Raw genomic sequence first — 72,089 nt, forward strand, 5'->3', positions numbered from 1 at the left:
GGATGCCTTAGAAAGATCTGCCGAATCTTCTGGCCAAACAAAATAACAAACGGAGCTGCATACCAAAACAGGATGTAGAGATGTGGTCCTTGAAATAAAACACCGGCGACTCAGATGGTTAGGCCACGTTCTAAGAATGGAAAATGACAGGATACCAAAGGCAGCGTTAAGATGGACACCACCTGGAAAACGTAAGCCTGGGCGGCCAAAGAACACCTGGCGGAGAACAGTTGAAGGGGAGCTGAAAGAGATGAAGCTTACATGGGGCGAGGCACAGAAAGTAGCACAACAGCGAGATGAATGGCGCCGAGTCGTCGAAGCCTTATTTCCCATCCGGGAAGAAGAGGATTAAGCAAGAAGTATAAGTACTGAAAATTGGAAATACTCCAGTACTGCACCTAAGAAAGTACAGAAACTATGTATCAATCTACTGCCCAGTGTTGACGTGTGGGCGGAGCCAGCATCCATGTGACATCAGTCCCTGGATGAAGTGACGCTGGCCCTGACCCCTGCAGACATGTGATTCATTCAGTAAGTTTCAGACACTGTGACCCGCTGCAATACACACGCACGCACGCACGCACGCACGCACGCACGCACGCACGCACGCACGCACGCACGCACACACACACACACACACACACACACACACACACACACACACACACACACACACACACACACACACACACACACACACACAGTGTCAGTGCAGCATGCTCAAACACCTCTAACATGTAGAGGGGGCGGGGTGTACTTCACTCAGACGTCAGTCACAGTTTAAGGACAGAGTCATCATGACTTCAGATGACCTGTTCATTGTCTCCCAAAATAATCATCATTGAACTGGGGACCCCCCACCCTGACAAGCATTTGGAATTGTAGGAGTTGAGGCATTACATTCATTTTGACTCGGTTCCACAGATAAATATTGTGAAAATGACCCCCTTTTTTTTTAATGAATGAATTTATGTAATTACATGTTTTAATTGATTTAATTTAATTTAATTACAATGTTTGCCTCTATCTTACGTAATATTTGACAATTCGATGTTGAAAAGGTCTTAAAAGTCATTAAATTGTCACTTTATAAATGTGCAGATACCTGTGTAATTGATAGAAAATAGGTAATTTTTTGGGGTGAACTACTCCTAAGTTAATTCAGATGTACTTTATATGTAGTGTGTGTGTGTGTGTGTGTGTGTGTGTGTGTGTGTGTGTGTGTGTGTGTGTGTGTGTGTGTGTGTGTGTGTGTGTGTGTGTGTGTGTGTGTGTGTGTGTGTGTGTGTGTGTGTGTGTGTGTGTGTGTGTGTGTGTGTGTGTGTTTGTGTGTGTGTGTGTGTGTGTGTGTGTGTGTGGTGTAAAGTAACCAGGTACATTTACTCAAGTACTGTACTTATAAGTAAGTACAATGTTTAGGTATTTTTTATACTTTTACTTCTACTCCACCACATTTCAGTGGCAAATATTTCACTTTTACTCCACTACAATTATTTGAAAACTTTAGTTGCTAGTTACTTTGCAGATTTAAATTATATTATAAAACATACATTAACCACTTCAGCCCTATTTTATAGGCTAGTTGAAAATAGCCGACCTACAAGCTCACAACACGTCGCAGCGTTGACAGTTTTTCATGTCAAGGACCCCCAAATTGATATATAAATATTTGGCCACGGACCCCCCCCATCTGAAAATGTTTTGTGCCATGCAGAGACCCACAAAAGAGAAGATTTGAGTTTAAAAAATCTTCGCTTAAAGAACATACATATTCAAAGATGTGTACACATTTTCAAAATGTTTTCAAAAATAGCAGATATACAAGCTCACTGCGCGCACTTCTATTTTTGAATAGCCAAAGTATAAAATATGGTTCAAGTTTTTTTAAATGATTGTAACTCTCTATTAATTAATTTGGCTGGGGACCTCTTTGTTCATTGTATTGCATACCTGAAGTAATGACTCACAGCTCGTTGTGTAAAGCTCTGTGTGATCCGCTGTGATCGCAGCGCTCATTTATGCAACATTAAGGTGGAAAGTACAAAACCACTTCAGGCCTATATTTATATACTTTCACAATTTGAAAATAGCAAATCTACAAGCTCACAACATGTTGTGAGCTTGTAGATCTGCTATTTTCAAATGATTTTGTATACATTTTATAAATTTGAGAACTTGTGAAATGGGATATTCTGGCTATATATTCTGATACTGGTTTGGTAATTTTGTGTTTTTTTTTTGTAAGTCTGGATTGTAAATACGGTACTTGCATTTACAAATACATCTGAGATGCTTTTCTCACCATATAAGAAATGAATACAAGACTTAAGGGAAAGGAGGCAAGAGGTAGCTTTTATTCAAAGCAGGCATTGTGAACAGATTAAATTACAGTTACCGATTTTGAAAAGCTACTGTAAGATTTTTTTTTAGGATAATAATATCGTTATGTACATTTTCAAAACATTTACCCCCAAAAATTGCATACTAAATATTATTTCTATTTTCTTATACATAATATTTTTATTTATTGTGAACCAACCAAAGACATTGAAAGACTATTGAAATTAAACCAATCATTGTAATACTTAATACAAATGGAAACATTGACCCGGAGTCAATAAAAGCATAGCTCAATATCTTGTCTTGAACTTCACTTCCTCAAATATAAGCTGTCTGTATACATTTCACTGATAGCGGTGTAATAGAAAAGATTCAAGTGAGCCTCAGTTTATAATCCAAACCAGTGTCAATACCATTTCCCCATTAAAAAGAGAAATACAGTAACCTTACTAGCCTACAATGTTTTAGCAGTTCACAAACACTGAAGGACTTTGGAACTGTCTCTATGCTCCTTCTGACATTTCAATGTGAAAGCTTTTTTTATTTAAATAAGAATGTTCCAATAGCAATGCCCAGAAGTCCCAGAGCCAGACCAACTCCAAAGAAGACAGGTGGACCATAACTTCTCTCAGTTATGTCAGCTTCTGTGAACAAAGGAAGACAATTATGTGTTGCACCCTCTATGTGTTTTCCCCCTGTTTATTGTTTTACTCATAGTATTTTAAATGTGTTTACTGATGTACAGCACTTTGGTTCAACACTGATGTTTTAAATGTGCTCTATGAATGAAGTGGATTGGATTGGACAATTATATCCAGGGTTACCTGTTAACTTTGATCATCAAGGTCTCATGCTCATCAATGATTTGCTTATATAATACAGTTGTTCATTATAACATACAAATAAGTGGAATAATGATTTGGTAATACGAATAATTTGCTCAGTAGGATCCGTAGCCCCCGCAGGGCCTCGTGCTCCACAGTAGAGGCATAGATGTCTCCTTTCTGAGGGGTGAAGCGCAGGGTGGAGATGTGAAGGAAGGTCCCATCAGGATTACCCAGGTATCGTGTCATATAATCTTCTCCAGGGACTTCCACATCATTCTTAGTCCACTTTACTTTGATGGAAGGAGGGAAAAAGTGGTTGACAAAGCAGATGAGGGTGTTGTCCACCTCCTCCATCTTTAAGTTTGGAGTAGATTGCGTCACAGTTTCAGAGGCATCTATAATACCAAATAATTTATTGTAGTAGTCATGAAATGAAGCATTGGCTCATGTAACAGTGGATGTTCAGTGGACCCCGTCATTGACCTGTTGATAAAAATACAATAAAAAAGACACTTACCTCTGACATTGGTTTAGTCTGATTTGCATCTTTACATCCACGACAATACTCTGCATTTGCACTCTCCTCTGACACCCAGTGCAGACTGGTAAAGCCAGGTGACATGGGAGGCAGATGTGATCCGGCTTTCCCACATGACCTGTCTTTTCTTGTAGTCTACATAAGCACCTCACCTCATCATCACCCAGAGTCAGATACATTCTATCATCTGCGTGAAAGCATCCATAGCCAAGGCATATGACATGTGTTCCCAAAACAGGGTGACATCTCTTTTATTTTCTTATAATGTTTTGACAGATATACGAGAATGGTACACACAAAGTGCTATAGTTTGCCCTGTTTGTGCAACTATTGGTAAGATAAGAACTAAGCGGAATACTTACTTCCCCAGATAAAAGTAGTATGATCACCAAATGCATTATATTATCAGCAATCTGCCTTTATTCACTACAGTATCGACCTCTCTCGTACACTGGAGTGATGCTTTGGGAAAAGGAGGAAGCTAGAGGCCTTCGTGATGCCGACACATCTGCATGGTTTGTTCATAGTTGATGACAGTGTTAGATATTAAATTCCCTCATTCTCAGTCTCACCATGCCATCAAACATTCTTCCTTGTTGTCATGGGAAAGTGCAAATTAACTTTAAAATGAGGGCTGCACTCAACAACAGAGTGACATCAATACGTATGTGTTCTTCCATTACAGTGTCCTTAAGTTGACATTTTGGTGTGTGGGCCTACAGAATGTGCACCTGTACACCAACAGAACCTGGGGCAACTGGACCAGCTAACACAACCTATTTGTACACTAATAACTAAATAAAGTGTGTATGCGTTCATGTCACTAAATACACACACACTATATATACAATTGTATTCCTCACTTGACTGCACTACACCCATTTCACCAACAGATGTCAATCACGTTGCTTTTAACTCTGCAGTGATCATTTCCATGATGGAAATGGCATCAGAAAAAGCTATTAAAACTTTTTTGTAGAGAATTCCAGAGGAAGCATTATTACTAGCCCTAAGAAATGACAGCAGAGAGAGCTTAATTCTCATTATGTAAAGGTACTGTATGCGTCCAGTATTCATGCTAAGTGCATGAATATTTATATGGAGGCATGTTGCAATGATCATATTTCCGAACATAATTAAAATCTACATTACGCATAGTGAAAAAGCTCTTTAAAGAAATAGATGGGTGGCTCTTAAAAGAGCCGTTTTGGGGTTGTGAAGTGATGGATTAGTTTAAGCACGTTCTCCACGGATACGACGGGCCAGCTGAATGTCTTTGGGCATGATGGTCACCCTCTTGGCGTGGATGGCGCACAGGTTGGTGTCTTCAAACAGACCGACCAGATAAGCCTCGGCTGACTCCTGGAGAGCCATGACGGCGGAGCTCTGGAAGCGCAGGTCGGTCTTGAAGTCCTGGGCGATCTCCCTCACCAGGCGCTGGAAGGGCAGCTTGCGGATCAGCAGCTCGGTAGATTTCTGGTAACGACGGATCTCTCTCAGAGCCACTGTACCGGGACGGTAACGGTGAGGCTTCTTCACTCCACCTGTTGCCGGCGCGCTCTTACGAGCAGCCTTGGTGGCGAGCTGCTTCCTGGGGGCTTTGCCACCGGTGGATTTACGAGCGGTCTGCTTGGTTCGTGCCATTTCTCTCTTTGTCTGTAACGTCAGGAGTTGTAGTGAAATGAGCGCAAACTCCTGCTATTTATGTCAGCGGCTCTGAGACGCCGTCTTTCTCTGATTGGTCTCTGGTCGGGAACCTCCTTGTTTGGGGAGGAACCAGAGTTTCGACTGGGAGGAACCGACACGCCACTAGTACTGATTGGTGGGGAGCTCATACACAGTCAGCCTGCACTCTCATTCGCCTTACTAAGTTGAAGATATAAAACATCTCGTGCTCCTCTCCTCCAGCATATTTGTTCTTGTTATTATTCTAAAATAAAAAATTGCATTATGAGTGGACGAGGCAAAACCGGAGGAAAGGTCAGGGCGACACGTTTTTGTGACTTTTAATGTACACTGCTGACTTATTCTCCTGTCCACATGTCTTTGCTGCAACAGCAGATTGTACTGCATCAACACAATCTACGTTAACGTCTTTCAATAATATTTTAGTGCACATCATGCATCATACCGTGCTTATGAGGCCAGATCACTCACTACATGCGTGAATATCAAACGGATCTGTGCCCGCAGGTGTCTTTTCCCCCCCTTTACTTTTAAACGGCAGGAGGCTATTGTGTCAATATCCTATCATTGTTTATGTAAGTGCTGCTATTAAAATGCAAACTATAAAAATACTGAAATTGCTGAAATAACAGAAAATGAATGGTCATTAAGTTCATAAAGTATAATTCATAATTTCATGATATAAATAAATGTTTTGGGTCATAATTGATTTCATGTAAGGTTAAAAATGTAAAAACATAATGTGATTCAAAGTTCTGGGGCGGAACAAAGGTTCCCTGTCTGTCAGTAGTACCATTACTGATTGATGCATTGATTGCATGTCGTTACTGACAGGTGGTGCAAACAAACCTGGTCAACTGAAGCTCTGTAAAGTAGCAGTGTATGTTATATCGCGCTGCTAAAGTTATTTAAGACGTCTGAAACCAAGGACAGACGGTCAAAAGAACATTCTAAGGACTTTAACAAACCAAAGCACGAAGAACCTCTTTTCCACAACAAGCTGCCAACGAGGTATTCTATTTTTTAAATTTGCTTTGATGTTGCCGTTGTGTTTAACCTGCGCATTTCTACATGTCTTGTATTATGTTATGTACAGTGCAATGTATTGATTGTTTTGTTATTTTGTGTGTGAACATAGTTCTCACGGCATGACTGAGGGATGAGGAGAATGCCTGAAGCAATAAATGCCCGTTTATAAAGAACCCGACCTATGTCTTCAATGTTGTGAGAGGAGCTACAGTTTAGCTAAATTTTCTCTACCATAACATTGATCATGTGACACTTTTCGGTATCCTTATTCTTCAGTCTAAATTAATGGGAAGGAAAATACTTTTTTTACAAAGGCCACTTCAGTTTTAACAATCGTGTGGGGTGGGGGCAGTGCAGTAAATAGTCTGGATAGATATAAAAGTAAAACTGGCAAACGGCTATTGAGCCAGTCTTTCTATTGGCCCTTGTTGTCAGTCAACCATTGACGCATTAACACCCCGAGCAGGTCAACATTAAATTGCTATTAAATATGGATCTCCTCTTTCTTGATAATATGAGTGGTCCTTAAAAGGACCTTTGTGTTTAGAGCAGCCGATACAGTTTACTTGGAGCTGGTGTACTTGGTGACAGCCTTGGTGCCCTCGGACACGGCGTGCTTGGCCAGCTCACCGGGAAGCAACAGGCGGACGGCCGTCTGAATCTCCCTGGATGAGATGGTGCGACGCTTGTTGTAGTTAGCCAGTTTGGAGGCTTCACCGGCGATGCGCTCAAAGATGTCGTTGACAAAGGAGTTCATGATGCCCATGGCCTTAGAAGAGATACCGGTATCAGGGTGGACCTGCTTCATGACCTTGTAGATGTAGATGGCATAACTCTCCTTCCTGGACTTTCTGCGTTTTTTGCCGCCCTTGGCAGAGGTTTTGGTGACGGCTTTCTTGGAGCCCTTCTTGGGCGCTGGCTTGGCGGGTTCAGGCATGGTTCTTTCTCAAAAAGGATGAAGAAAAGAAGTAACGTTGATGCGTTGTCGCACCAGTATTTAAACCAGGCCAATGCAAATGAGGTGTGCGACTCCCAGCACATGATTGGTGCCACTGCTTATGTGACCCACAGAGGGAGGTGTCTTACACTGCTTATGTGACCCACAGAGGGAGGTGTCTAACGCTGTCTTTGTTTCTGCATAATGTTTTCCCGCCTGCATCATCTATTGTTCCCGCTAAGGTATAATAAACATTTAGGCTAAATCTATATAATCCGATTTCAATCTAGTTGTAAAACACTTTATATCGATGCATAATGTATACAGTATAATCTAGTCAATCCACTAACTGCAGACTATTGCTACTAATCACAGATGATACTTCTATGACCCATGTCCCTGACCAGTTGTACCACACAAAGCAATCAAAAAATGTTCATTATAGCTGGGATGAGTGGGGTATCTGACTGGAGCCGTGTGCAATTTTGTTGTATGATTTCAGCAGGTCGCTGTCAAAAGTCCCATATGGTCTAGCGGTTAGGATTCCTGGTTTTCACCCAGGCGGCCCGGGTTCGACTCCCGGTATGGGAACTCAATTTATTCCGAACGGAATCAGGGAATATGTCATGATGCTGTCAAGTAGTGGATGTGAATCCAACTGTTATAGTCCATGTTTATAAGCATAGTAGTAGCACGGTCAAATGAAGTCACTCTCTAGACTACTAGACAATATAGAAAATGCTGGACCAATGGACATTGGTTTCCCCATCTTAATCTTGACTATATGGTCTATAGGGTCTTATAACAATTACATTTGTGTTATTTTACTTATCCACCTGGGATGTATTGTGCAGCCTGCAGGAATATTTTCACAAGTTCAAGTGAGTTGTACACCCTCAATTTGCACTGTCTTGATAGTTGAAATAATCTGTTATAAAACACAAGTGGCACGTTGCATCATGGCCACATTAGCCTACCTTTCCCTGATCCACTACGAGGCTCCACAAGGGTGTACATGTTGATAGATTGTATTAAGACCTCATCACTGGCCATGAATCATTGTCATCTAAACTTTATGAGGTAAACGACCAAGTGTTTGCTAACACAGTTATTACCTAAAGTGGCTCACATATCAATTATGGAATTGACTCTGTAAAGAAAGTTTGGGCGGCTCTTAAAAGAGCCTTTGTGTTGTTGAGTCGGAATAAGTGATTTAACCTCCGAAGCCGTACAGAGTGCGTCCCTGTCTCTTCAGAGCATAGACAACATCCATGGCGGTCACGGTCTTTCTCTTGGCGTGCTCGGTGTAGGCGACTGCGTCACGGATCACGTTCTCCAGGAAAACCTTGAGAACACCACGGGTCTCCTCGTAGATCAGACCGGAGATACGCTTCACACCACCGCGGCGAGCCAGACGGCGGATAGCGGGCTTGGTGATGCCCTGGATGTTATCACGAAGCACTTTACGATGACGCTTGGCGCCTCCTTTTCCCAGGCCTTTTCCTCCTTTCCCTCGTCCTGACATTTTCAGCTTAGTTGAAGATACAAAAGTGAATGACTTCAGACTGCCAAGCCTTGCGTGTTTATCTGTGTTCTGAGGACGTATATGGAGACAGGCAACCTGCTCTGCACTGGGCGTTGCCTAAAAAGCTGCTCCTTTATTCTGTGTTCTGCATGACAATGATCTCTCCAACGGTTATTTTGAACATGGTTATAAAGCTGAGCCTTACTGGAAGCAATTAACTAGTGTATGTATATATATGTAATGTGTATTTGTTCTATTTTTATTTGATTACTTATAGGCATTTTAACACAAGAGCCATACTGATGTTATGTTTATACAATTGAAAACCCCAATAAATATATTGTTTAAATATATATATATATATATATATATATATATATATATTCCCACTTATATGGCAGTATGTATACCATGTCTTTTTAAGAATACCTTATTATAAATAAAAAACACTCCGAACATTCACATTATCACAGTCATGAGTAGGTTCACAGTCACAAAAAAAACACATCTCTCCAGACTTCAACATAAATAGTGAAAAAGATACATAATATACAGTAATACTATACAGTGATAGCATGTATATATATATTGCTCATGAGAAGCTGATATGATGTAGTAAAGACAGACTTGTCAGACAACAACACAAAAACAGTATATGAATAGTACAATATAGGAGGATTTCTATGCATGTGTGCACACTTGATGTGTAACAGATTAAACAAGTCCCATAGTCCAGTAGAATGCTACTATCGGTATCTATCTATTTACACTGTTATTTTAAAACAATGGTGAACATGGAATCCATGTGAACTGTGTGCAAAGGTTACATCTGATCATTATGTTTATATAACATATGTTTCTGTTTAAACTTTGTGGTGCTGCCATTCGCGTCTCCCTTATAAAATAGAACATTTATTTCAATGGGACAAACATTGATAATCTATTCTAGATGTTCATTTTCACTGAGCTCTAGAATATTTAGAATGCATAGTCTGGGGCTGAAATGACTAAACTAGGCTACCTTAAATCAATATGACATTTAGAAAGACTACACTACTGGCACTAATCTGTAATTTTGGATTTGATCTGGGGGGGGGGGGGTGAAAAGGAGTCATTTCAGAGGAAAGCCTCACGCCTTTCCTCAAAAATAGTGAGCTGGGTAGACACAGCTAACTCCAGAATATCATGACAAGACGAGATGCATGTTTACTGACCCCCCCCTCCTTCAACATAATTGTATTAACAAATCAAACCACGATGTGAACAAGTACAAAACAGAATTGTAAATTGACAGCAAAGAATATGCATCAACTTGTAATGAGCTTGCATAATGTCTACAGTACGCAATCGATGTGTCAGATTTTATGGCGCTCTGTGGGACACTTCACTTGTATATAACGACTAAACGTTAACTTTTGATATCTTATGTATTTCCTGCTAGTGTAGTGGAGCTGTTGTAATAGCTAATACTAAATAGTTGCCAGCAGACTTCAAAAGCATTGTTGTAGGCCTATGACATGTAGAAATAATACACTTCTATTTGAGTGACAAAATGACGCGAGGACAAATGTTAGACGCACAAGTGGAATCTAAAATTAAATATATTTGTTAATTAAGTTATTGCATTAAGCCATCAACTCACGATATATATATATATATATATATATATATATATATATATATATATATATATATATATATATATATATATATATATATATATATATATATATATATATATATATATATATATAGATGGTCCCATAAATCTTCTCAGCCAAAATGTGTTCATACAAACATTACAAAGGACCCTGCATATTCAGAGCAACCATTCATTTATATGTATTAAATAATCCTCTACTTCAGATTGCCTATGCTGCTTATTCCATTTTATTGCCATTTATTTATATGGATTCAATTATCCTTTTCCTATGATACTTAATTCTGCACTGTGTAGATCGCATGTTGGTCACTTTTATATAGCTTAGCCACGAGGCACTGCGTCACAGATGACAGGTTTCATGCATTCCTAGTTGCTCATTGTCCTTTATTCACCATGTAATCTCTGATTGTCATCAAATATCTGATGAATGACAATAGTCAACTGAACAAAGAGCTTTGACGGGCAGATTCTGCGGTTAGGCATTTGGACACTTTCTTGAAAATATGGGTGGTCCTTAAAAGGACCGTTGTTTTCATAGCAGACAAACAGATTACTTGGAGCTGGTATACTTGGTCACAGCCTTGGTGCCCTCAGACACGGCGTGCTTGGCCAGCTCACCGGGAAGCAACAACCGGACGGCGGTCTGGATCTCCCTGGATGTGATGGTGCGTTTCTTGTTGTAGTGACCTAGACGAGAGGCTTCACCGGCGATGCGCTCAAAGATGTCGTTCACAAAGGAGTTCATGATGCCCATAGCCTTGGAGGAGATACCGGTGTCAGGGTGGACCTGCTTCATAACCTTGTAAATGTAGATGGCGTAGCTCTCCTTCCTGGACTTTCTGCGCTTCTTGCCGCCCTTGGCGGCGGATTTGGTGACGGCTTTCTTGGAGCCCTTCTTGGGCGCTGGCTTAGCAACTTCAGGCATTTTGATGAAACTAGACGACTAGTGGCGAAGAATGAATACGCATGAAGATATCGCACCAGTATTTATACAGAGCCATGCAAATCTAGTGTGTGACTCCCAGCATAGGATTGGCTGATCTGATCTTGCCACAAAGAGGGTGGTGTCTTTGCTTCTGCATAATGTTTTCCCGCTTGTATGCTCTATTGTCCCTGTAACATTTTGAGGGACGTGGAATGAGGGATGTATCATTTATTGCAAAAGTCATTTGGTTATTGTTATGTTTCTGCTTTGATCTTCAAACTATATACAGTCAGTGTGTCATGCTTACTACTGTTGCTGCTCTGGGGGCGGCCACAGCTGAGTGGTTAGTGAGCCCGCCTAGGGAGCCAGAGGCCCTGGTTGCCCTAGGTTCGATTCCAGGCCAGGCCAGCATATGTGTCGATGAAATGAAATTTGTCCCTGAGCAAGACTCTTAACCCCTAATTGCTCACAGGTTCTCATTGGAAACAAGACCGCAAGGACTTTCATGAACGACCTGTTAAAAGGAATTATCCTTACACCCACATTTCCTCATGGGGATCAATAAAGGTCTACAATAGCCTATATCTATCTGTCTTCATTGAGACAATGGAAACATTCCCAATAATGTGGAGACTGGTGTGCACTCTGTTTTGGTGCCCAGATTTCCCTAGTGCCCAGAATGTTTTGGTATAACACACTAATACACTTCTACTATTATCATTTGTTGAACATTGCTCATCATTGGTAACCATGATGATATAGAACAATGGTTTTCTCAAAGTGGGGTCCAGGGACAGGGGTCCGTGAAGGGGTTCCCTAGCCAAATTAGTTGAATAGCACCAACATCACTTTAACCACTTAAACCCTGTCGGCTGTTTGATAAGAGCTGATCGATAAGCTCATGAGAGCTTGTCGATCAGCATCAACAATTTTGATTTAATGTGAAAATGTTGGTATATGTTTTGAAACATTTAAGTAACATGCATCTTGTATGTGGGTGTGATATAGAATTATTGATCTTCACCTTTTCGTGTTCACGTTGGTACCTAGCTCTTCAGGCTGATTGATATTAATTATTCAATTAATTAATGAATTAATTATTCTATGCTTAGAAAGCCAAAATAGAGAACCTGGTACACTGGCAGCATGGTGTGTTGTTTGTATTATTCATATATCATAGCAACATTGTGTATTGAGAATAGGCTCTATGCACAGCAGCCATATTGGAAAGACATTGGGCCTCTTCTTACTTCCTTCACAGGTGTTACCAATGATATCAATGAAGGCTCTGTTCCATTCTGGTCAGGGTGCTGATATTGTGCATGTTGGCTCACTAGAAACACTCCATTTTGGTTCCCAAATGGCCCCTTATGAGTTATGGGGGTTCTTGAAAATAAGACAACCACTATGCCACACTAAATGGAACAGAGCCTTCATTAGTATCATTGGTAACACCTGTGAAGGAAGTATGGAAGGGGCCCAATTCATTCCCAATATGGCTGCTGTGCATAGAGCCTATTGGGGGTTTAATGATACAATGGGGTTGGCAAGAAGTCTCTTACATTTTGTAGTCATGTTGGTTTGTAGCTATTGGAAAAGCACCATTTCTGCACAGAAAGTGTCAGAAAATGTCAAAATGAGAAATATTGAATATTGTATCCACTTTAAGTGAATGAAGGTGTTCTCTTACATGTCTAAGTTATTACACTGCAATAGAGGCTTACATTTTATTCCTTGTTTCCTTACTCCACAGTGTACCTGTATATTGTCATATTCCTATGACAAATACAGATTACTACACTTGACAATGTAGTCAAATTCTACTCTCAAAAAGATCACTTACAGTTATTACTACTCGTTTTCTATGATGTTTTTCCATAGTATTGTATATTTGCAGACCTTGTATTGAACTGTACTTGCCTGTGCTTTTTCTTTGCAAACTGATAATAAAGTATTCAATCAATCAAAAATGGTGAAGAAAGTAATTAAAGGACGACTTCACCCATTTTCAACCTTTCTTCATATAATAGGTCCTCACTAATACTCATGATAAAATAGTACCATTTTTTTCTGCTCGGTCTGTGTCTCAGAGGAGGGCTGTGGACAGTTCAGAAACCCGTCTACCAGTGACATCATCGTTAGGCAGATTTTTTTTGCCAACAAGATTTCAATGTTTTTATTTTGATTTTCATTAACGCGAGAACAATGGCTTCTATTGTCTATAATAGAAAGCCCACAGTTTCTATTAGCTTGGATTCCCCATCGTTTTCTGAATTGTCCACAGCCCTCCTCTGAGACACAGACTGAGTAGGAAAAAAATGTACAATTTTATCATGAGCATTAGTGAGGACCTATTATATGAAGAAAGGTTGAAAATGGGTGAAGTCATCCTTTAAGGTCAATTACAATTTTAATGTTTTTTAAAAATTAAATGGTGCTTTATTGAATTTCAGCTGTCAATTAATCAGGATAAAAATGTAAGTACTTTTGAATGTTTTCTCATGCCAATAAAAGCTCATGTGAATTGGATGTGCTTGTGCGAGAGAAAGAGTGGGGGTGATAGGGAGAAAGGCTTGCCACTAGATACAGTTCAGAGGATCAGGGTCAGAATAGGCTATATGAGACATAGTTCCTTACAAACATAAAAGTACAGGTAGGCCTATACAAGATAACAGTTAGGCCCTTATAAAGTGCGCAAACACTACCCGGTTGTAGAGTAGAGTAGACGTAGAGTAGAATCTAAAACAAATGAAAAAAGAAAACAAGTGAAATATCCCTTTAAAATGTAGTATATCACATACATTAAAACAAACAATCTCAGCGGCTCTAAGACGCCGTCTTTCTCTGATTGGTCTCTGGTCATGAACCTCCTTCTCTGGGAGGAACCATTCACGCCACTAGTAGTGATTGGAGGGGCGCTCATACACACTCACCCCGCGCTCTCACTCATATTTATGATTGGTGGGGCGCCCACAGACAGCACTGAGTTGAAGCTATAAAGTGTTTCTTGTCCCTGTCCTTCAGCACATTTCTTCGTAGTCTAACTCAAGAAATAAAGCAGTAAAATGTCAGGGCGAGGCAAAACCGGAGGAAAGTCCAGGGCAAAGGCCAAGACCCGCTCATCTCGTGCCGGGCTCCAGTTCCCCGTGGGCCGTGTTCACAGGCTGCTGCGCAAAGGAAACTATGCTCAACGCGTCGGTGCCGGCGCCCCAGTCTATCTGGCCGCTGTCCTTGAATATTTGACCGCTGAGATCCTGGAGTTGGCTGGAAACGCTGCCCGTGACAACAAGAAGTCCCGCATCATCCCCCGTCACCTCCAGCTGGCCGTCCGCAACGACGAGGAGCTCAACAGACTGCTGGGTGGAGTGACCATCGCTCAGGGCGGTGTGCTGCCCAACATTCAGGCTGTTCTGCTCCCCAAGAAGACCGAGAAAGCCGCTAAGAAATAATTCTCCTTCATTCGACACAACCCCACAAAGGCTCTTTTAAGAGCCACCCACTATTTCTATATAAAGAGTTATATAATACCCCTTATGTCCACACTACTTGGCTACAACGGCAGTAGATAATTGATTTGTATGAAAAAACTGACAACTTGTCTTCATATCAGTCTTATATTTCAGTGTATACGATGCACAGCCATGCATCATATGCTTATGAGGGCGGATCATTCGCTATACGTGTACGACTGCATGTATATTCAGATAAATAAATGTGTAATATTTAGGCTATACTATGTAGGCCTACCCATTAATACATTACTATAGTTAGAATGTGCAGACCTAATTAAACATCACATACCCGATGCTTTTAAATTGTGTACTTTTTGGTGCGCTGTGTACTTTTTAAAGGTGTAAATCAAATTGTCTTAACCATGCACTTGAAAGTGTTATATATATATATATACACCGTGATGTGATTTCTAATTGGAGCATTTATGCCTTCTATCGTTTGTATAACGCCACGAATGACTCATTTATATGCACTTATATGCACATATTGTTTTTTACGGGCATTCTGGTATGCAAAACATACATTTGGATGGCTGGATGGTGTCCCCGTAATTATCACATGGCTCATCTAATTATAACCAGAACCATTGTGAAGTTTCACATCTAATATACGCTGACAGTTCTCACTGCAGATTAAACTATATTGAACAAAAGGAATTTTCTTTAAAAGAAGTTGTGGGCGGCTCTTAAAAGAGCCTTTGTGGGGGGAAATGGGCTGTTGTGTGGATGTTTACTTCTTCTTAGCGGCTGTCTTCTTGGGTTTTGCCGCTTTGGGCTTTGCCGCCTTCTTTGCTGGTGCTTTCTTGGCGGCAGCGGGCTTCTTCACCTTCTTGGGACTCTTTGTGGCCTTCTTGGGGCTCTTGGCTGCTGGTTTCTTAGCCGCAGGCTTCTTTGCCTTCTTGGGAGATTTCTTAGCAGCTACGGTCTTCTTGGCTGCTGCCTTCTTGGGAGATTTCTTTGCCGCGGCGGGTTTCTTGGCTGCCGCCTTCTTGGGTTTGACTGCCTTCTTAGTGGGTTTCTTCGCCTTCTCCTCAGCCTTTTTGTTGAGCTTGAAGGATCCAGCAGCACCGGTACCCTTGGTCTGAAGCAGGGTGCCCTTTGCTACCAGTTTCTTCACTGCGGTCTTGACACGGATGTTATTCTTCTCTACGTCGTAGCCGCCGGCAGTTAGAGCCTTCTTGAGCGCGGCCAGAGACACGCCGCTCCTCTCCTTTGAAGCGCTCACAGCCTTGACGATGAGCTCCTGGACGCTGGGGCCGACTTTCTTGGGTTTGGCGGCGGCCTTCTTCTTGGCAACTTTGGCCGGGGAGGCTACAGCTGGGGCGACTTCTGCCATTCTTTTCTGGTTCGTATTTCAAATGCACTGAACTAAAGTCTGAGTAGACTGGTAGTGAAAGAGGAGAAGGGGGTGGAACTTAAAGGACGTGTGAGAACCATGTAGACTCAACCCACTAGGTCAGTGCTCTGTGTGCTGCAGAATACTGGGACACTTGTGTTTTCTCCACAACTAAAACCAAATAAAATAAAGACGGAGAAATATATTGAAGTCAAATAGCAAATGGAGCAGATAGCAGACACGTTTCACTTCATAATAAAATCATGTGGAGCGCTGATTACTCCTGCGTTTTGTTTGGAGACGTTTAAAACCTCCCCTATACACCATTACAAGGAGAGTAGTTTGCCAACTTTCTTCTGTCATTTGTCTTTTAAAATAGTTTTAACTTATGATACCCAGTTCCCTATTTGCTGCAGAGCAAGCCGAGATGTCTGGCTTTGGAATACAAGTAAAACAGGTCGTCTGTGGCAAAGTGTTTTGTTTTAAATGTCAAACTTCCCAGTGTCGGCAAACACAGTGCTGCTGTTGGCCTGCCCTGTGGCATGGATAGGCCTACTTATGAGTGGACAGGTCATTTATCTGGCTCTGCTAAGCTCTTGTTTTGTGAATAAATTATAAGAAACCTGACACGTTTCAGTTCATTTCACACAAATATTTATCATGTATATTTATTCAAGGATGGCCAGTTCAGAGCAAACTCCACTTTTCCTTTTTTTATTATTTTTTTTATTTTTTTATTAAGGTGATTGGCTTTTCATAGTGCTGGTACAGAATATTTCATACTATACAGTAACAGTACACCTTACTTTTTGTACATAAATGATTTACACAAATACATATAATAATAATATTATTTAAAATAACACATACAGATAAACACTCCGACCATACTAAGGAACCTATGACCAGGTAAAACACCAAACATAGGACAAAACAAATAACTAAGCTCCACTTTTCTAATGGTGCCGTTACAAAACAACCCTTAATAAATAAAAATGTGTGTCAGCATGAAGTTAAACGTGTTAATGTACATTAGCTGGCCAGCCACACTGACACCTAAATTAACTATGGCAATTAATGCCCTTCAGTTGTGTTCACCTGGCAAAATGACTGCTGTGAAGGGAGTCTGTCTGCTAGACTGCTAGTAGCTACTAGCTCTAAACATGTATAGCCTACTTACTAGATACTGTTTGACAGCTAGATTGTTTTGAATGAAAATTAAAGGAAAACAAATCATCCCATCGACTCCGTATTATGTTTGGTCTGTATGCCTATCCAATAGAATGCTGAGTAAATTGACATGGGTGCATTTCTCCTTTCCGACGTTGACGAACCCTATACCTAACCCTAACCCTAACCTTAACCGCACGCGGAAGCCACTAGTCGGAGTGGTGAGATGTCGGAATGGAAGGAGCACCCCAATTGACATCCAGCCAACACAATTTGTGTATTACTCCGGCATCAAGATAATTTGAGTCAGGGGGGAGCGATATTGGTAAAAATACATTACTAAATTAATTATATGTCATCATGATTTGTGTGCATGGGGATCTCATCTTAAACAAGCTTAGTGCTTAATGAGTTTTCCAGTTTAGTAGGCCTTGTATTGTGAATTTGTACTTCCATGTACTGTTATGAACTGTTCTTTTGTCTTACTAAATAAAGTACATCAATCAAGTACATTCTACAGCACTCTGACAAGTGTAGATGTTAGCTTAAGAACCTACAGCACAAATAAGTATATTCTCAGTACGTTTTTCTTGTATGACCATTTCATCTTGTAACACACAGACTATAATACCACTACATAAGGTTCATATTGCAGTATGTAGAGTAACTCTTTTTTGAAAAGGTGGGTGGTCCTTAAAAGGACCTTTGTGTTTAGAGCGGACTATGCAATTTACTTAGAGCTGGTGTACTTGGTCACAGCCTTGGTGCCCTCAGACACGGCGTGCTTGGCCAGCTCACCGGGGAGCAGCAGGCGGACGGCGGTCTGAATCTCCCTGGATGAGATGGTGCGACGCTTGTTGTAGTTAGCCAGTTTGGAGGCTTCACCGGCAATGCGCTCAAAGATGTCGTTGACAAAAGAGTTCATAATGCCCATTGCCTTAGAAGAGATACCGGTGTCAGGATGGACTTGTTTCAGGACCTTGTACACGTAGATGGCATAACTCTCCTTCCTCGACTTTCTGCGCTTCTTACCGCCTTTTGCGGTAGTTTTGGTGACGGCTTTCTTGGAGCCTTTCTTGGGCGCTGGCTTGGCAACCTCAGGCATTTTGATTATATTTGTGGATTTATGGCGACGAATGTTAAGGTATAGGTTATCGCACCAGTGTTTATACAAAGCCAATGCAAATCTAGTGTGTGACTCCCAGCATAGGATTGGCTGATCCTGCCATATAGAGGGTGGCGTCTTCCCGCTCGTATGCTCTATTGTCCCTGTAACATTTTGAGGGACGTATAATTAAACGCTAAAGTCATTTTTATTATGTTTCTGCTTTGAAACTATTAAACTATACTGTGTATCATGCTTACTGCTGTTGCTGTTATGACATCCACATTTCTCCATGGGGATCAATAAAGGTCTACAGTATATCTATCTGTCTATTCATTGAGACAATGTGGCAATATTCCCAATAATGTTTTGGTGCCCACCCTTCCTGTTATCGTCTAATGTAATGTTTGTATGTTAAAAACACAGCTTTCAATGTCAATACATTTGTAACAGCAAATCTGTAATAAAAAACGTTATTTATTGAATATTTCTCATCATTGGTAACCATGATGCACGTGATTATATAGAACGGGGCAGCTATTTTTTTCTTGAATTAAAGTGAAGATACTAGTATGTATGTTTTACCATTTTAATAACATGAATCTTAGGTGTGACATAAGCTATTATTGATATTAACCTTTTCAGGTTGCTTATGTTATGCTTATTTATATTAAGTAAGTTATTAATTTATAATATGTAAACATGATTCTAGTCAAAATGGAAAACCTGTGACCCTGGCAGCATTCATGAATAATTAGCGGAGTTAACTCTTTAAAATATAAACTGTGGGCGGCTCTTAAAAGAGCCTTTGAATTGTTGGTAGACCTAGTCAGTGATTTTAACCTCCGAAGCCGTACAGAGTGCGTCCCTGCCTCTTCAAAGCATAGACGACATCCATGGCGGTCACGGTCTTTCTCTTAGCATGCTCGGTGTAAGTGACTGCGTCACGGATCACGTTCTCCAGGAAAACCTTGAGGACACCGCGGGTCTCTTCGTAGATCAGACCGGAGATACGCTTCACACCGCCACGGCGAGCCAGACGGCGGATTGCGGGTTTGGTGATACCCTGGATATTATCACGAAGCACTTTACGATGACGCTTGGCGCCTCCTTTTCCCAGGCCTTTTCCTCCTTTTCCTCGTCCGGACATTTTTAGTTTCAGTGAAGACTCAAATGCGAATGCTTTTTAGCTGCCAAGCCTTGTGTATTTATCTGTGTTCTGAGGACGTACGGGAGGACAGGCAGACTTTGTCGACCCGCCCCCTCCCACTCACCCAAACACACACACGCGCGCGCGCACGTGCATGCGCACACACTCGTGACTATTATCCCCAATGCCCCGAGTTTACAGTATATTGCTAGTCAACTCTACTTCATATATTTGCCTTTCATTTCCCTTATAATAACCTTGTCAATCCAATAATTTATTTCCAAGTTTTGTTCTTAAATTTGTAACATCATTTGCTGTGGGTCTTATATTTATTTCAGACTCACAAGGTTCTACGTTTTATTGTCACATAACCATAACTAGATAAACTTAGTATGTAATCAATAAAACATGAATACGATTATACGAATAGTGTCTCGCTTATTTCAGTAATACGACATTTCCCATTTACTGCACAGTGAGATCATTTCGATTACGTAGAGGTGAACCAACGGGTTCACATATATACTTTCTTATTTTTGAACAATATAAATACGTGACACACATGTATATTTATTTCACACACATATATCGCAATATCTCCATGTTCAATCAAACTAATTAATGTTATTTTTGCAAGCATTCCCACGGCCTACGACAGTGAGAGGAAATAGCAGACAGGGGAGGAAAGTAGGCCTACATATGCAGCAAAAATGGTCGGATTATAGAACCCAGGCCGGCTGCGGTGTTTATTGACTACAATTTGTTATGAACTATTCGTGTGGTATATGTGTATTAACACGCACAGGCACGGGTTATTTTTCCAGTGCTCGTGTACAAAATTGGAAACTCTTATAAAATGATGTGGTTGGCTCTTAAAAGAGCCTTTTGTGGGTATAGAGATGGATCACAATTTACTTCTTTTTGGGAGCGGCCTTCTTTGCTGCCTTGGGTTTAGCAACCTTCTTGGCTGGAGCTTTCTTTGCTGCTGCGGGCTTCTTGGCCACTTTCTTGGGGCTCTTGGTGGCCTTCTTCGGGCTTTTGGCTGCCACTTTCTTGGCGGCAGGCTTCTTGACTTTCTTCGGCGATTTCTTGGCGGCAACGGGCTTCTTTGCTACTGCCTTTTTGGGCTTCTTAGCCGCAGCGGGTTTCTTGGCGGCGGCAGGCTTCTTGGCTTTAACTGCTTTCTTAGCAGCAGGCTTCTTCACCGCTTCAGCCTTCTTGTTCATCTTGAAAGAGCCAGACGCACCGGTGCCTTTGAGCTGCACCAGGGTGCCTTTAGCGACCAGGCTCTTGACGGCAATCTTAACGCGGGCCTTGTTCTTCTCCACATCGTAGCCGCCGGCAGCCAGAGCTTTCTTGACCGCAGCGAGGGACACACCGCTCCGCTCCTTAGAGGCGGACACGGCCTTGACGACGAGCTCAGCGACGCTGGGGCCGGTCTTCTTGGGTCGGGGAGCTGCCTTCTTCTTGGCGGCCTTAGCCGGAGCTGGTGCTGGTGCGACTTCTGCCATAGTTTTCTTTCTCAGATAGTAGTTCGTCCTTCTTCGTCTACAGTAAAGCTTGTCAGACTGATGGTGAATGCAAAGAAGGGGCTGAACTTAAACACCACATGAGAACCATGTAGACTCAACACACACAGCTCCTCTTGTCTAGTTGGCTAAATGTGCCACTTGTGTTTTCTCCTCGATAAAAAATAGTTATAACAAACTACGGTGTATGTTATGAAATGCGAGAAAGAGCTGTCCAGTTAGCACACATGTGCCTTTTTGTTATTAATACATCTGAGATGAAAACAGTGCACTTGTTTTAAGTGATATGCTCAAAACATCACCCTACCATGGTCCAAGCATAGTGTTTCCTCTGTCATTTTTCTTCTAAAACATTTCAAACTATGTTACATTAACAGCAATACTCATAATTCTCTTAGCAGACATACCTGGCGAGGCAATACCATAAACTATATTCTTGTTTTGCCATCCGTTTTGCTATAAATAGAAGGTTTTCAGACCCCAGTAAACACACTCCAGTTGATGGCAGCATGATGGTGGAGTTGATCCCGACTTCCATTGACAGATGACAGCTGTTGGAATACTTGGTCTACATGTGTGGACAAATACCTTACTGTGATCAAACTACAGAACTTTCAATCAACGGTGGTATCTGTATTTGATTATGAAATAGACACTGACACACACTCCTTCGTCCTTCCAAGCATTACCATTGATAACACTGTGAAGATGTTGTGTGACTTTGGAACCTGATGTTGTATATTGGCATGAATTAGTTGACTAAAATTGGTGTCTAATCTATGTCTAAGGTTTTACTAACCACTTAAATCATAAACTTAATATATCATGCCATGTTACAAAATAATTCAGCAATATCATTGATTTATTTTTGGTCTAAGTTCTAATTAAAACAAATTATAGATACGTATGTAAAGAAACTGTTAATTGTTAAATTTGTATCTGTCTCTCTTGTGTAATTTGAGTTCAGTTGTTCAGTTTGTAGCCAAGCCAACATTATTGTATTATGCAAAATATGGTTAAAAGATTCAAAGGGTGTGGTGTGAGACAAAATATATCTTGAGTGTTATTATTGTTATTCATCATGGTCAGTAGTTAGTTATGGTCAGTATCAAGGTCAGTATCATGGTTAGTATCATGTCAGTAGCATGGTTATAGTGTCAGTATATCATGTCAGTATCATGATTAGTATCATGTCAGCAGTCACATGGTCAGAATCATGGTCAGTGTCATGTCAGTTTCATATAGAGTTGCACTCTCTGTAGAATAGTCTTTTTAAATAATGTTTATGATCCGCATCAGCAGTCAACCCAACAGACGCGTTGCTGCACACAGGCCTTTGTCAGTGTTGCTGGTTACATACAGGCGTAAGTGACAAATATGGCTCATGGACAATTAAAAACAATCAGCTGTGTCTCATTATTAAAGTGTTAAGTCAGTATCATGGTCAGTGTACACTCCATGGGGGGGACCGGGCCTTCTGCTTCTCGGCTGTGGAATGCCCTCCCTGACCATCTGAGAGCACCACAGTCCGTTGACGCTTTTAAAAGGGGACTAAAAACCTTTCTTTTTAACAAGGCTTTTGCCTAGATGGACTCAGTGATGCCATGTGTGCTTTTTTTTCTTAACTGTGTATAGCTGACCTTTGTCTGAATTGTATTAATTTCACTGAATTTTATTATTATTTCAGTTTTAGTTTTGATATGTAGCACTTTGAGATTTGGTTCAAATATAAAGTGTGTTACAAATACAATGTATTATCATTATTACAAATAAAATGTATTATTATGGTCAGAATCCTGTCCGTTTCACCTGTAAATCCTGTATCATGACAGTGGTTGTAGACCCCTCTACTCTAATTCCAAACATGTTTCTTCTCTAGTAAAACACTGCCATCTAGTGGTTATAAAACACACACACACACACACACACACAAACACACAAAGCCTAAAAGTGGGGGAGGAAAGAAAATACTGTTCTAATAGTGATGACTAGCTAAAAGCTAAGCTTTAATGATTAATATCATTTAATTTAAGTTCGTTTTTTTATTTTTGTAATGGTAACATTTCATACAATGAATGTGTCTGTTTAAACTACTTTATAGCAGTTGACATGTTGTTTATCATGCCTAAAAGCGACGATATATTTGCGTCGTTCTCATTAAAAACAACAAAACAAAACAATGAATTCATTTTCCCGCTTGTCATTTGCTTTCGTCGTCGCTTCTGGATGTCGTCATCTAAACAGGACGGACCAGTTAGATGGCGGAAGAGAAGTAACGCTGCTTGAGGCTAAACGTGAATCATTTGTGTCATTATTATCTACATTAACACGTTTAGAGTGTGTAAACACATACCGGGCCGCCGCCATGTCAGTGAACTACGCCGCTGGACTGTCTCCTTACGCGGACAAAGGTGTCTGCGGACTCCCAGAGGTAACGGCACGGTTTAGAAGCTCAATGATGTTAGCCCCCGGTTAGCTAGCTACTAAACACCCACCAAAACAGCAGATCTACAAGCTCGTGCGACGCGTTGTGAGCTTGCAGATCGGCTATTTTCGGGGGCGAGACCAATGGCTTATTATACATATATATGTAATGTAATGCACGTACAATGTGGCTGTAGTTCATAGCTGCAAACACTAGACTGTGGAAAATAAGGTGATTTTCTGGTGGGATGGCTCTGACTTAGTATAGTATTCACTATTCTCTTAGTGTTCAGTATTCATTGACTTATTCACTGATAATGACTGACCAGTCATAATGTCTGCTCAGGTTCACTTCTCCCATAATTGAAGGCCTGCTTTGCCTTGTGTTTACAAAATTATATATACACACACACACACACACACACACACACACACACACACACACACACACACACACACACACACACACACACACACACACACATCAATTCCCTAGTGTGATGGTGTTTACTTGCAGAAACACACTGGAGTAGTGTGTGGTGGTCAGTGTTTACCTGCAGAAATGCATTGACTCACGTCATTTTGGTGTTTTCACTGTTTGTTGTGGTATCCTCAAAAACATCCCTGTCTACCAAAACATACAGTGAAAACACCAAAACTCAGATATTAGTTGTCTCCTGGGAGGGTCAGTCACTCTCCATGGTGCGGAAGTCTCTCCTCTTTCCTCTTGTTCCCAACATGCTATTTAATGATTATATTAAAATGTTTCATCTCGGTCTTTCCTCTTGTCCCGTCTTTCCTCTTTTCCTGTCTCTTTCCTCTTGTCCTGTCTCTCTTTCCTCTTGTCCTGTCGCTGTCTTTCCTCTTGTCCTGTCTTTCCTCTTGTCCTGTCTTTCCTCTTGTCCCATTTTTCCTCTTGTCCTGTTTGTCCTATCTCCTCTTGTGTCAGGTGTTTGATGGCCCTGAATCAGTGAAGGAAAAGGCAGAGAGTCTTGCCCAGTTGATCAAAGAGTCCCAGTACTTGGTGGTTCATTCTGGAGCTGGCATCAGCACCGCAGCAGGCATACCTGACTTCAGGTGAGTTCAGCAGGCATACATGTCTTCAGGTAAAACACCAGGGGACTGCAGCCATACATTATTTGACTAGCCATCATTCTGTCAGTAAATGTTTTTTCATTAATCAATTTTTATTTTTATATATATATATATATATATATATATATATATATATATATATATATATATATATATATATATATATATATATATATATATACATATATATAAAAATTAAATCATTTATATAACCAACCTAAATCGATTAGTATGATTACCGAGTAATACTTCTTTGTTCAAAAATAGCAAACATAGCCAATCTACATGCTCACAACAGGTTGCGATGCGACGCGATGTGAGCTTGTATATAAAAAATATAGAGAGAAATCATTAGATTGTAGATCGGCATTTTTCACCAATGATATTTTGGGGAAATGGGAGCCCTAGAGGGAAGAGTGGGTAGTGGGTAGGGGTCTTCAATGTTTTCCAGGCCAAGGACCCCTTCACTGAGAGAGAAATGAAGCAGGGACCCCCACTACATATTGTGTTTAGGTTAAACTTCTTCATAGATTTCATAGACAGCTTCTGAGCTTCATAGACTTGTTTGACAGCACTATCATCCGTGTTTTGTCAATTAATGTTGTTTGTTTGCACATTATCTTTTCTTGCCTGCTCTTTTACACCATACCTCCTCTATATTCAAGCTCGAAGATGTGCTATTTTCGGCTAATGTTTCTCTCAGAAAAGGGATTCTAGGGTTCAAGGGCTTAATGCAAAAAATCACACAAAGATTTATAGACCCCCCTGTAGTAACTCTGACTATGAGTAACTTTCATGTACGTGTGAAATTATAAGCAGCAGCTAGTGTAACAGAGTTAAAAGTTAATTTAGAATGTGTCCACTATTGAGCAGCACCAGCCAATATTTGTTGGTTCAAACTAATCTAATATTTATAGTGTAGTATTCTGGTTCACTGCATATCGCACTGTATGTCCTAGTTGTGTTGCCGTAGGTACCTCAGTAGATTTCCTCCTCTGCTGAGGAAAGTCTGATGATATGCAGTGCCCATCCAAAGACAAATATTGTGTTATTTGTCTGTTTCCTATAGAATAAACTGTCAAACGTGGCTACTGCTCTCATCATTGTCTACCAAGTGGTATCCGTTACACTTAGCCGGGTCACGGCACCAGTGTATATATAATATATAAAAATATTGGCTGGTGCTGCTCAATAGAGGACACATTCTAAATGAACTTTTAACTCTGTTACACTAGTGTCAGTTGTAAACTGCTGTTTTAGAACCTCATCGTGGTGCAGATGGTTGGTGCCTAGAGTGATGCAGACTTACTAAGTCTAAACTTAATTTTAATGGGTTAAACACATTTGTAGGTCATGTACATTTAAAAAGGAGAGGCGGATTTCAAACGAGGCTATAACAACCAATATTGAAACTCTATGGCTTCTTGACAAAAATATTAGCTTTTCATTTGAAGAGCATAAATTGCTGACAGAGCAGGTGTTGCACAAAAGCTGCTGCCAGAGCTTTAACTAAAACCAAAAAGTTTGTTACTCCTATTTTAATCTGAGTTCCCAGAAGTTTTCGCCGGCTCTGCGAGGAACTTCTGGGCCAGAGCCCTGGGATTTGTGGGCGGGATGTAATTTACGCTCTGAATCTGAGCGGACACGCCTCTTACCGGTCTGGAGCTGTGCAACTCGTCTAAAAAGTCCGACGAGAGGCAAACAGCAGTACACAACAATGGCGGCCGCAATTTCTCAAGGGGAAATTGCTTCCCGTCGATCCTATGTAGATGCAACACCCACTGCATGTGGATCCCGCCCCTTTTCTTCATTAGCTGTTGATTTGAATCACAACGCAGTGGCCGCGCCCCCGCTGTCCAAACTCCGAGGCAATGCCTCCCAGACTACTCCTATTTTCACTTCTCTTCACTGTCTCTCAGTGAAAGAAAGAGTTGATTTTAACCCATTTTGGGCTGGAACCCCTATTTGTAACTATACCTTTTAGGACGGGAATCCCTTTTGGGGTTCCTGTTGCTATGTACAGCATATAGCAACATATTGCTTTGGTAATTTTTTCAGAAAACTTGTACTCGCCTTCGTATGTATTTTTTGTCATTGACATCATTTCAGTTTTTATTTGAAAGCACTTTGAGTCTGTGCTTGCAGATCGGTTATTTTCGGTGGGCGCGACATATTGCTTATTATACGAGTTAATTTATTGTAATGCACGTACAATGTGGCTGTTTAATTTGATAAACTTTATTTTGAACTTGCAGATAAAAAACCCCCAACAAGAACCAAGAACAATGAAAGCCACAATATAGAAATAAAATACAAATAGTTGGTTCCTGCTCTTGTGTGTAGTTCACAGGGATTAAAGTTCTCAGTCCTGGGGACTGATTTCAGTCTTGAGGATTCCATGTGCCATGTTTAAAAATCAAAAATCACATATTGGGACATGGTCTGAAAATAATTTTCAGTCTTGGGATTCTTTTTTGCTTTAACCCCTGAGTTCACAACACTACACTAGACTGTGGAAAATAAGGTGATTTTCTGTTTTTTATTGGAAAGCACTTTGAGTCTGCACTTGTTGTATGAAATATAAACAGTTATGACTTGACTAATATAAGGTTTTTGTTGTCAGCTTAAAAGGGATTTCTCCACCAGTTATTGTAGTTTGATGTGGCTCCTTGTCCACTGGAGGGCAGTGTCCACCATGCTACAGTGTGTTGCAGTACAGTTGTAGCAGCATGTTGAAGGCAACAGAGGCTCGCAGCCTCTCTGTTTGACAGACACATTTTATTGTGGCATTTACAATAGTTTTCACATTGATAAGCCTTTGTTTCTTCAACTATAAATGGACCCTTACTTGTCTGTAATTCTTAGAGGGTATAAATGGAACCAAATGGACCTGTACAGTTCCATTAGGTTCCATTTGTACACTCTCAGTTAAATGAACACAGGACTTTGCTGTGTAGATTGGGGTCCCAGAGATTGAAAAAAAGGAGCAAAAAAGGCCTCAAATGGGGGTCCGTGGCCTAATGCACATTAAACTGGGGGTCCTTGAAATTGAAAATGTTTTGAGAACCATTGGTCAAGGACTCTAAAATATCTGGATCGTCATCAGACTAAAAAATGTGTCATCATTCAGCCTCTAGTCTAGTACCTAGCGAGTCACAACACGCGCATGTGCGTGTGTGTGTGTGTGTGTGTGGTGGCACTTCAAAGAGAATGCATAAGATGAGTCAGTTGTTGCAGAGGGCATGTTTTTTCCTTTAAGATTGTCAATTTAGATTGACAATGAATTTCCCCTGCTGCCTGGCTGCTGCTCCTGGAGCATAAAGATACGTTCTAGTGTGTCCTCACAGCAACCCTGCCTGTTTTCATGTTCAGTGGTGGAGTGGAGTGCATTTTCTCAAGTGAATGCACTTAAATGAACCCTAGCATGCCTATTCTGGGGGAAACATTCGCCAGCAATTTCTTAAGAGGGTCTGCCCTGAGACTGCGAGGTCGGGGTTCGATTCGCCAATGACTATACAAATGGGACCTAATGCCTCCCCGCTTGGCACTCAATGCATCAAGGGTTGGATTGGGGGCAAGTCCTTGTGACATACTAGCTTCATGTCCAGGGGGGGTGGACATGAAGCTACCTCATGCTACAGAAACAGGAGATGGGCTCCTGCCCATACTTACTTACAGGGTTGAGCTTGTAGATCGTCTATTTATGGCGAAGAGAGTTGGTGTGGATGGAACAAGGCGGTCCTAGCACAGTTGTGAACTGAAGTCTGTGTCACTGACACTAGAGGTTTAAGTGATTAGGTACAGTTTTGTGGTACATTTACCACCATTCCGTGACACTTAATATTTTCACTCGACTACATCTCACGCAGTGTTTTTTGATGCCCGCAACTTTCAAACCTATCAACCAGTTGCTGTGCTCGAATGTCCTGTCATCTGTGTCAGCTATTATTATAGCACAACTAGCCTAAATGCAATAACGTAAACAAGGACTTTTCAGGGTTGTGGTGACGATTCAACGTCGGATCGTAAGCAAAAATATCGTGCATTCCATAGGAAATGCAATATGATACATTGCATGCGTGCAACTTAATTATTTTCTGTACAGTTTGTATTTTTATGAAACTACATGATTGCGCAATACTTTATATATAATATTATTTATAATAGTTTGTCCAGTAGAAGGCGGCTCCCTACAGCCCAACATTGTAGGTCTGGATTTTTTGCAGACATCACAAATGCACACGGCCGGTGCAAGACTCGCGAGTAAGCTTGCACAAGGCATGCATGCATGCATGCATGCCACCAGCAACAAGTGGACAGGAGACGCCCTTTTTTCTATCTTATACAAAGAAATCATGCCACGAACAGTCATCCCACTACCAGGGGTGTACTGCCAGCGGAGCGAAGCACTCTGAAGGTGCACGCACGCCCGCACATGCACGTAGCCTACTGTAGGTGTATAGGCTACTGTCAGATGTTCTGTCTGAAGTAGTCAAAGAGTTGGATAACAGTTACTGATGGATTCATGAACTAATTAACTCACAGAGGTGACATCTGCAAGGCAAATGCATATGACAACACTATAGTGTCCCCAGTATGCAAGTAAATAGACTAACATTTGATATACAGTATATTGTGGGTTAATAAATAGGCCTAAATGTTAAAGAGGTTATTTCAATCGCGATCGCTCACGTGCGCGTGTATGCGAGAACACGAGCACGTGGCGTAGCGCTCCACTAGCTAAAACATCCACTCCTGCCCACTCTTCCTAGGCTTACATGTCAGACGATGTGTGTGCCGACGGACAACTTTGTCAAAAGTGGGTTGCCTATCCAATATGTGTCCTGACGCCACCTGCAGTGCAGGCAGGTCACACAATCGGATGAGTAAACATGTGCGTTGTAACTACGTACCGTGTGTGTGTGTGTGTGTGAGAGAGAGACAGACACTGACTGATGCTGTGGTGGCACTTCAAAGGGAATGCATAAGATGAGACAGTTGTTGCAGAGGGTATGTTTTTATATTTTACTACTTAGATTAGATAGACAGAATGAATTTCCCTTGCTGGCTGCTGCTGCTGCTCCTGGAGCTTAAAGATACGTTCTAGTGTGTCCTCACAGCAACCCTGCCTTTGTTCATGTTCAGTGGTGGAGTGGAGTGTACTTACTCAAGTGAATGCACTTAAATGAACCCTAGCATGCCTATTCTGGGGGGAAACAATTCAAGCCAACATTTGCTTATAGTGTCTGCCCTGAGACTGGAAGGTCGGGGGTTCGATTCCCCTGCCGGGTCACACCAAAGACTATATAGTGTATGTGCGTGCACATGGCCTAGCGCTCCACTAGCTAAAACATCCACAGTACACCCCTGCCCCACTCTTAGGGCTTACATGTCAGACGATGAGTGTGCAGAGTGCCGACAGGTGACTAATTTGTCAAAAAGCGGGTTGCCTATCCAATATGTGTCCTATTGCCACCTGCAATGCAGGCAGGTCACACAATCGGATGAGTAACCATGTGCGTTTGTAACATGGTACCGTGTCAGTGGCCGTGAGGAAAAAAGAAAAAAAAACGATTCTGGACTTCAGTTTCGTGCTATACCAGGACCATGTGCATACAGGATAACAAAGCACTATGAAAAGATGTTGCTGGCAACGGCCTTACACCCAGTTAAACATCCATCAGCTCCGACTACATTTGACACTAGGCAACTGCAAGCCACACAGCCTCGATTACAATAGCACTTGCAATTGAGTGTGTGAACTGCATAAACAAATGGACTTTACATACATGTGGTTTTAGATGTATTCATTTTTACTTTTACATTTGATTTCATTATGCACATTTGTTTTATAAATGAGAGGCCAAATACATATGATACAAGTTTTCCCCGCCTTAATTACAGTACATTTAATGCACAATATTTCTACACATCTTCCTACATTAAAATTGGCTTAGGGGAGGATGATGGATCATGATTCAGCCATAACCTTTTGACAAATTACATGGTATCGCAATGCCATAGACTGGCATACTTGCCGATACCGATGCCAGCATTTTCGGCAGTATCGGCAGCTTTTCCGATACTGGTTTCATCTGATTCTTTTATTTTGGCATGTTATTTTCTTTATTTACGATTTTCGTGTTTGTTTGTTTTCTTCCACAGGGGACCCAAAGGCGTGTGGACCTTGGAGGAGAAAGGTGAAATGCCGCACTTTGACACCACGTTCGAAGACGCCAGGCCCAGCCAGACTCACATGGCCCTGCTGGGGCTGCAGAGGGCCGGATACCTCAAGTACCTGGTCAGCCAGAATGTCGACGGCCTACATGTTCGCTCCGGCTTCCCCAGGTTGGTAGGGCCTCCATCCATCCGTCCATCCGTCCATCGCTCACTGTTAAAAGACATTAAAACCGGGAAAGCATCTCTCAGTTTAGATTTTAACTATAGCAACATACGTTTTTCTAGTGCATTGGTTATCAAAGTGGGGTCCGGGGACCCCCAGTGGTCCGTGAGGGAGTTCCAGGGGGTCCCCAGCTAAATAATAGATAGTTAGGAACCAAATGGACCCGTATGGGTCTGTAACTCTGAGAGTGTACAAATGGAACCAAATGGACCCTGTCGGGTAAATGGTAAATGGTAAATGGTGCATTTATATAGCGCTTCTATCCGAAGCGCTTTACATTGATTGTGCCATTAACCCATTCACACACACATTCATACACCGATGGCGGAGGAAACCATGCAAGGCACCAACCTGCTCATCGGGAGCAATTAGGGGTTCAGTGTCTTGCTCAAGGACACTTCGACACTAACTCTAGGGGAGCGCCCCAGCCCGGGATCGAACTGGGAACCTTGCGGTTTTCCAGTTCACACTACCCGGCCACTCTACCCCTGAGCCACTGCCGCCCCATTTGGACCCGTCGGGTCCATTTGGTTCCATTTGTACACTCTCAGAGTTAAAATTACATTGATTTTACAATATAAATTGGGGTCCCAGAGATAGAAATGCCATTAAATGGGGGTCCATAGCCTAGTGCATGTTGAACTGGGGGTCCTTGAAATTAAGATGGTTGGAAATCACTGCTATAATGCCGTAAAAATCTTCTCTTATGGGGGGCCTTAGCATATCTTTTCAAATGGGGGTCCATGGGCTAATAAGTGTCAATGTGGGGGTCCTTGACATGAAAAAGTTTGAGAACCACCGGTCTAGTGCATTGTAACGGGGTATCAGCCGTGTTCTCGGCTGATACCGACAATAAGCCTCTCCAACCTACTTACTTTAATTATTAGATAATTGACTTATTCAACGTGTGTGCATTATTCCAGTTAGCAGCCTATAATAATAATAATAATAATAATAATAATAAATAATAAAAGCAGTGCTGGCACTGGGTGATCATCACGCCAGCCTTGGGAAATGGCTAAGTGATGGCGTGCCCGAAAAGGTCCCCAAGCCCTGATTGTCTCCGCCAGGAGACTATGTTTTCACTTTCCGTCCCCCCCCCCCTCGGCCAAGCTAACATTGGTCAAGCCTCACGTGAGACGTGACAATACGTTGAAAGAGTGTGCTCTGGTTGAGACGCATGACGTATAGCGGCCTATAAATAGATGTGTCACTTTGAAAGAGTCTTAGCCTCTTTCAAAGTGAGGTAAGACAGGAGTAATCACGAAATGGCTGAGAAATGGCGGAGCAACACTTAAGACAGGATTAATCAAGTAACACTTAAGACAGGATTAATCAGGAACAGTACTGGCGGAGACCTGTGCTCCAAGGAGCACATCTTCTAGTTATTATTATTTTATTTTTTTTACCATTGAGCTGATGGAGCCCGACTGCTTGCTCAGGGGATAAATTGAATCGTGACCATCAGGTCAAACTTTGTGTCAGATCCTGTGTCTAGGTGAGACATGACCTTTGACACGATCTAAATGTCTCAGTAGAGGAGCAAGGAGACAAAATAAACCACGTCAATTGTATAAGTTATATTGTATTAACATACTCTACCATACAGATTGGAGAAAATGTAAATATATTCATACAAAAAAAAAATCGGACATATGAGGTTTCTACCCGACAGAGACAATATGATGGTAGATGCAAATGAATAAATCATCATCGAAATATCGTTAGAAAACAACAACGCTGTAAGTTGCTCATACGCAGGTGTTAATTTAACTGTCAGAGTGATAAATGAACACTGCACATTCCACAGCGTATCGTTATTTGGAGACCAGACAGGAAGAGTGAATTTATTTCGCATTTATATAATACATCTCGTATGATAATTATGGCTCATGCGAGGTGATGACTCATTTCGCTTTGTTAGTCTCTGACCCCCGGAGGTCCATGAATATGTATTGATGGCATCATGCGTTGTGCACGAGGTCCGTAGCACTTTTTCCCCACATATGTGTCCTTTCACCTCCTACTAGCCCATTAAGACCTGGAACGCATCTGTGTCACTTTAGATTTCTTTGGCTATTCAAAAATAGCAGATATACAAGCTCATAGCGCGGCACCGAGTGCCGCGCTATGAGCTTGTAGATCTGCTATTTTTTTTAAATCTTGAAAACGTTTTTTTTTTTTTTTCAAAAAACTGTTAGGATATAGAAAACATTTTTAAGAATCGCCTCAGGTCTTAATGGGCTAGATACGGCCATGCTCTCTATGCCAGTGGTTCTCAAACTGTTTAATGTCAAGGACTCCCAACATATGTATTTGGCTGCTTGTATATCTGCTATTTTTTTTATATCCAAAGTATAAAATATGGTTAAAGTGGTTAAAATGATTGTGACGCTATTATTAGCTAATTTTGCTGGGGACCCCCTGGTACCCTCCCAAGTACCCCTGGGGGTCCACGGACCCCACATTGAGAACCAATGCTCTATACATATTGCCTCTGTCGGTTGGAAACCTCTTGTGTCCAACACTGTTACTTTTCAGGATTCAAATTCAAATATATATATTTTTTTTTTTAAAGTTGTGAAAATGTGTGCAAATCTTTGAATATATATATTTTTCAAGTGAACATTTGTAACTCAAATCTTTGCGTCTGGGGGTTCCCTGAAACAAAATACTTTTTTTATGTGGAGGTCTGGGGCCAAATACTTTTTTTGGGGGGGTCCTTGAAATGAAAAGGTTTTAGCACCACTGATATAGCAACGTTAAGATTTAGAAGACGTACTTCCCGGATTGAATGGCTTAATTTACGGAAACAAAAACAAAGTTAGAATATGGAGATGAGAGGTTTCTGCAACGATATTATAATAATTCCCATGCATAATAATAGAGTGGAAGCAATTTATCTGCTGCATTCCGTCGGTCAGGCTCAAGGCCCTGCTCTGCATACGTTTACGCTGTTATCACCATCAAGACCCATTGACCCACGTTTGCCTCGTCGTCGCCGTCGTTGGGCAGAAACCTTGTATCTCCATTCTTCATGTTCCAGGTCCAGGTTCTTTTTTCTGTTTCCTGAAAAGTGATGGTTTTGGACATGCAAGGTTTCCACACGACAGCCATGAAATGGCACGAGGAATGAAGTGAAATTTATTATGCAAAATTATGCAGTCACACGACTCTTCTCCGGCCTGTATTTGCTGAAAACGTGAATGCTTGGAATATCTATCAGGTTTTACTTGGAAGTAAACATTTTGAGTAGCCAATTTTGTATATTTTTTTTGTACCCTTTTTCGCTCAGAGTTTAGTTTGTTATGCCAATTAACCCTCCCCCCAAACAACAACAACAAGTTCAAAGCAAGTCAGTCCAGTCGGGCACAGCCAAAAACCCTTTGAAGAACACGTGGTGCCGGCAGACCCAAAATGAACCGGAGATCAAAGGCAGGAGAGGAGAGGTGGTCCGGACATACTAGCCCCCTTAACCCATTCAACCCGGGAACGCAGCCGTCATTTTAGATTTCTTTGGCTATTCAAAAATAGCAGCTTACAAGCTCATAGCGCGGCACTCTGTGCCAGTCTTAATGGATTAAGTGATTATCAGTAAAGCATCTAACTGAGTACGTTTCCAGACAAAGCTTCTTTCCCAGACTGACTTCTAGCTCCAAACATACTCTTGCTGGCAGTGATGGAAAAATTACCCACATTTTTAACTTAAAGGTAGGGTAAGTGATATTTATTGGTTAAAACAAAAAGTACTTTGTTAAAAGGTTAAAATACTATATTATGATAGTAATCATTGCTATAGAGTGTTTTTTCAGTAACATATGTCTCCCTGTCTCTCCAGCTCTTTAATAAACAGAAAATACATTTTTCGGTAGGTGTCAAAATCTCAGCCAATCAGGAGAAAGTACCAATTTTTAAGCTTAATTTGTATAGTGTTCCAGTTCCAATTTTGCCTGCTCATTTCTTAGTGTCATCACTTCCAATTTCACTTGTTTAATCTGTATCCTGGTTGGGTTCTCTGTCCTGGTTGGATAAAATTGGAAATGAAACTGAAACGAAAATGCATTTTCTGTTTAATAAAGAGGTGGAGAGACAAGCAGACTCCTAATACTGAACAAACACTCTATAGCAATGAGTACTATCAGAATATAGAGCTATTTAACACTTATTTTAACCAAAGCAAATCACTTACCCTACCTTTAAGTAAAAGTACCAATACCACAATATAGAAATGCTCTGTTGCAAGTAATGGTTCTGTATTCACTTTTTACTTGCAAAAGTAGAAATGTATTGGCAATTTTGGCATCAAATTGTACTTATAAATTACCAAAAGTAAAAGTACTCATTATGCAGAAGGTCAGGTTTCAAAATGTATACAATGGTTTTGAAAATAGCTGATCTACAAGCTCGAAATGTCAGCTATTCAGCTATTTTCAAATTAGAATGTTCATGTATGTTTTGTTTTCATAATCCAAATCTGCAAAGTAACTAGTATCTATAAAGCTGTCAAATAATTGTAGTGGAGTAAAACTGCAATATCTGCCTCTGAGATGTAGTGGAGTAGAAGTAAAAGTATTGAAAATTGGAAAGTAAAAATATGGCATAATTTTACTTCAGTACTTGAGTAAATGTACTTACTTTCCACCACTGCTTGCTGGACGCGTTAACACTTAAATCCTATTATATTTAGTCGACCTGGGGGGTCCCTCAGAGCTCTATACTAGGCCCCCCTCCTATTTTCACTCTACACTAAATATCTTAGCTGGAAATTGCCGATCTACAAGGTCACAACGCGCTGCAACGTTTTGAGCTAGTAGATCAAAAATAGATTAAAAAATGTAGATGCAAAATATTCGATCTACAAGCTCACAATTGTGACGCTTTTTGTGAGCTTGTAGATCAGCATTTTTTGAATAGCCAAAGAATAAAATACAGATAAAAATGGTTCAACTGATTGTGACATTTTGTGACATGTGTCATTTTAGAGTTTTTACGTTGGATATTCAAAAATAGCAGATATACAAGATCACAGCGTGTCACTCTGTGCCACGCTGCTAGCTTGTACATCTGCTATTTTTGATTTGTTTTTGTTTTTTATCTTGAAAGTGTGAAAACTACTGATTTTAGAAGGCATTTGTAGAATCGGCCTCAGGTCACATTTTGCTGGGGACCCCCTAGAACCCCTTCCAAGGACCCCCGACCATTTTGAGAATAACTGGCTTAAATGACTATGGTTTCTTTCATACCCCTCCCTCCCCTGGTGTGTTTCTCTCCTCTAGGGACCTGCTGGCAGAGCTCCATGGAAACATGTTCGTAGAGGAATGTGAGAAATGTGGCAGGTACGTACGCACAGACATCCAAACTCAATAATGGTCCTTGATATGAAAAAAGGTTGAAAATCACTGGTTTATGTCTTCAAGTGGAGAAACGTGAGAAGGAGGAGAGAGGAGGGGTAATAGGGGACTACAGGACATGTAGTTGAGCCATAGGCATCTCGGTGTATCAAAAGGGTGAGGGGAAACCCAAGACGGACAGTTTGGTCATTTACACCAGTGTCCGTGCTCGTAGAAAACAGTCTCTGGTGGCCCATTTATGTACAACGAATGGAACTGGAGGTGAAATTGGGTATACAGAAAACACGTGTATATAAGCTGAATAAAAACCTTAAGGTCAATTGATCAGGCTAGCTTCACCTTCTGATGTCACTTAAACAGTGTGCAGTCAGTGGGCCCTGTGCAGTCATCACTTCTAGCCGTCCATGGTTGTTCCAACCGCAGTGCGACGATGGGGGGTGTCTGTATTAGTTCTATTCTGTACTCTAGGGGAGATGGGACCATGCTGCCTCTCTCCTTTGACTAGAATTGTGGTAATGTGAGCTCTGTCCCCTCTCTGTATAACTTGTGGAGGGCTTCCCATGGTGGTTTAAAAACATGATGTTTTCAGAGGGGGGCGCCCGGTTATGGCAGGACTGGTCTTCGGCAGTATTTACATCAGGATTGTATATGGGAGAGGTGTTATTTATTATGGGTGAAGGTTGTATGACAGAGGGATATAGCCCATACTGGGCGTGCCCCCCCTCTGGTCTCCCCCTCCTCTTCCCCTGTCATTAGAAGCACAGAAAGCTTCACCCAAATCTGGTTCCTGTGCCGGATTGTTAACAAGAAACAAGCCCAAAAAAAACACGACCCACAACTACCAATATTTACAAACGACCTTACAGAAAAAACAAGGCCAAAGTCGGTTATAATAAGCAGACATGGCAACACTGACAGTGATAGCGGACCACCAACAAAAAAAGCTAGTGGACTTTGACTTCACACAATGGAAATAAGAGACGCGTCAAATTGATATTGTCCTCATGTAATATATTGTTCACCCGCGACCAATGCTCTGCGATCAGCCCCGGGCCAAAGGCTTAGGAAGAGATTCTTCCCTGCGGCTGTCAGAGCCGCTAACACAGACTTACAAGACAAAAACAAAACATAAGATTAGACCTGTCACAATTACACAAATCATGTAATCGCAATACATTTTCAAATAAAAAAAATCTGAAATAGCTGATCTACCGGCTATCTCCGCTATTTAAAAAAAAAAATATATATATAACATTAATAAATATGTCAGCCATTTATCATATTTTATTTATTTGTCATAGCTGCCACCGTAGAATGTTTGATTACGAAGCCTAAAAGGCAAACGGAAATAAAAATATTATTCATATGTTCCAATGTTCAACGTGACCATGATGATCTTAGCATGCTAATGAGCTTTATTGGCCCCAGACTCACCTTGATAATGTTAAGGATTATTCACACCAAGCCTATAACTCTAACTATATGTCTATCCCCAAACAAGGAGACGTACAAGGTGGAATCAATGCACAGCATACGCTTCACTGACTCTCTATAGACCAATTATTTGTTTACAAACAACATTGAGACTGCACACACAGGTGCCTGTTTCGTTTTAATCAATTCCCAACAGATTCAGATAGGGGCGGCCATAGCTCAATGGTTAGTGAGCCCGCCTAGTGAGCCAGATGCCCTGGTTGCCCAAGGTTCGATTCCAGGCCAGGTCAGCATATGTGTCGATGAAATGAAATTTGTCCCTGAGCAAGACTCTTAACCCCTAATTGCTCACAGGTTCTCATTGGAAACAAGACCGCAAGGACTTTCATGAACGACCTGTTAAAAGGAATTATCCTTATCCCCAAACCTGTTGTTTTGGGAAGCGTTGGTTTCAGTTCATTCAACCTCCTCTTGTGTGTTGGCTAATGAGGAGTGCCCTAGCGAGACATATACTTTTAAAATATTAAATATGTCTTTTGGCCATAATACATTATTTATTTTGATTATTGGTATCGGTCATTGTCAGTCATGTATTTGTGTATTTTAAGTTTGTGTCATCCATCTACCCTGTACAACTTGTGTGGCCTAAAAGCCACACAATTCAATTTTTAATCAACAAAAAGTAAAATTCATAATCGTGACAGCCCTACCAGCCAGAGGGGAATTCCCCTTTAGGCTAGTGGATAAGTTTGCCTTTCCACGCGGGAGACACAGGTTCAAATCGCGGGCGTTACATACACATGAAGCACTTTGTGTTATAGATTTACAAGCTACAGAGCGGGTTGCGCTGCAATGCGTTCTGTAGCTTGTAGATCGGCTCTTTTTGACACGCGACCCTGACAAGCAACTAAGTTTAACGGAGGCTTACAGTAAGTCACATTTTTGTTTGTCTGTTTGCTGTTAGGTTTTGTTAGCAGTGCTATAGTTGCTATAATTTCAGAGTGCCAGGCAATGTTTTAATTATTCAAATCCTTATTGATTTTGTCAGAGTGGTCAAGAGAAGCACACTTTAAAAATGCTTTAAATTGCTGGTCTGTAAACAAAGGCAAGTGACCCGGGGGTCTTGTTATCCTGCAGGGGTGGCCAGAGGAACCCTTCTTTCTCTTCACATGTCAGCATCTTAGTGGATCCCATGTGTGTCTCCAGCTTTAATATGACATGAAGATGCGGACCATGATGCACAAATGTATTAAAACAAGTGGCCTTTTCAAACTTCAAACACGGCCCAATTAAATGAGTAAACACTCGACTGGATTAATGCAACGACACACTCGCCAAACCCAAGGTTTAACTGCAGCACACAAAGTGTGATTTCACATAAAAAAGACACAAGTATCAACATAAAACTGGTGACTGATATTGTCCTTCTAATGTGTCAGTGGGCCGTGTTTTGTCAATTAAGTTTTCTCATTGATTTTTATGCAATACAAAAATAAAGAAATGAATGAAAAAGTAATAAAAAAAACACAGCCCCCTCACGTATTAGGAGGGCAGTATGAGTCACCAGAAGAACCAAGGACGGGTGTTTTTGATGAATCTATCATGGTTAAAATGGAATTTACAATGGGTTTGTATAGGAAGGGGGCGTGTGACGTGTCTGATAAAATGAATATCAAATATATAAATACTGAATCAAGCAAGCAACTTAAGAACTATCTGGGCGGGGGTCTCTCAAAAGCTTGAGTAGACGTTAAAATGACCCCAAACATGTTTGAAAGTGACGTATCCCCCTTTTAGGCTAAAAATATAACACAAAATGTCCTGGCGACTTGTTTCCATTGTGGTCCTATGATACCAATGCTCCATTCTGTGATTTTGTAAGGAAGACCAATTCAACCGTCTCATACAATATGCAGCAGTGTGTCCGTAAAACCTGAGTGTGTCAACTTCAAAGCTTTTTGAAGGTGTGTTCACTTCACACGATAACAAGGTGTTAAGTCGTTCTTTAGGGGATGGTTGCACACATTTTGTCTGTCGGAGGAGTTGGCAGCAATCAGTTGTATCACTTTAGTGCTCTGAAAAAACGGCGGGTGGTTGATTATTTTTGTTCCAAAAATGTGGCAAAGTCCCTTCGCCTTCCTGCATGGGGATTTCATCCGCTTTCAGCGAGCCTCGCTTGCAGCCGTTATCCAGCATTGAAAGGAGTGTGTGTGTGTGTGTGTGTGTGTGTGTGTGTGTGTGTGTGTGTGTGTGTGTGTGTGTGTGTGTGTGTGTGTGTGTGTGTGTGTGTGTGTGTGTGTGTGTGTGTGTGTGTGTGTGTGTGTGTGTGTGTGTGTGTGTGTGTGTGTGCTCTACTTTTTAATATTGTCTCTGTCGGGTTGAAATCTGATATGTGTTAATATTGTCAAGTCCAGTATGTGTTAATTTTCAGGATTCAAATTCAAAAGTAGCAGATCTGCAAGCTCGAAACGGGTTGTGAAAAATATACATTCAAAGATTTGCACACATTAAGTAAAAAAAAAAGAAATGGAGAACTTCTTCCAGCACTGGGTGGGCGGACGGGCATCACAAACACATTTGTGACCTGAACATCTAGTATGTACGGCAGTGGTTCCCAAAATAAACCCCTTCTGAGTGATTGGACCCCTCCGCTACTCGTCAAGGTCTAATCATCCTGTCAGGGTTTATTTCCCAATAACGACCCGCTCCCCATTGATTATCCCTTGCACAGTTGATTCTGTCGATGAGTTTGATTAACTGTTAGCACCCCTATTTTACAGGCAGTATGTGAGAGAGACGGTGATCGGAGTGATGGGGCTGAAACCCACCGGACGCCACTGTGACGTGGTGCGTTCCAGAGGCCTGCGAACCTGCAGGTAACTCAATCCTTATAGGGATGGACAATTAATCGGTCATCATATCGGTATCGGCCGATGTTGGCCTTAAAATGCAATATCGGTATCGAACCGATATCAAAATATTTTCGTTTTTTGCCGATGTTTTATTTTTGTTGAAAGAAAAAAGGAAAAGAAGCCTGAAACAGCATTTTGTGACGACAAAGGCTGCAGATTCTATCAGTGTTTTCTGGGGAAGCTCTCAAAAGGGTCAACAAGTTGGAACAGTTTTAAATAAAAATACTACATTCAAGCTGTTTATGTTGGGATATGGGCCAACATTTCAATACCGGTGCATCCCTAGTTTTTTTTAATAAAGAGGCATTGCTTTTTCCAATTCAGTGTTTATATGCTTTTTCAGAATGGACAAAATTATTATTATTTTTTTTAATACAGAATGAGATCATATCGACATTGGTTTATATCGGTTATCGGCCATAACAGCAATCATTATATCGGATATCAATATTGTTACTCTGCATGGTGCGTTCTAGAGGCCTGCGAACCTGCAGATAACATATCCTTATGTCCACAACCAATCGACCCAATGTACTGTAGTTATTATTTAGTGACAAACTCTTGCTCGAACCTCTAGTAACTTAAATATAAGAAGAAATTACTGACATATTTAATAATGTTATACTTTAAAAAAAAAGCTGAAATAGCTGATCTAGAAGCTTGTTGTTTGTAAGCGTGTAGATCTGCTATTTCTTTTTAAATGTATGAAAATGTTTCAACATGGAAATGATTATGACGATTATGCAAAACATAATTGTGATTATCTCAAATATTGCAAACAGACAATTATGTAATAATTGTGACATAGGCCTATGTCTAACCGATAGGGGCAGTTAGTTGGGTAGAAAAACCTTTGTATTGTTCACAATCCTTTCCTTAAATTCTTCTTACTTAAACCTCCCCCAGTTCTTGAGATGAGACGCCTGATATGGGGGGGGGGGGGGGGGGGGGGGGTCATTGTGGCTTTCAGAAAACTCCATGATACCCCACAGTTTTGTGCATCATCATGGCCCCATGTGTGCCAGATAGGATAGCTAGTCGTTCCCTCAAATTGAATTGGATGCACATCTGCTCATGTTGATGTGCAGAGAATCAGAGACAGACACTCACTCCGTCAACTCATCACAACCAGGCGTGTGAAAAGCGATGAGCGTGGGCATGCCATATGTACGCTCACATATGGGTTAAATATAGAAATGGTATTACTGTGTGAGTCTGGAAAAGTCTGGAGAGAAATGTAATTTTCAAGTAGTGGAGTGACGGTAACGTATGGACAAAAAAAAAAAAGTGAATTGTGGGGCTCTCCTCGATTTAAAATAATTATTTGACTAATAGTCATATACGAATTTGTCGAATAATATGATTATTGATATACCGGTAATCTACAAATGTGTAAAATAGTGTTGGTTACATAAATACAATCATACACAGAGCAGCCTTTTCTTTCTTTCTTTCTTTCTTTTTATTCAGGGAAGACCATTGAGAGCAAGCTTTCTTTTTCAAGGACGCCCTCTGATCACAGCATGCATAACAAGTGCAGTTATATAATGCAATGCATATAATGAAAAACAACAAACATTTAAAGCAAAAAAAGAAAAACAAATCACATGCAGATAAATATAGGGTTACATGAAGCAGGTGCAGTCACTATGTAATGCATCCTCAAGAAGCAACCTAATACATGTCTATCCAGTTTCAGAGAGTCCTGAAGTTTGTTCCATTTGTGTGGAGCAATAAATGAAAGCAGTCTGTCCTTGTCCACTGTTCATACATGGACTGATATATCTCATGTGTGTCTGTGAGGTCTTTTGAAGTCTGTGAGGTTGAGAACTGAACATTCTAATGTTATCACAACATCACTGCTGACTATTGACTTATAGACCAACTGGGGGTCCCCATATTATGTTGGGTGGTCCCCAGATGATTAGCTAAATGTGCAACATTATTTATATTATAACACTCGACAGTAAACAAACCAACATGCAGCAATAAGTGTATACAGGGTATCTGCGCATTTCTAAAGTTTTAATTTAATGACTTTTAAGACCTTTTTAATACTAAATTGTCAAATATTACGTAAGAAGAAGGCAAACATTGTGAAAATAGCCGAACTACAAGCTCACAACGCCTCGCAGTGCGAGGCGTTGTGAGCTTGTAGTTGTGGCTGTAGTTGTGGCTATTTTCATAACATTTATCTGTGGAACAAGAGTCAAACTAAATGTAAAGTCTGCAATTCCATGTGCTTGTCACCAGTTCCCAGTTCAAATATGATTATTGTGGGGGGTTGTGGCCTGAACATTTTGGGAACCCTTGTTATAGACTGATATAATTAATCAAGAAAATAATTCTGTCTTTAGTAAGGACATGTGAACACATGTAGAGCAAATAATGTTGACATAAATTTGTTGTGTGTTCACACACACATTTTAAATTGTGTTTACCTTACATAAAGAGCATAGACTACAAAATAACAATGCATTTAAATAGTGACATATTGACATACATTGTAAAAAGTTTAATTGCTGTCAAAAGTCACACCAAGGTTCTTAACTGCAAAATGGATTGGCAGAATTTGGCACTGAGGGGACCGAGCTAGGTGATAGGAGAGCTTGAACCATGATCGAAAATCTAAATGATTAATGATTAAGTGTGTGTGTGTGTGTGTGTGTGTGTGTGTGTGTGTGTGTGTGTGTGTGTGTGTGTGTGTGTGTGTGTGTGTGTGTGTGTGTGTGTGTGTGTGTGTGTGTGTGTGTGTGTGTGTGTGTTTTGTGGTACACAGAGGGAAGTTAATCAGTACCATACTGGACTGGGAAGACCCTCTGCCTGACATGGACCTGAACAGGTCTGAAGAAGCCAGCAGGTGAATATCAGAATATATAGCTGTTTGAACACACACCAATGCAGTGGGTGGGTATATTGGCCCTCGTTTATCAAGCTTGCGCAGATGAAAAACGGGCGTACGCCGAGATCACCGCAATTGTGTATCAATCTATCATGACTTTGACTTGAGCGTACGGCACGCTCAAATCTCACGTCTGGTTTAAGGTTGTGTAGGCTTAGGCTACACCAATTTTTCCATCGTAGACATGTGGGGCAGCATTGTCTGACCATCTGACAGGCATCTAAACATATGTATTCACTCCCAGAATGTATAGCTATGAAACTAATACATAATAAATGTGAAAACATTATTTTTTGTAAAGGCATACATTGACGATGTGTCTTATGAAATTGGTAGGATATTTCCAAGTGTACAAGCAATTAAATTCGAGCAATTAAAAGCAATATTTTACATGTACAATGTTACAAGTTAGATGTTTAATCATTCAGCCATTTAAACAGCACTTTACTGGCTCTGTGTTAAGACATGTGAGCGCATACATTCGAGAGGATTTTGGGGACCGTTGCGCTGGAATATTTTCATGGAGAGTGAGTCTCCCAACTTGGGTAGCCTACAGTAGGCCATGTCTTTCTGGAGTTATGTGCAACCTCGTTTAAGGATAAGCCCGACACTTGAGTGCACTGATATGCAAATAGCGTGTGCCATGCCATGCATATGATAGGCATGTCTGCTGTGTAGCTGTGTGAATCCACGCAGATGATTGGTGGGGTAACTTCACATGTCGGAGAAGTTCCTCTTCTTGGCCATATTCCTCTTCTTCATGTCAAAAACAGGTGGGGTTAGCCGACCATTCTTGCCCCGCAGTTGACAGGGTACACCTGCTTGATAAATCACTCATGGACGTGGTCGCAAGCTGATTCCTGGGCTCGAATTTAACCCATTCAGACCTGAGGCCGATTCTACAAATGTCTTCTAAATCCCAACAGTTTTCTGAAACACTTATGTTGCTATACTATCAGTGGTTCTCAAACTTTTTCATGTCAAAGACCACCCAAAATGATATGTATTTGGCCGCGGAACACCATCTCAAAAGAGCAAAGATTTGAGTTACAAATGTTTGCTTTAAATATATATATATATATATATATTAAAAGATTTGCTCACATTTTCACGATTTTTCAAAAATAGCTGTTATAAAAGCTTGTAGCCGCGCTATGAGCTTGTATAACTGCTATTTTTGAATAGCCCAAAGAAATCTGAAACACACAGATGCGTTCTCAAATTGAATGGGTTATGCTGTTTTTTATGTTCCATTGACAAATGAGGGCCAGTATGTCCCAGGCAACGTATTGTTGCCTCTTATCATTTTCATCAGTGTCCGTGTGGGAGGATAATGGCAGTCATTTTGGGTTGTGATGCTTGTGCCCCAGTTCTGCCTACAATGGCTTTACTGTGTCAAATCTGAACACATGCTGTTGTTGTGCATCTTTTTTCTTTTTTTTTTAAATATATAAATCTGATAATTGTTTTTTTTAAAGATTGTTTTCCTCCCATGTGAGGTCAGTATTCATGACCATACATACATATGCAATGCATAAATACCCCTCATTTCCCCCCCCCCCCCCCCCCACCCGCTCTCCCTCCCACCCAACACCCCCCCCCACCCCACTCTTTCCAGATGCAGAGATAATACAAAAATGACAATGAAAATAATTAAATAAAGACATTGTATAGAAATTTAGAAATGTTAGTGGTAATAGTATCAGGCATAACAATGACCGCAACAACAGTAACATGTTTGAGCAGGCATGGATAAACGTTCGTATTGGAACTGATTTTGGTAATTAAAGCATACCTTTACAAATGGCATACAAAAATGTATACAAAAAATAATTTAACCTTAATCCCCTTATAAATTGAGGCAATCTGTTGCGGATTGACATTGGCCTCGTTTGCATCTCTTGCCTAAAACATTGTCTCTGTTGGGTGGAAACCTCATATTATGTCCAAAAACCTTTCAGGATTAAAAAAAAAAATGGATAACGTTTAGCAGATCGACAAGCTCGAAACGCGTCGCTTCGTGCCCCGTTTCGAGCTTGCTGACCTGCTACCTTTGATGCTTTTGTGTGACGCTGTAGTATGATCAAGTAGGGCGTTAATTTACTAAAAAACACAAAAAGTTACAATATGGAAATAAGAGGTTTCTGTGTGACATCAAAACAATGGAATCGGTTCAAAATTCGCAAAGTTTACCTAATTTATAGTCTTGCGTGGCCAGACTGTTGCCTCCCACAATTTACAAATGTTTCCAGCATACAGTCTGGGACTCGGAAGCTCTGATCATGTGTAAGGGGAAAGCGGATGCCCCTCCCCTACCCACGTCCGTTTCAGCATTGTGCAGTGGCGCAAAGGAGTCCGACTGGAATCAACGAATCTCATAAACATCGTTTATGTCTACTAGTGTCTTCTTTCACAGTTTTTTCGGCGTTAATTCCATGATGCCTTTCTCAGTTTTCTGTGATAAACAATCCTCGCACAAATAACATGAATCTACCGCTCCTATGACTATGCTTCCGCCTCGGTTCTGTTTCCACTGGGACTACAGGTCCGCGGGCACCGCGTCGTGATTGGTCGAATGTTTTTCCGGTCTGAACAACTTCCGTTACACAGCTTTCGGGAAGTGGAGTTCCAGACTCTATATAGCATTCAGAGATTGTGGAATAGTAGTCTGGTGACGCGAGACTACCTAATTTATATCCAGGGGTGCACATAACTGGTGCGCAGGTGCGCATGCGCACCCAAAATAAAAAATGCGCACCACATCAGGCGACGCGAGGCGCTTTTGCGCACCAACAGCTGGGACAGGAATTTCCAAGCTTTTATTTTTTAGCAAAACTAAAAATAAAAGCCTGGAGATCGAGGCTAGGAATTTACTTCCTGAAGCCACACTCACACAATCACTCTAAAGCACCCGTCGGCCCCATGTACAGCCATTAGGTACAGGGGGAGAGATATGACTCGCGTCGCCTCGCATCGCCTCGCATTGCCTCGCTGGCTGCGTGCAGCAGCGGCTGTTAGAGGCACTCGTCACCGATGATGAACGCACCGTAATGGTGCAAAATATGCCGTGAACGTCCCAATCTGGCGGATAAAATCAGCGCAGCAGCACAGGGCACCAACCTTGGGGGCTTTATCTAACAGCGTGAGAAAAAAAAACGGCGAAAATCGGCGGAATTTAGAAGCAGAGCGTCCTTTTTTTGTCCCCCCCCCCGTTGACAAAACTGTCCGGTGGGCACCGTGCTGAACCCCCCCCCCCCCCCCCCCCCCCGTTGACAAAACTGTCCGGTGGGCACCGTGCTGAACCCCCCCACCCATTGACAAAACTGTCCGGGCTGACCCACCCCCCCCCCCGTTGACAAAACGGGACGGGCGCCATGCGCACCAAGTCACAAGTCCAGGTGCTCTTCTGCGTACCAGACCGAAAAAGTTATGTGCACCCCTGATAATTTATATCCCATTTAGACCCGAGGGTGATCCTAAAAAAACACCTTCTAAACTAAACAGTTTTCTGAAAAACCTGACAGAATTGTGTCAATGTTCACTAAGAAATTTGTTACAACTTGACTAACAGGCAGGGAAAAATATCTGCTGTTAAATAATACCATATAAAATAATGAAATGCAGCATTTTCTTTTTTTACTATATATTTTGAAATAATAATGAAACAAATTTAGGGGAATTTACTCACAGCCCATTAAAAATGGGTCTGTTCCGTGGTCCTCAAAATGCGTCACAACAAGAGCCCATTGTTTGGGAAACACTTTAGTAGGCTAATGGCTTGGTCAGCTTTACTACGGCCTTTGTGCACGTTTCTCCTGTGTGGGCAATATGTCTTCCTCCATCCACATTCACACATACACTTCATCACTTACATCAGGGGTCTTCAACGTTTTTTTCAGGCCAAGGACCCCCTAGGTGAGAGAGAGAGAAATGAAGCAGGGACCCCCCCCTCCCCCCACTGTATATTGTATAAAATGTTGCATGTAGATTGCTTCATAGACATCAGTGTTTTGTTTGTTGTGTTTGTTTATACATTATCTTTTCTATTACTATGTTGGATTTTGTTTTTATATTTTCAGACATTTGACCATTAAAACCACAATACTTCACCTAAACTTCACCCTTGGCTCTGCATTTGGTCACTCTACACACCAAACCTTTTTGATGAAAACAGTCGACCTCCCCCTGTAGTAACTCTGAGGACCCCCTGTTGAAGACCCCTGACATCATTGTTCAGTTTAGTTCAGTGTATTTCGTAGTAACAAGGTGTAAATTTCATAGGTAATACAAAAAACTAATTTAGAAAATAACCACCTTTCATTGTCATGTGGGAGCCACATGATTACTATGTAATGGTTTTGTACGTGTTGTTTGTCCTTCATGCACAGTGACCCATCGCCTTTCTGTTTGACCTCTCTTTAACCATATGTTTCTACTTCCTTTTAGTCGGCACAAAAGAAGCTCCGCTTTCGCTGTAGCACACGCTCTCGTTATTGAATGGCAGATTTATGTATTTTTCCTGTTGTGAAAGGGGGCCTGTTCCAGCCATTATATCGTATCGTTGCAGTCCTCATTTCCACCTTGTATCCTGGTACAACTTTCATCCAGTAGGATACAACTGTCTACCTTCGTCTATTTCGTTCTCTATGGGGGAGGAGGGGAGAGGGAGAGAAAAAGGCGAAAGGAACATTCTTGTTGTTTTTTTGTGTTTTTTTCCCCATATAACTCGTTGTGGATTTTGCTGATTTTAATGTGTTTTTTGTTTTTTCTTCTTTTAGGATCTTTTTTTTGTCCATGTGGTGAAATGAACGGGGACTAAAGACCCATGAGGGAGGGAGGTTATGGGGAGAATTGAGTGTTGTTTAAAACTGAACCAGCCTTATACCTTAGTTGTGTGTTAAACGTTATGTTGGGTGTGAATTGTTTCGTATTGTACTGTTTGTCCCTGTATGTAAGAAAAAGAAAAAGGCACTATTCTTACTGTATCTGCTTTTGCTACAACTACCCTACTACTACTTATGCTGAATAAAAATACAGTAGGATACAACAGCAGTGACAACACAGAAATGTATGTGGGGACTGGGGAGGAATCAATTGGCACGAAAACAAAATTTGGGAGAGGGAAAAAAAAAACACTCTTCTAAAACAGTCTACCTACTAGCTCACAATAATGTGACGGGTTGTGAGCTTGTACATCGGCTATTTCCAAATAAAATGTAACAGGGTTTAAACTGTTCATCATTTTGCCAAGTGGAACCCCACCAAGGACCCCTGGGGCGTCTCTCGGACGTCACTTTGAGAACCAACGCCCTAAACCACTCCTCTCATTTCCTCCCATCAGGCTGCTGTTTCAGAGCACATCTGGACAAATGGAAAACGCTCAAAAACTGTGTCATTCTCACTGCGGACCTGGCATTGACTCTGTTTTAACTGTGTTTCAGGAAGGCAGACCTGGCATTGACCCTTGGCACCTCGCTGCAGATCAAACCGGCAGGAGACCTACCTCTGCTCACCAAGAAGAAAGGTGGCAAGGTGGCCATCATCAACCTGCAGGCCACCAAGCATGTGAGTCTCACCCATCATGCACTCGGAGTGCCTTTTGTTAGGACATGGCTATAGACCAGTGGTTTTCAACCAGTGGTCCGGGGACCACCAGTGGTCCTTGAGGGGGTTCCAGGGGGTCCCCAGCCAAATGAATAGTTAGGAACCAAATTGACCCTTACATGTGTCTGTAACTCTGCGAGTGTACAAATGGAACCAAATGGACCCTAACGGGTCCATTTGGTTCCATTTGTACACTCTCAGAGTTAAATGAACACTAACGATGATGATACAGTGTAGATTAAGACCCCCAAGATATCAAAATGGTTGAATCCCTGGCATATCTTTTCAAATGGGGGTCCGTGGGCTAATATGTGTCAATTTGGGGGTCCTTGACGCGGAAAAGGTTGAAAACCACTGCTATAGACGAATCCCCCAGAGCGCTGCCTGTAGATGCGGTGTTGCGGTGGGGAGCGGCAGCCGCTTGACACCGCTGTTATGATTGCCGCTCTGTAGATTCGTCTATAAGAGGTGAAGTCTGTGTGTGAAACCTTGTCCAGATTTGAAGTCATACAGTATGTATGTCATAGATAACTGACGTCACAGGATTCTATTCTTCAATTAAGTGATTCAATAAATTAATTTAACAAGGATAGATGGGCACCGTTGAGATATTTTTAAAAAAATGAGGGAGATCTGGCCAAAACAGGCAAGAGCATAATAACACAGAAAAATCTTGAACAGAATATTTTTGTTTCAATAGAGATTTTATTGAAATCCATTTTGTAAACAGATTATTTTTTATTTTTCATGTTTAAATTTTATACATTTCTTAACCACTTATATAAAGCCATATATACTTTGCTGTATGACAAATAGTGAGTATAGCCGATGTACAAGCTCACAAAGCCTTATACCCAGGGGGCAAAACCCCCTTTTTTTTGGAATGCTGCATTTGCCCTGCTATAAAAGGTTGGCCACCAGAAATAATATCTATGACCCCGTAGGATCACAACCTATATGGACAACCCGGTCAATTTTTTGCTGGAAATCCAATATGGCCGCCTCAATATTGGCCCCTATCAGTACCAAGGGGCAAATAGGGGTATGCTGCATTTTCCCTGCCCTAAAAGGTTGGCCACCAGAAATAATATCTATGACCCAGTAGGATCACAACCTATATGGACAACCCGGTCAACTTGCTGCTGGATATCCAATATGGCCGCCTCAATATTGGCCCCTATCAGAAAATAGCTTTGGCAATAACTTTTGAACCAGATGGGCTAGAAATAAAAACTTGGTGTCTATTTCATGGTTTCAGAGCATGAGAAACTCAATGGAATACTTATCTTTATGATTGGGTGCGTCCGGACCTTTAATTTGCATATTACCAAGATGGACGCCACGCGAAAATTAGTTTTACTATGACTTTTACAGTGACAGCTGACTCTTATGGCAACAGAGATGGCAGTCCTAAGAGAGCAGCTGCTGCTTTTTCAGGAATCATTGAATGGGCAACCAACTGCAGTCCTCTGGGCAACCTTCCTGGAGATGTCAGATCTTCTCCAAAGGTTTATCTAATAATAATAATAATAATAATAGATCTTTATTGTCCACAAGTGGAAATTTGTCTTTGGCTCACCAGACACTATACAGACATAGACAAACAACATTAGAGGTACAGCACAGCAGTGAGGATCACATCATAGAAATACACAAAACACCATCGCTAATAAAAGAAAGAAAAGGAGAGTAGACCCACATTAGGAACCTACTACTACGATCGGGAAGGTGACTGGACAGGACATCTCTGTGAATCAGCAAGAATGCTACCCTACCTCACTGCAGCAGGCCACTACAAATACGGGCAGCAATCTTTACCTCTGTATTTGGCTGAGATGAAGAAACTACCAGAAACAGCTTCAGAGGTACATGAAGCACTGATGGCAGGTTTATTTGTTGGCAGACGAGCAGATGGCAGCCACAACAGTGTTTCTCTTGACATGCTACTGGAGCAGACCTATAATGCTGATGCCAAGGAAGCAAGCAGTCTGGATGGCATTACACTCAGCCCTGCTGCCAGGACAAAATGGGTCTACACAAAACCACTCACTGCAGCTGTCTCTGCAGAGCTCAAGTCTATGCTCCACCTCCACTCCTCCAACCCACACCATGAGTCTGGTCAGAGTCGTGTAATCCGGGATGCAGAGATGGTAGTCAAGGTCATGGCAGCAGTGGAGACTAACCCATTTACAGTGAGCACATCATCCATGATCAACATATCTACAGGACAGTGTGCTGATTCCACATAAGGACCACTTGATGAGTGTGAAAGAACTGGGTCTGAAGGCACTGTGTGAGTCATTGTCCAGTAAACAGAAGAAGACAAGCATAATGAAGCTTAACACTTCCCACACTCAAAACACAAAATCTCAGGGGAAAACCTCAGCACCTGGCAAGAGCAATGAAATTACTGCCCTCCTGCGCATGACCCAAATCATAGCCAGTGGTGGAGAACTCAACCTTGTTGACTTTATAGGCAACCACGAGTGCAGTGGCTTCCCCCCTTCCCTCTTCCAGGAAGATGGCAGGATGAAAACAGGTACCAAGGCAAGCCTTGTGAAGGTCCTGAAAGAGGAGACCAAAGTTGCATGCATCCCTGACCTGCCTACAGAAGACAGAAAAACAGCAGTAGTTATTGATGCCATGTATCCCATACGCCATTGGTCGTTCCTGAAAGGTGAAGCATTTGGAATAATCGCTGAACGATACCAACGTCTGCTGTTGAATGATGTGCCTGCTGGCACAGAGATCATTCACTTCTGTTGTGACCGGTACAGTGGACCTAGTCTTAAGACAGCTGAGCAAGAACACAGATATGCTCGACCAAAACCTACCAAAGAATATGAAGTCAGTATGCGTTACACAGCTCCAGTTTGAGTTTCCTCTGTGACGAATGGTGTGAAAATGAGAAACTTAAGTCGGCCCTTGGTCCAACACATCTTTACCTGGGTGGGTGGTTTAAAGAAGAGACAAGGAGTGTGATGATCAAGGAGGGGTCTATTGAAGATGTCCCTGCACTAGAATCCACACAACAGAAAGCTGATACAAGAATAATACTCCACACCCTGTACAGTGTCCAGAATGACAAAGTTGACAGAGTTGTCATCCATGCCAATGACACAGACATCATCATCATGTGCCTTTACTATGCAGCAACCCATCTCAGATGCCTTCCAGAGCTGTGGGTGAGAACAGAGCAAAATTCATACCTTCCTATCCATCAAATTGTATCAGCACTGGGGCTTGCACAGTGTCGTGCCCTGCCCTTTATCCATAGTTTAAGTGGCAGAGATACCACCAGCTATCCCTTCTTCACTGGGAAGAAGGCATGGTTCAGGGCCAGCATGCGTCTGGATCTCCCTGCACTTGAGGAGTTTGGTGAAAACTCTTCTGATTCCCTCTCATATGACGTCATCAATCAGGCACGAGACCTCACAATTGCTGTATATACATCCAAAGCGGACCACCCGGAGGATTTTGACCTGAGTAAGCTTAGAGTGTACAAGTTCCTCAATAATAGATCAACCCTCTTAAAGTTGCTGCCCCCGACAGAGAATGCCTTTGACCTGCACCTGAAAAGAGCTGTTCTAGCAACCATAATAGATAAATGTGCACATATCGCCAAGCCGGATATTCCTTCTTTCACAGAGTATGGATGGTCTCTCAGTGCTAGCAATGCAGTCCCCCTTGCATCTACCGAGCCAGCCTTGCCTTTGTCAATGAACAAGGCAATATCATGCCTCTGTTCCTGTGCAAAGAAGGCAATTCCATGCTACTTAGGATGCCGTTGCCAGGTACTGGAGACACGATGCAGCAGGATCAGTGCAACACATGACAACAGTGACAGTGAATAGCATTGTACCATCGTATCATTAGCTTTAGAAGCAGGCAAGACAGCACCATAGAGGTCAAAATGAACCTTTTGTAGGCCACCTCAACTCTGCCTTTACTCTATTTGTCACTAAGTAGTCTATATTTTATATTATGGTACTAGAATGCATACCACTATGTTATTTTGTATAGCCCTAAAGTTGAAGTTTTTGGCAAGTCTTGGAGTGTGCATGTGTATGTTTATATTGCATTTAGTTTATTAAAATGATACATAAGATACATTGTGGGCTTTTTCTCCGATTTTTCTCTGCAATCATCCCCACAACTATAGATCTATAAATCAATAAATCTGGGGGGAAATGTAATACCATACATTATTTATGACTGCAGCCATATTGACAAAATAGAAATGAAAGCTCAAACTGACCAAATGTGTTCATATTGCTTAAAAAGCAGACTTTTTGCCATAACAGTAAGCTGTCACTGTAAAAGTCATAGTAAAAATCATTTTCGCGTGGCGTCCATCTTGGAATTATGCAAATTAAAGGTCCAGACACACCCAATCATAAAGATAAGTATTCCATTGAGTTTCTCATGCTCTGAAACCATGAAATAGGCACCATGTTTATATTTCTAGCCCATCTGGTTCAAAAGTTATTGCCAAAGCTATTTTCTGATAGGGGCCAATATTGAGGCGGCCATATTGGATTTCCAGCAGCAAGTTGACCGGGTTGTCCATATAGGTTGTGATCCTACTGGGTCATAGATATTATTTCTGGTGGCCAACCTTTTATGGCAGGGCAAATGCAGCATACCCCCCTTTGCCCCTGGGTACTGATAGGGGCCAATATTGAGGCGGCCATATTGGATTTCCAGCAAAAAATTGACCGGGTTGTCCATATAGGTTGTGATCCTACGGGGTCATAGATATTATTTCTGGTGGCCAACCTTTTATAGCAGAGCAAATGCAGCATACCCCCCTTTGCCCCCTGGGTATTACGTCGCGATGCGTTGCGAGCTTGTAGATCTGACATTGTCTCTGTTTGTCATACCAACCAGATACATAGGGCTTAGTGGTGGTTAAATTGAGGTTTAATTTAATTGAGTGTCATTTTATTCCGTCGTCTGCCCAGGACAAGCACGCACACCTGCGTATCCACGGTTACGTGGACGAGGTCATGACCCAGGTGATGGAGCTGCTAGGACTGGACATTCCCAAGTGGGAGGGGCCGACGGTCTGCGAGCACGCCGACCCTTCCGAATCCGCGGCGGGCGACATCAAACCGCCACGCTCCACGGCTACCGTGAAGGACGAGGTCAAACGCCAGAGGAAGAGGCGGAGCAAACCGCAGACGGACGGAGCCGAACACGCCAAGGAGAAGGAGGAGGAGGAGGAGGTTGCGGTGAAGAAGGAGAAGTCAGAAGAATTACCCCCGGTAGAGACGAACGAATCCAAATAGCCCTTGCGGGATCCTTTAGTTACAAAGACTTCAGGGTAACACTTTACTTAAAGTTGGGGTCTGTAATACAGCATAAGCACATTTATAATGCACTTAATGTATAACGCTCATTATAAATGCTTATAATCATGCATGACAACTTAAAACAAGGTTTATGAAGTATTATAAGTGCTGGTCATAATGCATTATATAATGTAAGCTCAGTTGAACAACTACCATAACTTAATCAGTTATAAAGTCTCTTTATACAATAACCTACTAAGTTATGGTAGTCATAATCCTCTGAGCTTAAAATGCATTATGAACAGCACTTGTAATACTTCATGCATCATTTTAAACATTTATAACAAGTGTTATGAAGCCTTATGAGTGCATTGTAATACATCATAAATGTGCTTGTGATGCATAATAGACCCAACCTTTTTGAGTAAAGTGTTAACGACCTCAGAACTTCATGAACTTCCCAGAAGCAGTGGATCCTCTCACAGGACAGCAGTGGATCCTCTCACAGGACAGCAGTGTCAGAACTACACGACCGTCAGACCAGAGACGACGGATGGAAGCAAAGACTACTAGAAACTGTATCTTTTTTTTTTTATTACTGTCAATAAACTCTGCCACCCATGGGGGAGCTTCTGTCTCCATCATAGAGGCTGGAGGAGTCTTTTGTACTCAAGTTACCTGGTGGCCTGCTTGAAAATATGACATCTTAACACATTCATAGCCAGGTATTAATTAATTCATCCTCCACTGCCAGCGGTTTTACCTTTATTTTGACCAGATTTTGACGATCCACCGAAAATGTTTTTCAACGCGGATGTAAACAAACAATGTCTCGGTGGAAAGACAAGTCTTTCTTTTACCCATTAAGACCTGAGGCCGATTCTACAAATGCCTTTAAATCAGTGGTTCCCTTCACTTTCAATGTTTTTCAAAAATGTTAAAAAATAGCTTATGTACAAGCTTGCGGCACGAAGTGACGCACTACAAGCTTTTATATCTGCTATTTCTGAATAGCCAACTCTAAAATGACACAGATACTTTGCCGTTTGTAATGGGTTAAAGGGGGAAACCACATGAACAGGGGTGCACATATCTGTTGCGCAGGTGCGCATGCGCACCCAAAATAAATAATGCGCACCACATCAGACGACGCGCTTTTGCGTACCAACAGCTGGGACAGGAATTTCCATTTTTTTTTTTTTTTTATTAGCAAAACTAAAACTAGAGATCGAGGCTAGGAATTTACTTCCTGAAGCCACACTCACACAATCGCTCTAAAGTATGCGTCGGCCCCATGTACAGCCATTAGGCGCAGGGCGAGGAGACGCATGCTGCACGTGATTGTGTGAGTCTCGCTTCGCATCGCCTCGCATTGCCTCGCTGCGTGCACGCAGCCAGCAGCGGCTGTTGGAGGCACTGATGAACACATCGTAGTGTTGCCAAATATGCCGTGAACGTCCAAATCTGGCGGATAAAAGCAGCGCAGCACAGGGCACCAACCGTGGGGTGCTTCTCCTAACGGTGTGAGAGGAAAAGAAACGGCGAAAATCGGCGGGATTTGGAAGCAGAGCGTCCTTTTCTTCTCACAAAACGGGACGGGACCATTTATTTGGTGCGCACCAAGTCACATCTCCTCTAGCTCTTCTGAGTACTAGACCTACAAAGTTATGTGCACCCCTGCACATGAACCCTAAACATACCTATTCTGGGCATGTCCTATGAAATGAACAACAAAAATGGGCCAACATAACAGATCTACAAGTTGCAACATGTGAGCTCAAGTTGCAACATGTGAGCTTGTAGATCTTACATTTTTGCTATTTGTCATACGATGCAGCGTTCAATTTGTACCAAAAAACGTGAAAATAGCCAATATACAAGCTTGTGACGCTGTGTGAGCGTATAGATTGGTTATTTTCACTATTTTAAATAGTGATATTATCACACACATATATCAAACATATCTACAAGCTCATTGCGCGCGGCACCTAGCTTGTATATCTGCTATTTTTGAATAGCCAAAGAAATCTTAAAATGACACAGATGCGTTCCTGGTCTTAATGGATTAATGTATTGACTCTGCTATGTCATGTCAAAATGGCTGCTGTGAAAGAACTCTGTTGACTCTTATAGCTTCATTATCTAACAGAATGTTAAGTTAACCACTTCAACCCAATACTTAGAAAAATCTATTAACCTCTCCCCCAACACAGCTGAAGTGCCTTCAAAGGAAGACACTGAAACCCTAACTGCAGTGGAGCTGCTCAGTGGCCAACAGTATAAGACTGTGGTTGTACTGTCAGCGTGTGTGTGTGTGTGTGTGTGTGTGTGTGTGTGTGTGTGTGTGTGTGTGTGTGTGTGTGTGTGTGTGTGTGTGTGTGTGTGTGTGTGTGTGTGTGTGTGTGTGTGTGTGTGTGTGTGTGAGAGAGAGATCATACCCTCAGCTGTGTTTGCCTTTCAAAATGGCTCCTGTGAAAAGGGGAACGGTTTAATTTCCACCGTTTTTTATGTTTAACAATATGCCTGTCATTGATTGACTGAATAGATACTGTACATTATTTTAAATGTATATAATTCTCTGGAGGTCGTTTTTACACTCAGGTGAAGTAGTACTGTCAGATATTGTACATGTGTTTACTTGTATTTGTTTTTTTACAGATGCTTTTGGCAATAAACAGTGCATTCATAGAATAATGGTGCCTGTTGTTGGTCATTTAGAAAAAATTGCAAATGAAAGTGTGGAATGAGGAATCTTGTGATGAAGGTAGTGGTATCCTTCCTTGTCTTTGCTAACATACTTAAATGGGCTGTAAGTGTTGTTTTATTGTTAAAATGAGTGTTAAATAGCATGTGACGGGTAAAGGATGATGCTCTTGGCATAGGAAAAACACTCACTGGCCACTTAAACAGCATTATGTAACTTTAATCCTCTTCTACCCCAGATTTGAACCCGGTTTCCTGCTCAAGTGCTGACATTCTTACCATTGAACCAATAGAGCCTTGACCATCAGGTATATACATACCCCATCTGAAAATGTTGTGTGCCAGGGACCCTCAGAAGAGAAGATTTGCGTTAAACAATTCTAAATATTCAAATGTACTTGTGCCGCGCTGTGAGCTTGTAGATCTGCTATTTGTTTGAATAGCCAACATTTAATGGATAAAACGAACACCATCAGAACACCCACACCTGTCAGCTAAGAACAGGAAATTGAGGCTACCATTCACACAGGCTCATTAAAATTGGACGATAGAAGATGATAAAATAAGAACGTTCTAGTGCGACATTTGAACGGTACAGTAGGTAGGGTCCCTTTCTGCTTTTTAGACTTAGCTTAATATTTATAGCTTTATAACATCTTCGCTCATAATAAAGTTTTTGTTTTGTAAAGTGCTATATAAGTCTGATTTATTATTATGTTATTGGGGTCAAACTAAATGTGTGCGTGCCTAAATGCATGGAGTTGCTGCCATGTGAAGGGCTGATTAGAAATGGCAATAACGTGCATTTTATTTTGGACAGGCGTTCCTGATGAGGTTCCATCTGCTGCAGTTCAAACCGAGCATCACAACTGGGTTAGAAAAGTGATTACATAAGTGACTTTAAACATGGCCTGAACTGTGCCATGTCTAAATGTGTTGTGAGTTCAGTTGGTGTGCAGTTGGACAGGTGTAGCTAGTTCTTGCTAGTTCCTTTGACCCCAACAGTGGTGAAGGCTGATTGATGGCATTCTGTCTGTCATCAACCTCATTACCAGTGCTTACCTCCGTTAGTCAAGGACTGATTGATGACATATTGGCATTCTGTGTCTTCCATTAGCCTCATTACTGGTCACCTCCCAGTAGGCTGTTTACTACTTAAAGCCAACATGGTCAATCTGTAACTACTGTAGTGCTGATGATGAAACGTCCACTTTCTTCACTTCTGCACCTGTCACTGTTTGAACTGTTAATGTAAATAAATAAATGTACAAGTTACAATTTAGGCTATTAGCAGACGCCCTTAACCAGAGCGACTTGCAATAAGCAAGGTAAACACAGACATCAAAAGCAGAGAGACAGTGTAGTGCCTCAGTAAACTAGGAGGATCACAGGTAAACCAAGAACCTAGCATCACTCTAAACATACTACCGGTACTACTGTTATTCTGACATACATACATCAGAATAACAATCTGTTCATTGAAACTAAAGGATACCAGTTAAACAATGAACCTGGCAACCTGACCATGTCTAAATAACATGCTATCTAAATTACATTTTAACCTTTGCACAAGTCTGGTTGGTTTGTCAAGGCTATATATATAAGAGCCTCTTCCTTTATCTGTCAGTGTGCACGCCTCTTCTGTTTTTATGTGGACTCTGTGTACAAATGGAACCAAATTGGTTCCATGTGTACAATAGTACCCCACACACACACACACACACACACACACACACACACGTGTAGATGTCCTGCTGATGACATCCTGCATATTGATTGGAGGGTTAATTATAATTGTCCCCACCACCACAGAAGCTACTAATATAGTCCTAACCACGTCATACTCATTCATCAGCACACTTTGTTGCCTCGAGGAAAAAGAACATGTTTTGTTTGATCTGCCCACACAAGGACAGTTTAATCAAAGCTCTGATTAATTCATCCAAATTGAAATAATTGTGCCCCCATTGTTCCCTAAAACGTTGTCCCATGTATGCATCACCAGTGTTGTAAAGTAACTAAGTACATTTACTCAAGTGCTGTACTTCAGTACACTTTTGAGGTATTTCTTACTTTACTGGAGTGTTTCCAATTTTCAATACTATTACTTCTACTAGTTACTTTGTAGATTTAGATAATAACAATAAAAAACATACATTAAGCACTTCAGCCCTATATACTTTGGCTATTTGATAGCCAATCTACAAGCTGACGACGCGTTGTGAGCTTGTAGATCTGCTATTTTCAAAAGATTTTTAGACATTATTATACATGAAAACTTGTGAAATTGGACATTCTGCATAATGAGTACTTTTGCTTTTGGTACTTAAAGTATATTTTGATACCCGTACTTTTATACTTTTACTGAAGTAAATGTCGATTACCGGACTTTTACTTGTTCTACATTTCAGTGTTAACACTTTTACTTAAGTAACACATGTGAGAACTTCTTCCACCACTGTGTATCACTACTTCTCAGTTGTACGGAGAGGGACTCAAGTCAGTATTGGCAGAAGAAAACTAATAATTTGGGAAATGAGACGTAGATGATTAAGTTTAGGGTTGTTTGAGGAGGAAAAGGGACGTTCTTTTGTGAGCCTGAGGACATGAACATCATTTTCAATCCAATCCACTAGGGCTGCACAATGAACTGATTATTAATCGTGATCTCGATTTTGGCCTCCCACAATTAAATGAACATGATCGTCAGATTGTTGACATTTATTGATGTGTTTAGCTGGAATGTTGCTCAATGTAAAGGTGAAAGCAGTGCTCTGCTGATTTGATTTACAGTTAAGTTTTGGTATTCATTCTGAGATTACACATGACCATTTTTAGCAGCAAATGTACAGCGGCGGCACAGTATGAATGTGAAAGCAGTGATGTTTGTGAAAGTGCAATATAAATATTGTTGTCACTAAACTCAGTGAAAAATCGTGGTAAATAATCGTTATAATCATTTTGTCCATAACCGTGCAGCCTTGAAGCGTTGAACCAAGGTGATACTAAAAATACTAAGAGCAAAACAATAAGAGAGAGAACATTAAAAACTAAGGGTTGAAACACACAACAGAAGTAGAACGTTAAGAGCGACGGCAGAAACACACGGTATCGGTCCTCGAGGACCCCGGGGGGTCCCCGGACCCCACTTTGAGAACCACTGATTTAGAGCACTGGTTCTCAACGTCGGGTCTGAAAACCTCGAGAGGGTCCAAATGGAACCATATAGGTCTGTAACTCTGAGAGTGTACAAAATAATGGAACCAAATGGACCCTTACAGGCCCGTAACTTTGAGAGAGTACACATGCACCTTACAGGTCTGTAACTCAGAGTGCACAAATGGAACCAGATGGCTCCATTGGGTTCCTGTAGAGTTTAATCAAAGCACTGATTATTCATCCAAATTGAAATCATTGTTACCCCATTGTTCCTATAAAACCTTCTCCCATAATACGGGAGATAATATGTAGCACTTGCCACTTGTACAAGAAGAAACCTTACAATACGTTATGATAATTTAGGAAATAAGACTACGTGATTACTTTGAGGGTTGTTTTGAACCGAAAAGGGAACATTCTATTGTGCTGCTGAGGACATAATGACATAATTGTGCACTTCTAACCAATTCAATCTGGGAACACATACTGTGTCATTTTACATTTTTTGCCATCATTTCATTTGGGCTATTCAAAAATAGAAGATCTACAAGCTCATAGCGCGAAACTCGGTGCCGCACTATGAGCTTGTAGATCTGCTAAAAAAAAACAATCGTGACAATTTGTGCAAATCTTTGAATATATATATATACATATTTTTTAAAGCGAACATTTTTAACTCAAATCTTTGCTTCTGGGGATTCTACAAATGTCAAACCCCCAAAATGATATGCATTTGTCCACGGAGGACCCTGAGGTCAGCTGCAGGGCCTATTGGTCATTCCTCGAATCAGGTAATAGTTGAATGGTTAGTGAGGCACCCTGGGAAGCCTATGGAATTGCCCCTCCACAAGTCTTAAGAGCTGCAGCATATGTGGACATTTTTAAGAACCACTTAAAAACACCATAGTTTATACAAGCATTTGTGGAATGTCTTCGATTTTTTTTGGTTGTTTTTAATCATTTGAATGCTTCGTGCTGTGTCTTTGTTTCTGTTGTATGTAAAGCACTTTGTGAGTTCCATACAAATAAAATGTACATACTCACTTACTTCACCACACTACACATTCATAAGAGTTGTTGAACAAGCGTAGTACTTGCCCTAGCCATGACAACCTTGCAGGCTTATGCAATCGCTAAAATGTTAATTAGATAGCATGTTATGTAGACATATGACAGGTTCATTTGTAGACCTGGCATATTGTGTGTATAGTTTCAATGTCCAGATTATAGATTTTTTTTTATATTATACTGACTGATTATAGGTTCTTGGTTTACCTATGATCCTAGATTACTATTTTTATGCATATAATGTATTACCTCGTGTTTACCTTGATTACTGTAAATCGCTCTGGATTAAGAGCGTCTGCTAAATGCAACCAAATGAACCCCTAAGGATCCTTTTGGTTACATTTTGTACAATCAGAGTTAGTTCAATTAATGTTGAGGCTTTTAGTGTTACCAGAGAGACTGAGTGATGAGCGAGTGATTAGATAGAATTCAATCTATGTTGGTTATCAATGTTTCCCAAAATGAGATTAAAGACTTTTTTCTTATGTTTCCTACCAAAAAAAATGTAATTATTATTTGTTTTAAGACATATTGAAAACAGCTGATATGTGGATTGAATATTTTCACAGTTTTTGAAATAGGGCTTAAGTGGTTTTGGGAAACACCTGTGGTTAAATACCTTGGTTCTATTCAAGGAGGCAGGATTCCTGGCCCCGCGGCAGGAACAATGCAACCTGTTTTTATGGCGATGGGTAGCTGGGGGCCAGACCGGGACCCAGGTAGGGTGGTATGTGACATACCGACTGGTTCCTCCTCATAACTTCACCATCATGCCACACCCTGTGTTGTGTGTATAAAAAAGGACACCTCTCACGAACACACTATCCTCTCTCCACACCAACAAGGACTTCTTCTCCACCACACACCACGACCACCAACCAACCATGAGTCAGACAGGTATTTGTACTTTAATTGAGTATTTCCAATTTCCAATCCTTCTACTTCTACTCCACTAAATCTCAGTGGCAAATATTGTACTTTTACTCCACAACAATTGTTTGAAAACTTTAGTTACTAGTTACAGATATAAATTATTACATTATAAAACATGCATTAACCCTATTTTATACATAGGCTGTCACAGCCTAGGCTATCACAATGCTATCACAAATAGCCGATCCACAAGCTCACAACGTGTCGCGTTGAACACAGGCCTTTCACTTGTAACAGAGCTTTTTTTATATTGTGGTATTGCTACTTTTACATAAGTAAAATATCTGAGTACTTCTTTCACCACTGTATTTTTGTAAAGTAATGCCCTACTTTGCCATACTGCAGTGTCACACTGAAAGTAGCAACACTAGCCGATCTACAAGCTCACAACTCGACACATTGTGAGTTTGTAGATATTTTAGCTATTTATTTTTTTACTCAGAGTCTCCATTGAGTCTCCTACCGGAGTCTCCGCCTGTCATCAAATTATTGTCCCCAGAATGCGACAAAAACAAAACAATCTCCATGAATTCAAGGCTTCATTGGGTGTGTAATTGTTAGAAAATAAGTCATTTCTAGGGTGAACTACTCCTTTAAGAGAAATTGAAATTGGTTATGTCTGTCTTTGTCTGTCTTTTATAAATATTGAACCAATGAAAAGTATTAACACGAGCTTGTGACTATATAATAACTACATTGGATCCATTGGAACACAAGGTTCTTTTTTTCCCCATTCCCTGAAAAGTAACGTTTTGGACTTACAAGGTTTCCACCTGACAGCGTCGATATATAGGTTGTGTAAACAGAATGTCTGCAGTGGTGTAAAGTAACTATTTACTGAAGTACTGTACAATTTTGAGGTACTTTTACTTTACCAGAGTATTTCCAATGTTCAGCTCTTTAACTTTTTTTTATTATTCCACTGCATCTCAGAGGCAAATATTGTACTTTTACTCCACAATTATTTGGAAACTTTACTTAGTTGCTTTGTAGATTTTGATTATTACAACACATTGCCCACTTAAGCCCTATATACTTCTTGGCCATTTGAAAATAGACGATCTACAATCTCACAAGCGTCACGATGCATCACACTGTGAGCTTGTAGATCTGCTATTTTAAAAATGTATTATTATTTATTTTTTTATACATTTGAAAACTTGTGAAATGGGACATTCTGCACAATGAGTACTTTCAGTTTTGTACTTTAAGTATATTTTGATACCAATACTTGTACTTTTACTGAAGTACATTTTTAATTCCTGACTTTATTTATAACAGAGTATTTCTACATTGCAGTATTGATACTTTTACTTAAGTAAAAAAATGTATTACTTTTTACACCATCACTGAATGTATGTACTCTTTTAAACTGCACTCTTTCCTCTATAGTCCTTATTGCTACCAAGGAAGAGCCTGAGATCCCCAGATGCAACTCTCCAGGACCAAGTACGTATTTTACAACTGTTGGGGTTCAACAGGATTTTGTCGCTGTCGCGGCAGAAACCTCTGATCTCCATATTTTTCCTTTTGTGTTTTTTCGTAAATGAACGCCCTTATCATACTACAGTGTCACACAAAACCATCAAAAGTAGCAGATCCACAAGCTCAATTGGAGGCTCAAAATGCAGCTCGAAGCGACGTGTATTGAGCTTGTCGATCGGCAACCTTTGCTATTTTTGGAATTTGAATCCTGAAAAGTAACAGTTTTGGACTGTTTGGCTGTGGGTTTGTGTGTAGGTTGAGTAACTAGGTTGTGTTTGCGAAAATGTCTACAGATGTGTGTATAATGTAGTTTGTACTTTTATCTGTAATTTTCCCTCCAGCCCTGGTGACGTGTGATGAACCAGAGATCGCAATCTGCCCCATTCCACGACCAAGTGCGTATTTTACAACTGTTGGGGTTCAACAGGATTTCGTCGCTGTCACGGCACTAACCTCTTATCTCCATATTTTAACTTTTGTGTTTTTTCGTAAATTAACGCCCTTATCATATTATAAAGTGTCACACAAAACCATCAAAAGTAGCAAATCCACAAGCTCGAAACGAGGCTCGAAACGCGGCTCAAAATGTACCTCGAAGCGACGCGTTTTGAGCTCGTCGATCGGCAACATTTGCTATTTTTGAAATTCTAATCCTGAAAAGTAACAGTTTTGGACTGTTTGGCAGTGGGTTTGTGTGTAGGTTGAGGTTGTGTTTGCAAAAATGTCTACAGATGTATGTATACTTTAGTTTGTACTTTTAACTGTAATTGTCCCTCCAGCCCTGGTGAAGTATGATGAACCAGAGATCGCAATCTGCAACATTCCACGACCAAGTGCGTATTTTACAACAACAAAAAAAATGTATTACTTTTTACACCATCACTGGATGTATGTACTCTTTTAAACTGCACTCTTTCCTCTATAGTCCTGAGTAACTAGGTTGTGTTTGCGAAAATGTCTACAGATGTGTGTATAATGTAGTTTGTACTTTTATCTGTAATTTTCCCTCCAGCCCTGGTGACGTGTTATGAACCAGAGATCGCAATCTGCAACATTCCACGACCAAGTGCGTATTTTACAACTGTTGGGGTTCAACAGGATTTCGTCGCTGTCACGGCACTAACCTCTTATCTCCATATTTTAACTTTTGTGTTTTTTCGTAAATTAACGCCCTTATCATATTATAAAGTGTCACACAAAACCATCAAAAGTAGCAAATCCACAAGCTCGAAACGAGGCTCGAAACGCGGCTCAAAATGTACCTCGAAGCGACGCGTTTTGAGCTCGTCGATCGGCAACATTTGCTATTTTTGAAATTCTAATCCTGAAAAGTAACAGTTTTGGACTGTTTGGCAGTGGGTTTGTGTGTAGGTTGAGGTTGTGTTTGCAAAAATGTCTACAGATGTATGTATACTTTAGTTTGTACTTTTAACTGTAATTGTCCCTCCAGCCCTGGTGAAGTATGATGAACCAGAGATCGCAATCTGCAACATTCCACGACCAAGTGCGTATTTTACAACAACAAAAAAAAATGTATTACTTTTTACACCATCACTGGATGTATGTACTCTTTTAAACTGCACTCTTTCCTCTATAGTCCTGAGTAACTAGGTTGTGTTTGCGAAAATGTCTACAGATGTGTGTATAATGTAGTTTGTACTTTTATCTGTAATTTTCCCTCCAGCCCTGGTGACGTGTTATGAACCAGAGATCGCAATCTGCCCCATTCCACGACCAAGTGCGTATTTTACAACTGTTGGGGTTCAACAGGATTTCGTCGCTGTCACGGCACTAACCTCTTATCTCCATATTTTAACTTTTGTGTTTTTTCGTAAATTAACGCCCTTATCATATTATAAAGTGTCACACAAAACCATCAAAAGTAGCAAATCCACAAGCTCGAAACGAGGCTCGAAACGCGGCTCAAAATGTACCTCGAAGCGACGCGTTTTGAGCTCGTCGATCGGCAACATTTGCTATTTTTGAAATTCTAATCCTGAAAAGTAACAGTTTTGGACTGTTTGGCAGTGGGTTTGTGTGTAGGTTGAGGTTGTGTTTGCAAAAATGTCTACAGATGTATGTATACTTTAGTTTGTACTTTTAACTGTAATTGTCCCTCCAGCCCTGGTGAAGTATGATGAACCAGAGATCGCAATCTGCAACATTCCACGACCAAGTGCGTATTTTACAACAACAAAAAAAAATGTATTACTTTTTACACCATCACTGGATGTATGTACTCTTTTAAACTGCACTCTTTCCTCTATAGTCCTGAGTAACTAGGTTGTGTTTGCGAAAATGTCTACAGATGTGTGTATAATGTAGTTTGTACTTTTATCTGTAATTTTCCCTCCAGCCCTGGTGACGTGTTATGAACCAGAGATCGCAATCTGCCCCATTCCACGACCAAGTGCGTATTTTACAACTGTTGGGGTTCAACAGGATTTCGTCGCTGTCACGGCACTAACCTCTTATCTCCATATTTTAACTTTTGTGTTTTTTCGTAAATTAACGCCCTTATCATATTATAAAGTGTCACACAAAACCATCAAAAGTAGCAAATCCACAAGCTCGAAACGAGGCTCGAAACGCGGCTCAAAATGTACCTCGAAGCGACGCGTTTTGAGCTCGTCGATCGGCAACATTTGCTATTTTTGAAATTCTAATCCTGAAAAGTAACAGTTTTGGACTGTTTGGCAGTGGGTTTGTGTGTAGGTTGAGGTTGTGTTTGCAAAAATGTCTACAGATGTATGTATACTTTAGTTTGTACTTTTAACTGTAATTGTCCCTCCAGCCCTGGTGAAGTATGAACCAGAGATCCCCAGATGCAACTTTCCAGGACCAAGTACGTATTTTACAGCTGTTGGGGTTCAACAGGATTTCGTCGCTGTCACGGCAGAAACCTCTTATCTCCATATTTTAACTTTTTTTAACGTAAATTAACACCCTTATCATACTACACACAAAACTGTCATACAAAACCATCAAAAGTAGCAGATCCACGATCTTGAAACGAGGCTCGAAACGAGGCTCGAAATGCAGCTTGAAGCGACGTGTTTTGAGCTTGTCGATCGGCAACCTTTGCTATTTTTGAATCCTGAAAAGTAGCAGTTTTGGACTGTTTGTGTGTAGATTGAGTAACTAGGTTGTGTAAACAAAAATGTCTACAGTATGTATGCTGTAGTTTGTATTTTTAACTGTAAATTTCCCTCCAGACACTCTCCCTGGCTATTTTAACTTTTGTGTTTTTTCGTAAATTAACGCCCTTATCATATTATACAGTGTCACACAAAACCATCAAAAGTAGCAAATCCACAAGCTCGAAACGAGGCTCGAAACGCGGCTCAAAATGCAGCTCGAATCGACGCGTTTTGAGCTCGTCGATCGGCAACTTTTGCTATTTTTGAAATTCTAATCCTGAAAAGTAACAGTTTTGGACTGTTTGGCAGTGGGTTTGTGTGTAGGTTGAGGTTGTGTTTGCGAAAATGTCTACAGATGTATGTATACTTTAGTTTGTACTTTTAACTGTAATTGTCCCTCCAGCCCTGGTGAAGTATGAACCAGAGATCCCCAGATGCAACTTTCCAGGACCAAGTACGTATTTTACAGCTGTTGGGGTTCAACAGGATTTCGTCGCTGTCACGGCAGAAACCTCTTATCTCCATATTTTAACTTTTTTAACGTAAATTAACACCCTTATCATACTACACACAAAACTGTCATACAAAACCATCAAAAGTAGCAAAACCATCAAAAGTAGCAGATCCACAATCTCGAAACGAGGCTCGAAACGAGGCTCGAAATGCAGCTTGAAGCGACGTGTTTTGAGCTTGTCGATCGGCAACCTTTGCTATTTTTGAATCCTGAAAAGTAACAGTTTTGGACTGTTTGTGTGTAGATTGAGTAACTAGGTTGTGTAAACGAAAATGTCTACTGTATGTATGCTGTAGTTTGTATTTTTAACTGTAAATTTCCCTCCAGACCCTGATGAACCAGAGATCCCCAGATGCAACTCTCCAGGACCAAGTACGTATTTTACAACTGTTGGGGTTCAACAGGATTTCGTCGCAGTCGTGGCAGAAACCTCGTATCGCCATATTTTTACTTTTGTGTTTTTTCGTAGATTAACGCCCTTATCATATTATACAGTGTCACACAAAACCATCAAAAGTAGCAAATCCACAAGCTCGAAACGAGGCTCGAAGCGTGGCTCGAAATGCAGCTCAAAGCGACGCGCTTTGAGCTTGTCGATCGGCTACTTTTGCTATTTTTGTATTTTGAATCCTGAAAAGTAACAGTTTTGGACATATGAGGTTTCCACCCGGCAGAAACGATTTGCTGTCTTGACAGGGTTTCCTAAACAGTTTTCAATGTGGGACCCAAAGTACAGTACATACAGCAGATTTAACCAAAACGCTGCAATGTCCTCTTCGTTTCTAAAATGTTCACACCTGTTCTGTTTGGCAGTGGGTTTGTGTGTAGGTTGAGTAACTAGGTTGTGTAAACAAAAATGTCTACAGATGTATGTATAGTATTGTAGTTAGTTGTTTTAATAAGTGCATTTTTTCCCTTCCAGAGCCTGTGGTGAAGTCTGAGGAAGAGGAACTAGAGATCGCCATGGTGAAGTGTGAGATCGCCACAGTGAAGCGTGATGAACCAGAGATCTGTGTATGTGTAACTGAAATTAAAAACTAAAAAATAACATACACTACAGTACAGTATATAGAATAATAACATGAAGTATCATGGCTATTATTAACAGAGCCTGTTACTGTGTTGTGCTCGTATCCTGTCATCAGAGCGTAATAGCCTACACAAAGTTTACTAAACCACTGAGACAAACGTACCTGCGTATTCACTCATGCCTTATACTTCATAATGGCATTTTGAATACTGACAAACGTTAACTCAGTTGCATGATCGTTTAAAATATGTCCAATGTATAAATATACACATCCAGATGTTGCTTTGTTGCAGTGGTGGAAAGTAAACTAAGCACATTTACTCAAGTATTGACACTTAAGTACATTTTTGAGGTATTTTTTACTTAACTGGAGAATTTCCAATTTTCAGTACTTTTACTTCTAATCCACTACATCTCAGAGGCAAATGTTATACTTTTACTCTAGTACTCTTAACTAGTAACGTTACTTACTATTTACTTTGGAGATTGTGATTATTATTACAAAACATACATTAATCCACTTTAGCCCTATACACATTTTGGCCATTTGAAAATAGCCGATCTACAAGCTCACAATGCGTCGCAACGCGACGCATTGTGAGCTTGTAGATCTGCTATTTTCAAAATAATTGTATACAAACTTGTGAAATGGGACATTCTGCATAATGAGTATCAAATTGGCATCAAAGTACATTTTGATGCCAATAATTTTTTACTTTTACTCAAGTAAATTTTCATTCCGGACTTTAACTTGTAACAAAGTATTTCTACATTGCAGTATTGATACTTTTACTTAAGTAAGAAATGTGAGTACTTTTCCCCCTATTGAAAACGTCATGTTTTACATTCATTGTCATTTGTGAAATAATGTCTTCATATACTGTTCAGCCTTACTGTCTATCCATTCACTGTATTAGCCTGACGTGTGCATGTGATGCACAACATGCTGATCATCATTGGCCTTGTGATATTTTGACAAGCTGAATATTATAGAGTCAAAATGGCCCTTCATGCTGTATGCTGTTGTGAGTACTGTGCAACGTAAGTTAACGATGGTCTGGAGAACTATACTGCTCATGTAATAAAACTTCTATCTCAGAAATACAACATGCCTGTTAACTTTGTTTGCTTTGACATCTTGATGCAGCAATTCCATCGTTTTAGGGACACGGACACACTTTTCTTTTCTTTTTTCCGCAAAAGTGGCCAAATGTCAGGGCAGGATGGCCATCATATATGTTTAATTTATATATTTGTTATACAAAATAGTATAGCTATCAGTGAAATACATACATAAAAAAGCTCTTTATTTCACAAAATAATGTATTGGTATGTACAAATTAACAATATTTGTATAGAAACTGTATACACACTCAGCTCTGCACCAATCAGAGTCACTGCACTCATTTGAAAACGGGGAGTCAGGGGGAGTTAAGAATTGAGAATCTCCACCAAAGACACCGGTGTTTAAATACGGTATTAACAGGACAGAGGCAGAGGAGAAAACTGTGAAATCAGCTGGAGCAGTGTGGCCGTGGCATTAAGGCCACTGTGATACCATTTTGTTGAGGGACAGAAGGCCAAAGTGAGGGAGGGGCCACAGCAGCCATGGCCTTCATTGATTGATTGATTGATTGATTGAATACTTTATTAGTCAGACATGTAAACACCATTTGGTACAGTAAGACATTAAGGGTAGAAGGATAACACAATAACAAGTGTCATCATGGCAGGATGAAATTCCTGCCCTAGCTGCACCAAAGCATGACAACCATGTCTGCTGTGATGTCATGCCATAGCAAGCAGCATCCAACTCCAACGCAGACACAGTCTAGTGACACAGACACACAGAGGAGGAATAACAACATGTTGATCCTATGTTATATACGGAAGAATGTGTTACACACACAATGACAGCTGTCAAACTAGGTGTAATGTCTGTGTGTCATCTCCTTATAGCTGTCAACCAAGGTGGTGCAGCAAAAGATTAAATAGCATAGTAATAGAGTCCATACAGATGGGACCTTACATAATCAGTATTCACAAAAAAAAAACTAAACTCTCTATATATAATCGTATATTTGCGGACGCAGCGGAAGGAGGTGGAGCTTACAAGTGGAGCTTACTATGGCACCATGCTCGGCTTGTGTCTCTCTGTGTGCAGTGCCTGCAGTGTGCAGCCAAGTAAATGTCCAATATAGACGTACCATACATCAAATGAAAGGTCTTTGAAAACTGAACACACCTGTCAAGGTTGTGTTTAAGCCCGCCCCTTCCCCGGAAGCCACGCCCCGGAGAAGGCTCCTAAAAACTCCCCATTGAAACCCCATGTTAAATGAAAAGTGACCGAATCGCTCCGAAACTTTTTCTACCCCCCCTAAGTGGGGGTCTACGAACAAATACTTCGGGCTCAGATTTTGGCTCCGCCCCCCGGAAGTGGGTGAAACAGGCACTTCAAACACTTTGTTGAATTGTTCAAAAACATTCAAGTTTTTTTTTTGTGAATTTTATTTGTCTAAGATGCTCCTTTTAACGCAGAATTTCTTTGTATTTTTTTTTATTTCTTTTATTGGTTACTTTTTTTAAAATATTTTTTTTTCATTAATTTGTTTTTATTTTTTTGCGTTCGCTTCCCACGTTCGCGCGTCTTACTTGTATATCACTAGAGGTGCGGGTCGCTACGCGACCCTTCCGTCTAGTCGCTGGCGCGAGGCTTTCGTGTAGTAGGCTGTAGACGTTTTCGACATGCAAACCAAAAGCGAGAGTAACAGCAGTGTTTGTTTCGAGACGCAAACCGAAAACGAAAGCAAACTGAGAGACGGACACATTTCACCCGTTCATCTATCTATCACAGGCTCTTGCAGGACCAGAATGTGCGGCACAGATTGATGAAGCAGCCCGCTCAGCCCAGCGAGACGGCGTTGGCTGCGTTCAAGCCTCCCAAAGAGTCAGACAGACAGTATTTGGATGGGGGGCGGGGTTGCCGGGGTTGCCATGTCCAGGAGTTGTAAGTGTGAAGTGGCGTGTAATTGGTTAGGGAAAGTGCGTCCACGCATGCGCAGTGCACAGCGCGGACACTGGTCGTCGCGTACAAACATTCTCGCGCATGACTGTAGATTCAAATTGTAAGGTAGATATATCTATATGGATAAAGTTGGTATGGGTAGGAAAGGAGACATTCTATCACACATCACCAGACAAACGTCTCATGCATCACTAAACGTCTCGGCGGGGCTAGTGGGGGTCGAGTTGAGCCCGCTTGGCTGAGCACATAAATCGGCGCACCTGTCTCCTCCCCTTCGGAGTCACTGATGTACCCATTAAGTTGATCATGGATTACTTCCTCCAATACCTTGGAAGTGACAC

The 72,089-nt window shown here is 41.1% G+C and overlaps 10 protein-coding genes across 10 annotated transcripts; 2 read left to right on the forward strand and 8 right to left on the reverse strand.

The window, feature by feature from the left end:
- Positions 1-4,938: 4,938 nt before the first annotated feature.
- LOC311046082 (histone H3.2) lies at positions 4,939-5,349 on the reverse strand (the record flags this gene model as incomplete). The annotated part of the gene is made up of 1 exon (XM_084058207.1): positions 4,939-5,349. One exon carries the CDS (start codon positions 5,347-5,349, stop codon positions 4,939-4,941), a length of 411 nt encoding a protein of 136 aa, XP_083914333.1.
- Positions 5,350-6,982: 1,633 nt separating this feature from the next.
- Positions 6,983-7,357, reverse strand: LOC311046090 (histone H2B-like; the record flags this gene model as incomplete). Its single annotated transcript, XM_084058215.1, has 1 exon — positions 6,983-7,357. One exon carries the CDS (start codon positions 7,355-7,357, stop codon positions 6,983-6,985), a length of 375 nt encoding a protein of 124 aa, XP_083914341.1.
- A 1,213-nt stretch (positions 7,358-8,570) lies between these two features.
- LOC311046095 (histone H4-like) lies at positions 8,571-8,882 on the reverse strand (the record flags this gene model as incomplete). Its single annotated transcript, XM_084058220.1, has 1 exon — positions 8,571-8,882. The coding sequence occupies one exon, from the start codon at positions 8,880-8,882 to the stop codon at positions 8,571-8,573; it is 312 nt and encodes a 103-aa protein (XP_083914346.1).
- A 2,213-nt stretch (positions 8,883-11,095) lies between these two features.
- Positions 11,096-11,470, reverse strand: LOC311046089 (histone H2B-like; the record flags this gene model as incomplete). Its single annotated transcript, XM_084058214.1, has 1 exon — positions 11,096-11,470. The coding sequence occupies one exon, from the start codon at positions 11,468-11,470 to the stop codon at positions 11,096-11,098; it is 375 nt and encodes a 124-aa protein (XP_083914340.1).
- Positions 11,471-14,535: 3,065 nt separating this feature from the next.
- Positions 14,536-14,919, forward strand: LOC311046085 (histone H2A-like; the record flags this gene model as incomplete). The annotated part of the gene is made up of 1 exon (XM_084058210.1): positions 14,536-14,919. One exon carries the CDS (start codon positions 14,536-14,538, stop codon positions 14,917-14,919), a length of 384 nt encoding a protein of 127 aa, XP_083914336.1.
- A 793-nt stretch (positions 14,920-15,712) lies between these two features.
- LOC311046078 (histone H1-like) lies at positions 15,713-16,318 on the reverse strand (the record flags this gene model as incomplete). The annotated part of the gene is made up of 1 exon (XM_084058202.1): positions 15,713-16,318. One exon carries the CDS (start codon positions 16,316-16,318, stop codon positions 15,713-15,715), a length of 606 nt encoding a protein of 201 aa, XP_083914328.1.
- A 1,900-nt stretch (positions 16,319-18,218) lies between these two features.
- On the reverse strand, positions 18,219-18,593 carry LOC311046091 (histone H2B-like; the record flags this gene model as incomplete). Its single annotated transcript, XM_084058216.1, has 1 exon — positions 18,219-18,593. One exon carries the CDS (start codon positions 18,591-18,593, stop codon positions 18,219-18,221), a length of 375 nt encoding a protein of 124 aa, XP_083914342.1.
- An 838-nt stretch (positions 18,594-19,431) lies between these two features.
- On the reverse strand, positions 19,432-19,743 carry LOC311046093 (histone H4; the record flags this gene model as incomplete). Its single annotated transcript, XM_084058218.1, has 1 exon — positions 19,432-19,743. One exon carries the CDS (start codon positions 19,741-19,743, stop codon positions 19,432-19,434), a length of 312 nt encoding a protein of 103 aa, XP_083914344.1.
- A 901-nt stretch (positions 19,744-20,644) lies between these two features.
- On the reverse strand, positions 20,645-21,255 carry LOC311046079 (histone H1-like). Its single transcript, XM_084058203.1, has one exon. The coding sequence runs from the start codon at positions 21,252-21,254 to the stop codon at positions 20,655-20,657; it is 600 nt and encodes a 199-aa protein (XP_083914329.1). The 5' UTR covers position 21,255; the 3' UTR covers positions 20,645-20,654.
- Positions 21,256-23,542: 2,287 nt separating this feature from the next.
- On the forward strand, positions 23,543-57,601 carry sirt6 (sirtuin 6). The gene is made up of 8 exons (XM_084058199.1): positions 23,543-23,703; positions 24,646-24,773; positions 30,957-31,139; positions 36,471-36,530; positions 40,760-40,855; positions 43,671-43,751; positions 49,235-49,358; positions 54,362-57,601. Exons 1-8 carry the CDS (start codon positions 23,638-23,640, stop codon positions 54,686-54,688), a joined length of 1,065 nt encoding a protein of 354 aa, XP_083914325.1. The 5' UTR covers positions 23,543-23,637; the 3' UTR covers positions 54,689-57,601.
- Positions 57,602-72,089: the final 14,488 nt, after the last annotated feature.

The sequence above is a fragment of the Gymnoscopelus microlampas genome (assembly GCF_963454915.1).
Source record: "Gymnoscopelus microlampas genome assembly, chromosome: 5".
Classification (NCBI taxonomy): Eukaryota; Metazoa; Chordata; class Actinopteri; order Myctophiformes; family Myctophidae; genus Gymnoscopelus; species Gymnoscopelus microlampas.

What these genes read in the sequence shown, in the direction of transcription:
- LOC311046079 (XM_084058203.1), bottom strand. Translation starts at nt 21,254, where the DNA reads ATGGCAGAAGTCGCACCAGCACCAGCTCCGGCTAAGGCCGCCAAGAAG.
- sirt6 (XM_084058199.1), top strand. Translation starts at nt 23,638, where the DNA reads ATGTCAGTGAACTACGCCGCTGGACTGTCTCCTTACGCGGACAAAGGT. An exon ending in GTGTCTGCGGACTCCCAGAG is followed by an intron (nt 23,704 to 24,645) that starts GTAACGGCACGG and finishes CTCTTGTGTCAG; the next exon opens with GTGTTTGATGGCCCTGAATC. An exon ending in GCAGGCATACCTGACTTCAG is followed by an intron (nt 24,774 to 30,956) that starts GTGAGTTCAGCA and finishes TTTCTTCCACAG; the next exon opens with GGGACCCAAAGGCGTGTGGA.